The sequence below is a fragment of the Prionailurus viverrinus genome, unplaced genomic scaffold (assembly GCF_022837055.1).
Source record: "Prionailurus viverrinus isolate Anna unplaced genomic scaffold, UM_Priviv_1.0 scaffold_73, whole genome shotgun sequence".
NCBI classification, from domain to species: Eukaryota; Metazoa; Chordata; class Mammalia; order Carnivora; family Felidae; genus Prionailurus; species Prionailurus viverrinus.
The window spans coordinates 43,658-104,605 of record NW_025927635.1 but is presented as its reverse complement, the minus strand read 5'-3'; the positions used below and the strand labels follow the sequence as shown (position 1 = coordinate 104,605).

General features: G+C 43.9%; 1 protein-coding gene and 2 long non-coding RNA genes across 4 annotated transcripts in view; 2 read left to right on the top strand and 1 right to left on the bottom strand.

The window, feature by feature from the left end:
* Positions 1 to 1,180: 1,180 nt before the first annotated feature.
* LOC125159868 (uncharacterized) lies at positions 1,181 to 19,705 on the top strand. Of its 2 annotated transcripts, XR_007149951.1 has the most exons (4): positions 1,181 to 1,472; positions 6,882 to 6,918; positions 18,818 to 18,947; positions 19,257 to 19,705. It is a non-coding gene; the product is annotated as an uncharacterized LOC125159868 (long non-coding RNA). The 2 variants fall into 2 exon arrangements; XR_007149952.1 differs by lacking the exons at positions 1,181 to 1,472; positions 6,882 to 6,918 and adding an exon at positions 11,409 to 11,458.
* A 3,336-nt stretch (positions 19,706 to 23,041) lies between these two features.
* Positions 23,042 to 37,662, top strand: LOC125159867 (uncharacterized). Its single transcript, XR_007149950.1, has 8 exons — positions 23,042 to 23,130; positions 23,435 to 23,528; positions 27,969 to 29,437; positions 32,668 to 32,796; positions 33,392 to 33,607; positions 35,842 to 35,918; positions 37,401 to 37,536; positions 37,626 to 37,662. It is a non-coding gene; the product is annotated as an uncharacterized LOC125159867 (long non-coding RNA).
* Positions 37,663 to 44,386: 6,724 nt separating this feature from the next.
* LOC125159871 (uncharacterized) overlaps positions 44,387 to 60,948 on the bottom strand; it is a 21,748-nt gene continuing 5,186 nt past the window's right edge. The window contains exons 8-19 of the mRNA XM_047848529.1: positions 59,117 to 59,141; positions 58,427 to 58,488; positions 57,937 to 57,961; positions 57,274 to 57,335; positions 55,611 to 55,635; positions 54,898 to 54,959; positions 54,411 to 54,435; positions 53,760 to 53,821; positions 53,270 to 53,300; positions 50,129 to 50,200; positions 44,896 to 45,018; positions 44,387 to 44,508 (exon numbers count right to left, since the gene is read on the bottom strand). Coding sequence (XP_047704485.1) covers positions 50,154 to 50,200; positions 53,270 to 53,300; positions 53,760 to 53,821; positions 54,411 to 54,435; positions 54,898 to 54,959; positions 55,611 to 55,635; positions 57,274 to 57,335; positions 57,937 to 57,961; positions 58,427 to 58,488; positions 59,117 to 59,141 — 426 coding nt within the window. The 3' untranslated portion in view covers positions 44,387 to 44,508; positions 44,896 to 45,018; positions 50,129 to 50,153. The remainder of the gene's footprint in view (positions 44,509 to 44,895; positions 45,019 to 50,128; positions 50,201 to 53,269; positions 53,301 to 53,759; positions 53,822 to 54,410; positions 54,436 to 54,897; positions 54,960 to 55,610; positions 55,636 to 57,273; positions 57,336 to 57,936; positions 57,962 to 58,426; positions 58,489 to 59,116; positions 59,142 to 60,948) is intronic.

Sequence of the window (60,948 nt, the reverse complement as noted above, 5' to 3'; positions counted from 1 at the left end):
TTATTTTAGAGACAGACAAAGCACAAGCGGAGTCGGGGCACAGACAGAGGGAGACAGAATGGGAAACAGGTTCCAGGCTCTCAGCAGTCAGCACAGAGCCCGACGCGGGGCTCGAACCCGCGAACCGTGAGATCATGACCTGAGCCGAAGTCGGACACTCAACCGACTGAGCCACCCAGGCGCCTCTATTACATCCATTTAAAGACGGGAACCATGGGGCTTGGAGCGTGTCAGTAACAGGCTCCACCGCCTCAGGCCACTTCCCTGCAGCCCGGCCAGGAGCTGCTCTGGGCCTGAACGCTGCATTTCCGCCCTGCCCAAAGGAGGGGGAGTGGGCGCTGGGCCGCCGGGCGTGGGAGGCGGGGCTTCCCGCGGAGGCGGGGCTGCTGGTGGTAGGGGCCCAGAGCGTGCGACGCCCCGAGGACCTTCCCACCAGGGGCCAGGCTGCGCGGCGGGCGGCGGCGGCTCCTCACCGGAAGCGCGGCGGCCGCGGGGGCGGCTCCTCACCGGAAGCGGGCCGCGGCGGCTGCGGCGGCTCCTCACCGGAAGCGCGGCGGCGGCGGTGGCTCCTCACCGGATGTGCGGCGGCGGCTCCTCACCGGAAGCGCGGCGGCTCCTCACCGGAAGCGCGGCGGCGGCGGCGGCGGCGCCTCACCGGAAGCGCGGCGGCGGCGGCGGCTCCTCACCGGAAGCGCGGCGTCTGCGGCGCCGGGTCGTCACCGGAAGCGGGGCCGCGGCGGCTCCTCACCAGATGTGCGGCGGCGGCGGCTCCTCACCGGAAGCGCGGCGACGGCGGCGGCGGCTCCTCATCGGAAGCGCGGCGGCGGCGGCGGCGGCAGCGGCGGCGGCTCCTCACCGGAAGCGCGGCGGCGGCGGCGGCTCCTCACCGGAAGCGCGGCGTCTGCGGCGCCCGGTCGTCACCGGAAGCGGGGCCGCGGCGGCTCCTCACCAGATGTGCGGCGGCGGCGGCTCCTCACCGGAAGCGCGGCGGCGGCGGCGGCGGCGGGTCCTCATCGGAAGCGTGGCGGCGGCGGCGGCTCACCGGAAGCGCGGCGGCGGCGGCGGCGGCGCCTCACCGGAAGCGCGGCGGCGGCGCCTCACCGGAAGCGCGGCGGTGGCGGCGGCGGCGGCGCCTCACCGGAGGCGCGGCGGCGGCGGCGGCGGCGCCCCACCGGAGGCGCGGCGCGGGCGGAGGCGCGGCGCGGCCTGACGTAACCGGGCGCTCGGCCCCGCCGAACGCGGCTGACGCTGCGCGGCCAGAGAGCAGGCCCCGCCGCCGCCTGGGCTTGGAACGCAGCGCGCGCGGCCATGGCCTCCGGCGCCGCAGCTAAGCGGGCGCAGGGCGAGCGGGCGGCGGGACGGCAGCCCCGGCCCCGGCCCCGTCCCCAGCGCGGGGCTGACCGTGTGCCCCCTCGTCTCGTCCCACAGAGGCGGACCCTCGACAGAGGCTGCTGCGCACCGTCAAGAAGGAGGTGGGTGCCGCAGGCGGGGGCGGGGGCTCGGGGCGCGATCCTGGGGGAGGGGGCTTCCAAAGATGGATCCAAAGATCGAGCAGACAGCGTTGGGATCATTAAGGTGCTCATAACAGAAGAGAGCTGTCCCTGCGGTTTTTGAAACAGAAAAGTTTCTGTGGTTTGTAAGAAGAATTTTCAAAGGAGTTTAATTTATTCATGTCCATTTGTTCACTTCACAAGTAACTCTTCAGTGCCTGTTAGCTACTAAGTGTTATCCTGTTGTTGTAGAATACAAACGTTCCAAAACCAGGCTCTGCACCCCAGGAGTTTGTTTTCAGCACTGTCCTTTGTGTTATTTACTCTATTTAGTGCTTACTAGGTGCCAGAGTCTCGTAGAGCTTGTAGTGATCATTGTTATTTTGTATTGGCATTTGTTCCAGGTACCGTAAGTTCCCGTGAGGAATCCGAGTTTTCAAGGACTGGGTAGAATCGACGGTAAGCGTGCAGAGTGAGTCGTTCAGTTTGCCAGGTAGAGAGGCAGAAGGGCCGACATTTGTGTGTTTGACAGTGTTTGCAAACTGTCACGATTACGTGCTTGGCGGGGTACACAGCAGTGCAGAGGCGAAGGTGTGCGAGTGACCTTAGCGGGATTTATGAGCAGCTGGGTTTTGCTGGTAGAAAACGTGTGCTAGGACAATGGTTGGGAATGGGGTGAATACCTAGGTAAGACAAGCTTATGGAAGTTTCTTAGTGCTGTAGGAAGGAGTAGATCTTCCCCGATAGGCCTCGGGCAATTTCTTCGGTAGAATGCTTTTAGCGGCAAATAATGGGTGACGTCTAACAGTGACTAAAACAGCAGGAACCAGAAATGTTTTGATGGTTCAGTGATGTCATCAGGATGCCAGTCGTCTCTTGTTCAGGTTTGGAGCTGGTGGTATTTTTCTTTCTCCTTTCCGGGGTGGCTAATTAGCCACGGCTCCAGGTGTCACATTCTCGCACGGCAACTTCCAGTGGGTGGGAAGGACTGCTTTCCTTTGGGTGTTTCTTTTCACTAGGAAGAGGCTTGCAGCAGACTTCCTCTAACATCTTAAAGACTAGGTTAGGTCACACACTCATTCGCAACGGGTCCCTGGTAAATCAGGTTCTGTGATTGGCTTAGAATAATCCTTTCTCTTTTTGAAGCCGGGGTGAGGCCACCTTCTCTGTGTATGGAGACAATAAATATCCAAATAAAGTTGTGATTCTCTAGCAAGAATGAAGACTGTGCAATGGCTCTTAGGGAGGGAGCCAGCAGTATTTGATGCAGGGATTTTGGAGGATTTGAGGCAGAAGACTAATAAGATTAGATTTGAGTTAGGACACTCCGGTTGATGCATAAAATACAGATCACCAAGCCTTTTTCCTAAAGAGCCAGTGAATGTTTTAGGTGATGTGGTCTCTGAGCTCTGCCCTTATAGTGTGAAAGCAGCCATAGCAGTATGCAAGTGAAGACATGGGACTATGCCCCAAGAACACTGCTTACAGAACCAGATGGCAGGTAGGATTTGGCCTGTGGCCGTAGTTTGCTGAAGCCTCATATGGAGGATAGGTTATAGGAAACCACATAAAGAGACTGGGAGGCAAAGGAAGCTCCTGTTTCCTTAGCCTAGTATTAGGCCATTATGAAACTTTCAGCTGTGTAGATTGAAAACGTCAGGGGGTTCAAATTATTCCATTAATTTTTCTTTCTGGGCCTTGTGTCTTTCTCATTTGTTTTGGTTAACTTTGTTTTAATCACTTAAGAAATAAGAATAATATTTGGTGCCTTTTTTTTTTCCCTGCGAAAATCATCAGTTAAGAACTCATGTTTGACTAGGGCGCTGGCAAGGGAAAGATAAAGCAGAGACCGAAACAGTATAGTTAATACGAATTTGTGATTCCTGACTCTAAAAAGTTAGAGGGTGAGAGAGAACTCTCAGAAGATTCCGAGGTTTCCAGGTTGTGTGCAGGCATTTCAATTGGACGTGAAGAATGAGTAGGACTTTATCAGATGAACAGAGGAGAGCAGCAGGAATGAGGACACAGTAATTATGACTTTTGATTATCTTGGCAATAACTGCCTTTAATAGGTGAACTATTTTTTAATTTTTTAAGAAATGAAGGAAAGGAAACAAACAAACAAAAAACTATAATCAGTAGTATGTTTTTATACTGGGTCTGATAGTTCTGTTTTTTCTAGAACAATCCCTGTTACTTCTCTTGATTCCTATCTGCCAGAAAAAATGAACTAAGTCCTAGTGTGTGGGAGAAAGTTAACTGATTTTTCATATTTGAGAGGAACTTGTATATGGTAGAACATAGTGGCAACCACCAGGATTCTCTTTTTTTTTTTTTTCTGAGTAAAATAGGATTGTTGCTTGTTGCACGCTTTCTGACATCAAGATTTCATCTATTCCTTTTAAACCATTCTTCAAATGGATATATAGGAATGTAGGACTTTTCAATGCAAATACCAAGAAAAAGAGTTTCCAGGAAAGGTATTCTGTGACATAACCTTCTGACTGTAACCACGTGTAAGACATCAACCCAAATAATAGAAATTTCGTATAACTCAGTTGTGTTGGAGGCACCCTAACGACACCCAGATTTGATTATTGACTAGAAGAGCTCACAGACTTCGGCATATAGTTGTAGTCATGCCTGTGATTTGGTATGGGGACAGGCTAGAAAGGCCAATCTGCACCGAGCAATATCGTGCATGGGGTGAAGTCCAGAGGAGACCAAGCGCAGGCTTCCAGGAATCCTTTCTGTATGGAGTTAGTAGGATGTGCTAAATTCCTCCAGCATGAAATTAGGACAGCACAAGTGAAATGTTGTGGGCCAGTACGAGGCTTATGGATACTCAGTGCCCGAGGTTTCATCAAATGCTAATCACATAGCCATCTTCTCCTTAGCATGTCCCCAAATTCCAGGTGTCCAGAAGGAAATCAAGTGTGCGGCCTGAAGCACATTGATTGTACCAGCACTTAGGCAGAGTGAGCGACTCTTAACCAGCTAGGGAATGGTGGGAACCCTCCTGAAATCCAAGATCCCAGGGAACCACCAAGGGCCAGTCATTCAAGCAGGATGTTCTGAGGGTAGCCCTCTTTGGCCCGCTGGATGAAACCTGTTCTGCATAGGAATTATAGCCCTGACTTAATTTTTGGTGCTGTCTTAAGAGTTTATTGCACTAGCAAGTAATATGATGGTTACCATGGTACTGGTTTCAGTTTCATCATCCATATGAAGTAGGTATTTGCACAAAAATTACTAGGGCAATATTAGGTCATTATAATCTTTTTTTATGTGGCTAAGCTTTCATTATGACTCTTACATATGGTAAATGTAATGATTTTCGACTTAAAATTAGAATAAAATCTCTTAATTGTATGGAAAACCCAGGTTTGATTCATAGTGCTGAATCCCTGTTTAAATTTTTTTTTCAACGTTTTTTTTATTTATTTTTGGGACAGAGAGAGACAGAGCATGAACGGGGGAGGGGCAGAGAGAGAGGGAGACACAGAATCGGAAACAGGCTCCAGGCTCCGAGCCATCAGCCCAGAGCCTGACGCGGGGCTCGAACTCACGGACCACGAGATCGTGACCTGGCTGAAGTCAGATGCTTAACCGTCTGCGCCACCCAGGCGCCCCTGAATCCCTGTTTATACTTACAAGATATTTGATCATATTCACCAAGTGTTTTCTTGCCTAAGTATACAAATAACTTTTGTATTTTTGTATTTTGCTGTATGTATTTTCATATACTTCCATATAGGAGACAGTCCCCCTATTGTGTTACTTTGATCTCTGTCTTAATTTTCAAGGTGACTGTATCATGCGTTAATATATGCTAAGAGTAGCTTCAGTGGATACCATGTGTTGTTGTTGGTGTTGTTTTATGCATTTAAGAAGCCTTATTTTTACAGAAGTTTTAAGTTCACAGCAAAATATAATCGAAAGTACAGAGTCTCCATATACCATACCCCTGTACACACCTAGCCTCCCCTGTTGTCAACATGTTGCACGACAGTGGTCCATTTTTAGTAGTATATTTGTTTCAGTTCCTTGGTTTAGTTTTGAGCAAGAGAGCATGCATGTGTGTGAGCAGCAAAGGGGCAGGGGAGAGGGGGGAAAGAATCCTGTGCTGTCAGGACAGAGCCTGATGTAGGACTTGATCCCATGAACTGTGAGATCATGACATGAGCTCAGATCCAGACTTGGATGCTGAACCAACTGAGCCACCCAGGCACCCTGAGAGCAGTGGTGCATTTTGTATGGACACTAACTCTTCATTTTGAGGCCCAGTCTCTAATTTGCATTAGTGTTCATCCTTGGTGTTCTAGATTCTATGAGTTTTCACAAATGTGTAATGATGTGAATCCACCTTTGTGGTATCGTGTGAAAGAGTTTCACTGCCTTAAAAGTCCTCTGTGCTGTACCCCTTTATCCCTTCATTCACCCCAACCCTTACCTCCATAGCCGTGCTCTTTCCAGAGTGTCATATAGTTAGAATCATACGGTGGATATCTTTGAATGTTTAGAAAGTTAAAATTCCCTGGTAATTGAAGGTCGGCATTCAAGACATTCTTTGCCCTTTGTTTTGTTTTGTTGCTCTTCAGTAGAGGATCTGATGACCTATGCCTTCCATGAAAAAAAGCATGATTTCTCTAGCTGTGTGTCACCTAATGGGGAGGGTTGAGAAAAATGACATCATGAACCACTACATAGCACTCACATTGGGATCATCCTCCTCTGTGATGTGCGGTGGGTGTAGACAGACTCTCTAGCAATGGAAGAAGACAGTCCCAAGAGGTTAGAGCTTTATCAAAGCGGAATGCCAAATCCTTCTTACTTACCTTGCCATTGGAAATAAGGTCAGGGAGAGTGTGTTTGCTATGGTGTGGCCATGCTGCAAAGGACAATAGCTATAGAGCACACTTTGTGAGGCAGTGTTTCATCCTAAAAGTGAACAGTCTCTACTGAAGGCTGGGGCAGTTCTGCCGTGTTAGAGCAAAATAAAGATACTGTCTTTTAACTCCTCTAGTAGTGGAAGTCCAGAAAAATCATGCTAGTTTCAGTTTGACATTGTCAGCTTACGACCATCATTCTCCTAACGATACCATTTTTCTCCAGTGTCATAGAGTCAGTCAGTGATGGTCATTGGAAACATCGGTTCACCTGTAGGTGTCAAATTCTGATAAAACCTATTCTTGCTTTTGGTCAATAAGGAGGAGAAAGTAAGATTTCTTAGTGCTTGAACCCTACCAATCGTATAATTACCATTCAGTGTAGTGCGGTTTCCAGGTGTGGTCCCAAAGGCATACTTTTTAACAAATCATAAGCCGTACACTTGTAATTTCCTCTATTTTTCGATTGTTGATTTAACATGTATTTTGCTTTCTTCTCTAGGAGGAGATAAGAATGCTGAGGAAGACTCTATAACCAGGTAGGATTTTTATGGATTTGTAAAAATCACATTTGTTGGGGTACCTGGGGGGCTCAGTCGGTTAAGGGTGTGACTCTTGATTTCCACTCAGGTTTGTGAGTTCAAGCCCCACGTCGGGTTTTGCGCTGACAGGCTCCATGGGATCTCTTCCCCTCTTTCTGTGTGCACTCACTCTCAAAGTATAAAGGAATGAAATGAAATGAAATGAAATGGAAATTGAAAGGAAAGGAAAGGAAAGGAAATGAATGAAGTGAAAATTATGTGTTTCCTAAGGGAACGCAGAGAACAAAAGCAGTTGTTGTGTGTTCTACCCTGGACTAGACACTATGTCTTATGGGTAACGTCTGTTCAGTTATATAGTCACTGCATAGCTTTGCAAAGTAGCTGTGTTATTGTAGCCTACCTTTTATTTCTTTGGCAAATGTGGTTCAGGGAGGTGGATTACTCGCCCCATGATTGCATAGTTAATGAGTAGCCGAGGGCTTTGCCCATCAGCCCGTGAAGCTTCCACATCCATTCTCTGGTTCCTCAGCAGCTCTGAGATGAAGATAGAGATCCTAGTGCAGATCAACTCAGAATGTCAAAGGTAATGATGTCAGAACTCTAATTGAGGGTTTTCTTAAGAATCCAGGTTAGTCCAAGCATTTGCCCTTATATATCTGACCACTAGTGCTGACAAAAGTCATTAGTGCAGTGGTAACTAGTCCCTTGCTTTTACCATCAGAGATTTAAGGGTGGATGTCAACTATGGCCATGGTGTCACAGTTTTTACATAATAAGCAAGATCTTGTCAGGCAGCACCTTAGATGTGGTGATATCTCCTCTTTTGAGCCAAATGATTTTTCTGTAAGGGAAGGATATCTAGTTGTAGACCATGTTACATTAATTAAATTCAGCCTCTCTTTCGAGGATTTTGCTCTATGATTCTCTGTTGCCTAAGTTCCCAGTCTGGTTTCCCTTTGGGCTAGTACCCTTGACTAGTTCTAGGAAGCTTTCTCTTTGTTTGGAGTTGTGTTTCCCCATGACTTTTCTGTACTGTGTTTTTGCCTTTTAACTTTCTTCTCTGGTTTTCTTGGTATTTTTTTTCCATTAATTTTTCCACTTCTGCCAGCGAAGTACTCTCCATTTTTCCAGAGGCCAAATCAAAAGCACTTAGAATCTCATGATTTAGGGAACCTCAGAGATTAATTCATCAAAATACCCTCTGGTACTTCAACCTCTGTTTAACCTCCTTGCCCAATGGTTGTTTCCATGGAGAACTTGAAACTCAAAAGAGATTGAAGTGACCTATTTGGATATGATAAGTGACAGAAATGAGATTTCAATTCGGGTTCTTTTCTTGGTTTCTTTCTTTCCTTTACTTGTTTCTTTTTTGTCTTCATCTTGCAGGCAAGTGTTTTAATAATAGAAAGCGGGAGAGTGTATCTTATGAATACAATGAAGGAGAGTAAGAATCGAATTAGCAGAGGAGAGCAGGTTTCAAGAAGAACAACACTGAGTTGGATAGGAATAAGAGTTCAAGAAGAGACGTCAGAATATGGGGGTTTATGCCAAGTAAGATAAAGGCGAATGACAGGAATGAAGGACCCAGGATTAGGGGAGTTGTTTAGAAAGGCATTTCTGGGTCTGTTTCTGCTTTTTCTCTGTTTGCTCATTTGTTCCCTTTTTTAGATTCTACATAGAAGTGAAATCATATAGGATTTGTCTTTCTCTGACTTAATTTCACTTAGCCTCATACCATCTAGGTATATCCATGTTGTTGCAGACGGCAAGATCTCATTCCGTTTTATAGCTGTGTAATATTCCAGTGTGTGTGTGTGTGTGTGTGTGTGTGGGTGGGTGTGTGGGTGTGTGTATACATGGTCTGTTCATCTGTTGATGGACAATTGGGTTGCTTCCATATCTTGTCTATTGTAAATAATGCTATAATAAAGATAGGGGTGCATATATCTTTTCAAATTAGTATTCCATTTCCCTTGGGTAACGAAATACCCAGTAGTGGAATTACTGGATCCTATGGTATTTGTATTTTTAATTTGTTGAGGCCCCTCCATACTGGCTTTCACTGTGGCGATACCAATTTACATCCCGACCAGTGCGCAAGGGTTGTTTTTTCTCCACACCCTGAGCATCCCTTGTTGTTTCCTGTGTGTTGAAATTGTGCCATTCTGACAGATGTGAGGTGAGAAGTCATTGTGGTAACGTTTGTAGATTTAATTTTCAACCATTTCAGAGAATTCCCTGCTTGTCACCCTTGGTTATGGAAACTCAGACTGGGTCTTTCCTGGAGAATTCACAGGTTAGGAGAGGTGGAGGCAAAACAGCGAACGGAAAGCTTTTTTAAAACGGGGTCCAAATTTTGTAAGACCTGTACTCTTGAAACCGTAAAACACTGATGAAAGAAATTGAAGGTGACGGAAAGAGAAAGACATCCGATGCTCATAGATGGGAAGAATACTTATTTTGAAAGTGCCTACACTACCCAAAGCAATCTACAGATGTAATGCAATCCCTGTCAACGTACCAACAGCATTTGTCACAGAGCTAGACAAACAATCCTAAACGTTGTATAGAACCACAAAAGACCTTGAATGGCCAAAGCAATATTGCAAAAGAGGAAACCTGGAGGTATCGCAATCTCAGATTTCAATTTTATCCCAAAGCTGTAGTAATCCAAACAGTATGGTGGGTACTGGCGTAAAAAGTAGCCACATAGCTCAATGGACTAGAACCGAAAACCCAGAACTAAATCCACCACTGTATGGTCAGTTCATCTTCCACAAACAGGAAAGACTATGCAGTGGGGAAAAGGCCGTCTCTTCCCCAAATGGTGTTGGGAAGAGTGGACAAGCCACATGCAAAGAATGAACCTGGAGCAATTTCTTTACCATACACACAAATGAAATGTATTAAAGACCTAAGTGTGAGACTTGAAACCATAAAAAAAAAAATCCTTGAAGAGAGCACATGCCGTCATTTCTCTGACTGTGGCTGTAGCAACATTTTACTAGTTCTGTCTCCTGAGCCAAGGGAAACAAAGCAAGAACAAACTATGGGGACTACATCAAGCTACAAAGCTTTTGCACCGTGAAGGAAACCGTCAAAACTAAAAGGCAACCTCTGGGATGGGAGAACATATTTGCAAATGTTTTGCAAATCCAGTAAAGGGTTAGTATCCACAATGTATAAAAAATTGATACAAGTCAACACCCCCCTCCAAAAAACCCCAGTTTCAAAATGAGCAGAAGACATGCCCAGACATTTTTCCAAAGACACCATACAGATGGTCAACAGACACATGTAAAGATGCTCCCCAAAACTACAACGAGATGCCACGTCACACCTATCAGAATGGCTAAACTCCAGGACACAAGAAGCAAGTGTCTGCGAGGATGTGGAGACAAGGGAACCCTCTTGCACTGTTGGTGGAAATGCAAGTGGGTGAAGCCCCTGTGGAAAATAGTATGGAGGTTCCTCAAAAACTTAAAAACAGAACTCTCCTATGATCCAGTAATTGCACTACTGGATACTACCCAAGAGAATACAAAAACACGAATTCCATGGGACACACGCACCCCTGTGTTTATTGCAGCATTATTTCCAGTAGCCATCTCAAGCGTCCTTTGACAAATGAGTGAACGAGGAAGAAGTCTTATATGTATGTGTGTGTGGAATATGTATATCCATACACACACACACACACACACACACTGGAATATTACTCAACCATAAAACAATGAACTCTTGCCATTTGCAATCACCTGGATGGAGCCTGAGAGTAGTATGTTAAGCAAAGTCAGGGAAAGACAAACACCATATGATTTTACTCGTGTAGCACTTAGGAAACAACGGATGAGCAAAGGGAGAGAAAAAAGGGGGGACAAAGCAAGAAACAGGCTCTTAACTGCCGAGAACAGATGGTTCCCAGAGAGGAGGTGTGTGGTGGGCGGCGTGAAGGAGGTGATGGGGATGATGGAGTGAGTGCCCTTGTCATGATGAGCACGGGGTGAGTATGGAGTTGATGAATCACTGTATTGTACAACTTAAACTAATATAACACTGGATTTTAAAAAAAATTTTTTTTCAACGTTTTTTATTTATTTTTGGGACAGAGAGAGACAGAGCATGAACGGGGGAGGGGCAGAGAGAGAGGGAGACACAGAATCGGAAACAGGCTCCAGGCTCCGAGCCATCAGCCCAGAGCCTGATGCGGGGCTAGAACTCACGGACCGCGAGATCGTGACCTGGCTGAAGTCGGACGCTTAACCGACTGCGCCACCCAGGCGCCCCTACTGGATGTTAATATTACTGGAATTAAAATAAAACTTAGTGGAAAAAACAGAGGCCAACTTTTAATTATAATAAGAAACTTCGTTGAATAAACAGATAGCTGACCTTTCACTTAATTTTTGAAATTTTGTTTTTAAAAAAGTGAACATGTTTTTGTAGTATATTTTTGCTCTAAAGTCTTTCTGACAAACCTGGTCCTAGAGATTCATGGCCTACATCAGCTAGCCAAGACGTAGATTTCGGTACCAAGGTAAAGTACCCTCCTGTGAAACTCACTTTCCTGCTCTGAATTTAGTTTTCTCCCTTATTTACTCTGAAAATTTAAGAGTAGCCTGTGCATCATCATTTTATGTGTGTAATGGAAATTTAGCAAGAACAAACCCCTTGACAGATACATGACACGTTGAATTTTTTGTTTTGTATTGTTTTGTTTTGTTTTACTTTGGTAAATCCTAGGGGTGGGGGCTGAGAAAAGAGTGGGCTGGAAAATATATAATGACCGTCGAATTATATTGGGAAAAGCTTTCCCATAATGGAGGAAATATGACATTTGGTTAAGGATAAGGATGCTTACTGTGATACTAACATGACTGATAATACTGAAGCCTAATGAAATCTTATTGGATCCAATTATCTATTGTATGTTGCCCCCGCCCCAGGCAATTTTTATTTTGAGAGCGAGATACAGGATTTTCCTTTGTCTCTATCCTTTGTTCTATATTTAGACTAAAATAATATAGAAAATGTAGAAACTTAGATGTTTACATTATTTCTCAACATTTACCTTACAAAGGTGTTTCCCTGTATTTTTGAAATAACTCCATGAAGAGTAAGTTAAAATTGTGCATCTCCCTGAAGAATACGTATTTTGCTGAGAAGAGTAGCCCTTTGAGCAGAGGCTCTTCTTAGCCAAGTTGTCAAGTTTCTAATTTCAGAAATCTTTCATATTCTAGCTTTTAAAAATATCTCCTCCTAGTCCTTGTGTCTGACTCTAAAATTTAAAGTTTCAGACATCTGATAGTTATTTAAATATTCCTTTCAAAGACCCTAAATCATTATAAGCTACTGGAGGTTAGGAAACATACTTGTTTGACTCCTGGAGCTCCTAGAATGAAGTCTTGCTTGGAAGAAGCAATGTCATAGGTTTTGAATGTGAAAAAATGAGTAGGGAAATGGAATTCCGTAGAATGGAATTTGAAAAGTAATGAAATACGCATGATGTATCACAATTAGATATGTGAATTTAAAAAGTCAGGCTTCAGTTTATATTCCGTTTAGTGTTTAATACGTATAAACGCAAAGGAATTCTATTGAGAAAATCAGGAGTTACATACGAAAGAAGGTTACCATATATTTTTAGTCTCCTCCCATTGTGAGCTTAGAATTGCAGAGAAAAAGTCCTCAGCCTTTGTTTTTTCAACCCCATCTGTGTCCCGTCACATACATCCTTTGAAGGTTCACATTTCTTTCTAGAATTCTCATTCCCAGTTCTTTCTCCATAGTGAAAGTTGATGTGTTAGAAACCTTTCTTTTTCTGTTTTTTCGTTGGTCCAGTAAGAATTTATAGCTTTTAGGAAGCGATAGATGCCAGTAATCGAACAATTTATTTTATAGTGAAAAAACTTAAATATTACAGTATTTATAACCAGATAACTGTAGAGTGCTAAAAGTCAGTATTATTAGGGATACACTGTGAATCAAAGCCTCTGTTTTACGTATACGTTATATATATATATACTATATATGCATACACTATATATTTTTATACTATATATATACTATATATATGTACTATATATATATACTATATATATACACTATATACATATAGTGTATATATATATGCCATAAATATGCACTATATATATACTATATTTATATACACTATATATATACAGTATATATATTCACTATATATACACTATATATGTATACTATATATATATACTCTATAGATATATATAACATATATATGTGTGTATATATATATATATATATATATATATATATACTACTGTTCACAGTATATTCCCAATTCTACTTATGTACCTGTTGAAAAATATATGTTGTTTCCACTTACCTTATTTTGCTCACATTTCTCCTTTTCTTCCTTGTCTTAAGCTCATGCTTGATTGATTGGTCGTGTCTTATATTGTTTCCTTTTTTCCTCTTCTCCCCCCATAGTTTTTAATGTAATTTTTATGTTTTAAAAGTTTATTTATATTGGAGAGAGAGAGAGAGAGACAGACAGAGTGCAAGTGGGGTAGGGGTAGAGGCAGAGGGAGACACAGAATCCAAAGCAGGCTCCAGGCTCCGAGCTGTCAACACAGAGCTCAATGAAGGTCTCAAACCCACAAACCGGGAGATCATGACTCATGAGCTGAAATTGGAGGCTGAACTGACTGAGCCACCAACGTGTCCCCCCCCCCACCATGCTCTTTTTTAATGATTTACCCCTACCCTAATTTGTCTTTGCAGAAAACATTTCTTTAGTGTCTGTTCTTTTAGTACATCACTTTCTGTCAACTCCATTGTCAACATATTGGTTATGGAATTCTACTGTCTGTGTGGTTTACATCCATGACTCATTGCCCCACAAGGTTTATTATTCTTTTCTTCTCTTTCTTGGAAGGAGGTGAGCTAAATGTTTTTGTAATGTTTGTATTCCTCTTGGAAAGGGAGGGAGAGAGAGAAAGAATGACCAAGTGCTTGTTGTTGTGATCTGAAAATAGGCAAGGTATGATCTCAGTCGTTTTATATTTGTGGAGGGCTGTTTTGTGACCCAGGATGTCATTTATATTGGAGAATGTTCAATGTGGACTTGAGAAGAATGTGCATTCTACTGCTGTTGGACGAAGAGATCTCAATATATCGGTGTTGATATCCATGTATGTAAATGTATATATTAAGGCCAATATATATGTATGTATATCTGAATACATCTGGTCCAATGACACATAGGATCTGTGTTTTCTTACTGATTTTCTGCCTTGACGATCCGCCTATTGCCCCGAGTGGAGTCTTAAAGTCGTCTACAATCATGGTATTTGTATGTATACATTTATTCATGTTTGTGATTCATCGATCCATACATGTGGGCCTTTCACTTTGGGGACATAAACATTTATAATTGTTAGCTCCTCTTGATGGATAGACCCCTTAATTACGATATAATGTCCTTCTGAATCTGTTACTACAGTGTTTGGTTTAAAATCTAGTCTTTCTGGTGGAAGTGTGGTGACTCCAGCTTTCTTTTGACTTCTAGTAGCATGATAGGTGGTTCCCCATAGCTTCACTTTGACTCTGGAGGTGTCCTGGGGGCTAAAATCAGTGTCTTGTTGACAGCATATAGATGGATCTTGTTCTTTGGTTTTGTTTTGTGTTTTATCCATTCGGATTCCCTGTGTCTTTTGATTGGGGCATTGAGTCTATTCACACTCAGAGTGATTAGTTAAAGATATGGATTTAGTGTCATTGTGTTATCTGAAGGTTTCATGCTTTTGGTGAGGCCTCTGGTCCTTTGTAGTCTCTGCTGCTTTCCACTCACAGAGTCACCCCTTAGGGTCTCCTGCAGGGCTGATTTAGTGTTCATGAACTCCATTAGGTTGTGTTTGTCTTGGAAAGCCTTTCTGTCATTTTCTATTCTAAATGACAGCCTTGCTGGGGAAAGGATTCTTTGCTGCATATGTTCCCATTTATCACATTGACTGTTTCCTACCCCTCCCTTCTGCCCTGCCAAGTTTCATTGGACAGGTCTCCTGCTACCCTTATGTGTCTTCCCTTGCAGATTAAGCCCCGTTTGTCCCTAGCTGCTTTCAGAATTCTCTCTTGATCTTTGTATTTTTCCAGTTTCGCTTTGAACATGTTGTGGTGTTGACCTGGTTTTGTTGATTTGGAAGGGAATTCTCTGTGCTGCCAGGACTTGGATGCCTGTTTCCTCCCCCAGATGAGGGAAGCTCTCAGCTATAAGTTGTTCAAATAAACCTTCTGCCCCTTTCTCTCACTCTTCTTCTTCTGGGACTCCTATGATGTGGCTATTATTTCGTCTTACTGAATCAATTAGATCTCTGGTACCTGCCTCGTGGTCTAGTCATTTCGTTTCTTTCCTTTCTCTGCTTCATCTTTGTCCATATCTTCTGTTTCACCGATTCTGTCTGCTTCTTTACCCATCCTTGCTGTCACTGCATCTAGTTTATGTTGTATCTCCTTTACAACATTTCGTTTTCAGCATTCAACGTGACGATTCCAAAAACTTGATCAGATATATTGTTTCTGTCTCTTTTGAGCACTTCTCTGGCTGTCCTTTCGTCCTGGAATTGTTTTTGAGGAGAATTCTTCCGTTTTGTCGTTTTGGCTAGTTTCCTGTCCTTTATGTGTTGTAATAGCTTGTTCTGTGTCCCACACCTGTGAGTACTACTGTATTAAAAAGGGATCACACACTGTCCAGAGCCTGGCAGTCGAACGAGTGTTTTTGGGGTGTGTTGTGTGCACTCTTTTGGTGCATCTTTGCTTGCTTCTCACACTATTTGGAGTGGTAGTTTGGGCCTTCCACCCGGTGTGCTTTGATTTGTTTGTTGATGCAATCTTGGGAAAAAGGAGAAGAGGGTGGTGAAGAATCCTTAGCCCAAACAAAGAGAGAAGTGACAGGAGTGGAAAAAAAGACCAGGCAGTGACTCAAAGGAGCTCTAGGGCTTAATGTAGAAAGAGAGGGAGGAAAATGCAGGAGATCTGGAAAAGTATAGAGAAAATGCCCGATCAAACAAACAAGGAACCAGAACAGAGGAACAAAGAATCTCTCTCTCTCTCACACACACACACACACACACACACACACACAAATATACATGTATATATGTGTATATATGTGTATATATGTGTATATATGTGTATATATATATTTATTTACATATGTATATGTGTATATATATATATATTTATATATATACATACTTCCTCTTCTCCCTGATTCCAGAGGGAGAAGAGGAAAGAGGAGGGTAGAAAGAGAAAAAAGGGAAAAGACAAGAAAGGGAAAGAAAAGATGGGCGCCTGAGTGGCTCAGTTGGTGAAGCGTCTGACTCTTGAATTTGGGTCAGGTCATGTTCTCGCTGTTGGTGGGTTCGATACCCCCACCAGGCTCTGCAGTGAGAGGATGGAACCTCCTCGGATTCTCTCTCTCTCCCTCTCTCTGCCTGTCTTCTGCTTGATCACTCACTCTCTCTCTCTCCAAATAAAGAAATAAATGTTAAAAAAGAAAAGGAAAGACAAAAGAATAATAACTCAAATGAAAACAAACAAACTAAGATAGAAAACCGGAGGAGAGTTGTCTATTGGTGCCTGGGACTGGTGGCTGTGCTGGTCTAGACGACGGGCTGTCTGGTCCCATCAGTGTCAGTCTCACTCCCATAGAGAAGCAGTTACCAGGCACAGAGAGGCAGGGTTTGGTGTAATAGGCTGCCTCCACGGAGGCTCACTGTCCGTTCCCTGAAGCCCCACGATGTAGGTCATGGGGAGAGAAATGGCGACCTCCCAATCTCTCCTGCCCACACGAGGTGTCTCAAAACTCACTGTTTAGGCCATCCTCACAGAATAGCCTGGGGGGCCGGCTTGCCCTGCTGCACAGTCTCCTGTGCTCCCTGAGCACTGAGCTGGGATTCAAAACCTTGTAGGATCCCGCTTTGCTCGGACCTGGTAGTGGAGTTGCACCACTGTGCGCAGTGGACAGAGGGCCTCTGGCTCGTGCCTGGCTCGTCTTTTTCCCTTGGGCAGGGCAATACCTCCTCTTTCCACCATACTCAAGGTGTTCTCTCCCAGTGTAGCCCTGAGATTGCTACCAAGCCTAAGGGCGGCTCCCTCCCCACCAGGCATGGGAGGTGGCAGCTCTGGTCTAGAGAAAGTCTGGAAACCTTGAACATTCTGTTTTTTGGCTTCTAAGGCTGTTTTGCAAAGTAGAAACTGGCTCTCTGGACCTCTCCTTGGTCGGTGGTCCGGACAGGTTTTCTCTTATCCAAATACACTTCCCACAGCCTCTCTCTCTTCCTTTCATTTCTCCACCAAAGGGCTTCCCCCACTCTATGCCTGTGCTGCCCATTTTATTTCTTCCAATTCACATACACACACTTCTGTCCCGCCAAGCTGTCTGTTTGCACAGGTGGAGATTTTTCTGTCCTTCTGCAGCCTGTGTTTCTGGCATTCCAAGTGTTGTGACCTCAATACTGCTGTGTTTGAGGGACAAGGGAAATTCTGATCCCCCTCCTCTGCCATCTGAACTCCTCCCGCCTCCCTTTACTTTCCTTTTCACAACTTCAGAGTTCTGTGTAGGTTTGCATTATTATATCAGTTCAATATGTTTTATAGATATTTATGATGGGCTTTTTTCTTACTTGAACTGTATTGATCTGAATTTTCTTTTTGTTTTTTTTAAGTTTATTCATTTATTAATTGGAGAGAGAGACAGAGAGAGCACAAGTGGGGAGGGGCAGAGAGACAGAGGGAGAGAGAGAAGATCCCAAGCAGACCCTGCACTGTCAGCGCAGAACCAGATGGGGGGCTTGAACCCATGAACTGTGAGATCATGCCCGGAGCCAAAATCAAGAGTCAGGTGCTAACTGACTGAGGCATCCAGGCGGCCCTAACATTTTCTTCCTACGTCCACGGGGTACTTTAAATTTAATATGCCCTAGTTTAAAGACATTGTTTCTGACGCTTTCCCTTTCCTCTTTCCCGACTCTTTGTAATCTGCTCTGTCATTTGTGTTCCCTAGTCTAATAAATAGCATTCCCGAAACAGGAAAAGTCCTGGACTCCGAACTTCCCTGAAATGACCGCATGCTGTCACTCACCACATTCGATAGTTTGTACCTGCTTCCCATTTTTCATATGTTATTCCTGTAATTCACTCTCTCACCTATAATTTTGCAGTACTCTTCTGGTTTTGCTGTCTTTACGTTCATCCTACATTGCCTACATTGTCCTACATCCTACATTGCCAGAGTGACCTTTCTAAAATATACTTGTGACGATGTCACTCCTCTGCTTATTCAATGGATCCCCATTACCTGAAGGAGAAAATTCTTGTTCTAGCATAACACTGCTCTTTTTGTTTTTTTTTTTTTTTGTGTTTCGTCCTGATGTTCCGGTAATATCTCTCTGTCTATCCCATTCCCAATAACTGTTCCAGGTTTGCCATATTGCATAGGTGTTGTCACTTACTATGTTATTTCATACTTGATCCTTTTGCTCATTCTAGAATGCCCTTCACACCCTCCCCGTGCACTTTGTCTTTTAAGATACAGCCCTATCTTCCCAGCGTTTGCTGAGCTTCCCAAATGTAAGTGTTTCCTCCTTTGTGCGTTCACTGTATGTTATTCACTTCCCTTGTAGAACTAGAGGATGGTATTTTTCTGTCCTTACCTGTTTTCATGCATCTCTACCGCTACTAGCATATAGAACAGGTCTGTCTTTTATTTCTCTTTCCAGCTCCTCCCCGGATCGTGGCTGTGACTTGACAGATACAGTATGTGCTTGTCTTTCCGAGTGGGTGAGTGCATGACCAAATGAATTAATGTGATGTTTTTCTGAAGTTGGGTTTTTGTTTTGTGCTGTTTTTCTAGGAAGGAACAGCAAAGTCAGCAATGGAAGCAAAGGAAGATGGTGTTGGTATTATTGAAAATGTGCCACCAGAGCAAACAGTTAATGACAGTGTGACTTCTGCTGGTGGAGTGCATAAAAATTGCAGAAGTGGTAAGCTAGTGAATCTCTGTGAGTTGTTTTCCTATGATTCAATACTAGTATGAGAAAAATCTAAAAGTATGTAGATCCAAATATATTATCCTTTTTTCGTGAAGATATTTTTCTGTTGCTATCTTTCTTTCTGAGTATCCCAAGTACGACCCCCTTTTACTTCCGGAAAATCTCGAACCCCCTGAACATCTTTTCTGCTATTGCTTTTATTTTATTGAAATATTCATGAATGGAGATAGACTTGTGTATGTGTTTAAAGTTCATAGTAACACATGTTTTCATTAATTTATCTGTGACCGTATTCTCTAGATATGATGTCAGCATTAGAATTAGGAGAAGAGGAAGATGTAGAATCACCTTCTCTTCCTGAGGTACTGTCTTCTTCTTATTTTTAAGTATAAGCATGGAGTGATGTTAAAACGTCCAAGAGATGCTTTGACTTCACTCTCTCATCTCTGCATTTGCCCACAGAAACAACTTCCTTCTATGTTTTCCTATATGTGATAAAATAATTATGTGTTAATTATGAGCACACAGCATAGTAGAGTTCTGCTAATTTGCAGACGTAATGAAAGTTGTGTAGTATTAGTGCAGAAAACGAAGGCTTGGAGGGAATGAGTTTGGGTTTTGAAGTTAAGGTATCTGAAACACTAAAGAATTACTCTAGGTCAACGTATGGCCAAGTGTATGATCCTGTGGTGTATACGGGATCATGTGTCAGACTCCTCCTGACATCCAGAAAGAGTTTGGATTATGGTGTTTACAATTTGAACCTTCCAAAGATATGGCCTGGGACTTGATAATAATATGTTTGGATTGTCAAGTAGATCTACAAGGAGCATTGGGATTATGATGAGCACAGTTTGGTTTAGTGGTGCTTCAATAAGTAAAACCCATTTTGGATAATTAAAATAACTTCGCAGTCCTACTTGTGGTAATGTAAGTAAAGTAATGATGACCTATTCTAAGGTGACAACTAGGGAAGGAGGTGAAAAGGTTCTGATCTCTTAGGCTCAGGCAGCTGCTGCATAATGCTACAAGCACTGTACTTGAAATCAAAAGACATGCTAGCATCTTGGTTCCGTCACTTCCTAGCTGTGGCATCTTGGAAAAACTTGCTTGAATGTCAATGACCTCGTTCCTAAAAATGGCACTAATAGCCACCTCTTGGTTATGTGGAATGAACAAATGTGGCAACGTTTTGTAAACTGTAAAGCGTGCTATAGAAATAGAAGACAAAATGATCGCAGTGGCTTTTAGTGACTTACTATATATTGAGGATACTTTGTTTGGTGAATGTTTGTTTATTGTTGAGAGCGGGGTGGGGGGACAGAAGATCCGAAGCAGGCTCTGCACTGAGAGCAAGGAGCCCAATGCAGGACTCGAACTCATGAAATTGAGAACATGACCTGAGCCAAAGTTGGGCGCCTAGTCGACTAAGTCACCCAGGCCCCCCAAGAAAATACTTGTTTGAAATGTGAAGATGTCTGAAGGCCAATAAAATGGCCATAGTGTCCAGAAAAGAATGGGAAAGTAGGAACGGGGTTTTGATTTTCTAATTTGGCTCTATGTTAAGTTCCAGTAATCTCTTGGTGGAGACATCATACAGGTATGCAGTTGACCCTTGAACCAGGTGGGTTTGTACCGTGGGAGTCCACTTACACACAGATATTTTTCAATAAATAGAGTACTCTCCTGTAAACGTATTTTCTGTTCCTTATGATTTTATTTTTCTTCTTTTTTTTTTAATTATTTATTTTGAGAGAGAGAGTGGACAGAGCATGTTAGTAGGGGAAGCGGGGGCAGAGAGAGAATCTTCATCAGGCTCCACACTGCCAGTGCTGAACCTATCATGGGGCTTGAACGCAAGAAGTATAGATCATGATCTGAGCCAAAGTCAAGAGCCTGACCTTTAACCGACAGTGCCACCCAGCACCCCTTCCTTCCGATTTTCTTAGTAACCTTTTCTTTAGTTTATAGTGTAAGAAGACAGTATGTTAGATATATATCATATATATGTATATATATATTTTATACATATACACGTATATATGTGTATATATATATATACATATATATAACAGAGGAAACATGCATTAATCGATTGTTTATATTGTTGGTAAGGTCAGCATTCCATTATCCTAACCCTGAACTTCCATGCTCAGTTTATAGAGTTAATGGCCAAATGAGGCCGAAAAGGTAGTTTAGATCCAGAGAGCACGTACAAGGGCTTCTGCTTTAATGTTCTGGTTTTTAACATATATATATACACTTTTTGATTTTTATGTGTAATTGCTTTTAAAGTAGGAAATTTAGTAGGAGTTTTTTTTTTGGGGGGATTTTTTTTTTGAGGATTCAAAAGATACTTGTGGATTTTCAAGTGCATGGCCATCAGAGCCCGTAACCCTTGCTCAAGCAGCCTAACATAAACAGTATGGACATGAAATGATTGAGGAACTTTATTTTATCAAGACTCTATTATTTCCATGTCAGTGGCTTTCCCTTGCCTCCGATGGTCATGTAAAGGATCTACTACTGAATCAAGGAGGGGCTATTTCTACTGTAGTCTGTGAACATTGTTCACTGAGTGGTATAGAGTGGAAGTCAGTTAAAAGGATTATAAGTGGAAAAAAGTACTGTTGGTTAGTGGCATTGGCAAAGTTGTTTGAAGTACTGAGGAGAGATTCTGGGCCTCAAGCTCCCCATTTGCTGCCACTTGTGGTAGAATAAAGAATAACTTCAGTATAATTTGTATGGGGACCACTTGTATTGGCATGCCACCTGCCTGAAGTATCACATTGTATTGGAACGCAAAATATAGCAACAGTAATCAATGCAGACATTTAGAGCTGACTATGTGCCACGTACCCTTCTAAGTTGTTCATGTGTTTTTTCCTATTGTAATCTTCCCAACATCCCAGTGAAGTAGATACTATTAGTATTTATTTTGAGATCACTTTTTTAAGGTTATTTGTTTTCAGAGGTACAGAGAGAGAGAGAGAGAAAGAGGTTATGGGGAAGGGCAAGTAGGGAGAGAGAGAAAGACGGGGGTGGGGGAGAGAGAGAGAGAGAGAGAGAGAGAGAGAGAATGAATCCCAAACAGGCTCCTCGCTGTCCACACAGAGCTCATTGTGGGGCTCAATCACATGACCCTGAAATCATGTCCTGAGCCGAAAGCAAGAGCCAGACACTGAGCCACCCAGGTGCCCCAGTAAGTGATGTTATTACCTTCATTTTACAGATGCAGAGACTGACACACGGAAGTTTTCGGTAGTGTACTCAAGGTTGTACAGCTCATAACCAGCAGAATTGGGAATTCAGACCCAGGCATTCTGGCTCCTACTAGGATACTGCTTCTCAGTCTGTTCCATGAAATATCTTGTTGTCACTGAAAACAGCATGTTCAGTTTTATCATCACGAGAATAACAATGTCATTCACCTATGTGAAAATTTAAAATCATAGTTGATGCGGTGCTTGTAATGTGAAAACCGAAATGTTTACCATAAGGCAATTTCCTAGATTTCCTCCATTTGACCAGTAGATACATTTGTACGGTTATCTGATCATATATAATTTAAAATCATTAAAAACGTTATGTTTTTGTAGTACAGTAAGGTTGGTAAACTATTCTGTAAGAGTATTGAAACATTTCATCTTTGTTGGCCATAGCCTCTGTTGTAGCAGCTCAACTCTGCTGTTATGACCTCAAAGTAGCCATCATCAGCATGTAGGGGAGAGTGTGACTGGGTCCAATAAGATTTTAGTTACAGGGGCACTTGGGCGGCTTAGTTGGTTGAGCGTCCTGTCTCTTAATTTCCACTCAGGTCATGAGACCGAGCCCCACATCAGGCTTCACCCTGAGCTTGGAGCCTGCTTACGATTTTCTCTGTCTCTCCCTCTGCCTCTCTTCCCCATTTGTGCATGTTCTCTCTCTCTCTCTCTCTCTCTCTCTCTCTCACTCTCACTCTCACTCTCACTCTCACTCTCTCAAGTCAAAAAAGAAAATAATTTAGTTACAGAAATAGGTGATGGTGTTCTATTAGATTGTCAGTAGTTAAAATTATTTTTTTTCTTTATTTTAGTTGCAAGAATCACAGGATCGACATGCAGAGGCCATAAGACATGCTGAGGAGATGAAAGATCATATGCAAAAGTAGAATTCTACCCTCAGAGAAAATAGCGTGAGTATTTATAGAGCAGATAAGCAGTGTAGTATGAGAAATGTATTAGTTATGCCAGTATATCATTGTTAAGTGGATACAAATTCCAGCTTTGAGCTAGTTTGAAATGCAGAATCGTGGCATCTTATCTCTCAATTTTGTACCTTATCCACAAAACACAAAGAGGAAAATGGCACAATTGCCAAATCTTCCTCTTGATAAAATTTTAAGAATTTATGTAATAATACCCTCATTTGTTCAGAAATTATATGGTATTTTTTTAAATTTATGTGTGACAATAAGTATCTTAAGATCTGCATTTTAGGCTAAAAGTTCAACATGCCAGATGGGAAGAAACCATTAAACAGCAAGTGGCCCAAATTCAAGATCTTCAGAGCAACTTGTTAAGGATAAGTTTGGTAAGTGGGTCTCTTAATGTCTGTCCTACTGAAAAGGAATCCTTATTTCACTAGTAGTAGTACATGAGAATGTTTTGGCTCATATGGAAAATCTCACTGATCTAAAGGTTAGGTTGAGGGGCGCCTGGGTGGCGCAGTCGGTTAAGCGTCCGACTTCAGCCAAGTCACGATCTCGCGGTCCGTGAGTTCGAGCCCCGCGTCAGGCTCTGGGCTGATGGCTCACAGCCTGGAGCCTGTTTCTGATTCTGTGTCTCCCTCTCTCTGCCCCTCCCCCGTTCATGCTCTGTCTCTCTCTGTCCCAAAAATAAATAAACGTTGAAAAAAAAATTAAAAAAAATAAAAATAAAAATGAAGATTAGGTTGATATTGTTCCTACTTGCTACTAGTGATGTAATTCTTCTATAGAGATGACGCTGGGACGCCTGGGTGGCGCAGTCGGTTAAGCGTCCGACTTCAGCCAGGTCACGATCTCGCGGTCTGGGAATTCGAGCCCCACGTCAGGCTCTGGGCTGATGGCTCAGAGCCTGGAGCCTGTTTCCGATTCTGTGTCTCCCTCTCTCTCTGCCCCTCCCCCGTTCATGCTCTGTCTCTCTCTGTCCCAAAAATAAATAAACGTTGAGAAAAAAATTAAAAAAAAAAAAAGAGATGAAGTTGATTGCATTCATAAAGGAATGATGTTTGTAGTGAGATTTTCATAAAACCATTGTGAGAGTCTAAGTAAAGCAACATTTTATATATACCACAGTGAGCGTTTGGTTTAGTCCACCTTTTGGCTATTGTTAATAATGCTGCTGTGAACATTGGCATACAGATGTGTGAGTCCCTGCTAATATTTTTCAGGGTGTTTCAAACTTGTGCAAACTTTGAGTGATCATTTGATCTTGAATTCTGACTTTCTTTTGTAATCTCATCCCTTTAGTGACAGTTTCGAACGGGTTATTTTAATGATGATTTGTTGTAGTTTGTAATTAGAAGTTTGCAATTTATTGTCTTTATCAAGAATGACTAGCAGGTCGTTATGCAAACGTCCTTCAAAGGAATGGAGTTTTCCCTTTGTTGGATTTGTAAAGGAAAAGAAATGCCAGTAAAATAGTAGAAATGTCTGCTCTGTCAGGGCCTTATCTAGTAACATAGTGCTCCTACCTTTGCAAGTTCAGGAACTCATTTTCTTTTTCCACTCACTTGAGTTAATCAGCCTTCCAGAGGTTTCACAATTCAATCTCAGAAAAGACTAATGTGCCGTTCAAGATTCTAATTTATTGATATGCAGTGAAACCCCAACTGTTTTCCAAGCAGAACGGTTAATGTCATCGCACTCTCAGCCTCCTTTGTAGGATTTACATTGTAAATCCTAAGTGGGTGCAATGAGGTAGATACACTGACCAACTCGTTTCTGTCCGTCACACAAGCTATATAATAATATACATGCAAGTTTCATTAGACAGCTATACCCGTCAGGGGAACTAGAACATCCTGTTGACTGGTCCTTTTTGTGGCTGAAGAGACACTGAAAATTATTTTCTTTTCTAGACCTCTTATAAATGAATCACATTGTATTAGGGTACTTTCACGCAAGTAACATGACACTCTGTTGATCAGTCTTCTGTGAATGAGAGTGCTAGGCGTTGTCCTGCTACTGTGTCCTAAAGAAATCTTTAAGGTCTCAAAGACTAAAATTTGTAAGAATATCTGAAACTGATGAAGCTTATTAAAGAATAAGGAGGGATTTTCTGTAGATCCCTATAGAAAGGAATTAGGGTTATGGCACGAAATTAGCTGCCACTTTAAGGTGTTCCCTGTGAATCAAAAACTTAAGATAGCTTCCAGCCAACTCAGTCCATAGCTCTGACTTCTCTAGAAGGTCCTTATCTCCTGAATCCCCAAACCAGAGGCTACCTGGGTGAAGATATTTGATGCACACAGTTTTGAGGTGAAGAATCTGGATTGGGAAGAAGAGGTAGCTCTAGCCAACTTAACCTTCCTAACAATATAGCCAAGTATGCGTCTGAAAGGAACTTCAGAAGACTTCCATAAGTTGAGATCTCTATGGACTAAGAAATTACTCAAAAGGAAACAAGGCAAACCAGTGATCACCCAGCCCTTGTGATAAGTATTGTGTTATAAATGAAAAGCGAGACAAAGTATGCTGGTCAGCATCCTAAGGGTAAGGGTGCCTCCTAAGACTCAATAAGAAAAACACACTCAAAGTAACACCGAAAAGAGCCCCAATAAAATGTACATGATTAGCTGTCTACAGAGGTAATCCATGTCAAGTAATGATTTTTGAGTGTGTGGTTGAGGATGTTGTCTATGAACACCTAGACGATAGAGCAAAAAGTCCACATGGCCTAGGTAAAGGGGTCAGAGCCGGAAATGTGAATTGGAGAATCTGGTTTTGAAGCCTTAAGAGCAATTCAAAAGACAGATAGCAAGGGGCAAGAACTCAATGCCAGGGGTTGCCGTCCTTTAGAAATAAGGTGGGGTTCGAAGAGCAGAGGGAGGGTATGGGCATTGTTACCCGCTGCTGCTAAGAAGTGAAGCAGGATAAAGACTTTAAAAAGTTAAAACAAAAAAAAGGTCCTTGATGACCCTCAAAATTTCTTAGTGGAATGATGGGAATGAAAGTTAGATTTTAGTGTAAAAGAAGGAAATAAGTGAAGAAAAGTTGAATCTGTGGATGAGACGATACATTAAAGAATGTTCGAGTCCACTGCAAGGGGAGAAGCAGGGTGATAGATGGACAAGGCTTCAAAACTTAAGCAAATGGTTAGTAGAAAAGGAGAAATTGCAGTCTTTCTTCCTTATGCAGCCAGAACTGGGATTTACACATTTATAGCATTTTACCAACTGCCAAGCTCTGGGGACAGCTCTTCTGATAGGCTTTTACCACAAAGCCTTAATCTCTTCATCAGAGTACCTGCTAAAGCAGTCTAACGTAAACAGTATGGATATGAAATGATTGAGGAACTTTAGTTTCGCAAGACTCGATTATTTCCATGTCAGTGGCTTTCCCTTGCCTCTGATGGTCATGTAAAGCATCTATTACTCAATCTAGGAGGTGCTATTTGTACTGTAGTCTGTGAGTATTGTCCACTGAGTAGTATAGAGAGGGAGTTAGTTAAAAGTAGTATAAGCGGGGAAAAAAAAGTACTGTTTGCTAGGGGCGCCTGGGTGGCTTGGTCGGTTAAGCGTCCGACTTCGGCTCAGGTCATGATCTCACCGTCCATGAGTTCGAGCCCCGCGTCGGGCTCTGTGCTGACCGCTCGGAGCCTGCAGCCTGTTTCAGATTCTGTGTCTCCCTCTCTCTTTGCCCCTCCACTGTTCATGCTCTGTCTCTCTCTGTCTCAAAAATAAATAAACGTTAAAAAAAAAAAGTACTGTTTGCTAGTGGCATTGGCAAAAGTTGTGTGAAGTACTGAGGAGAGATTCTGGGCCTCATGCTCCCCGTTTGCTGCCACTTGGCGGTGGTATGAAGAATAACTTCAGTATAATTTGTATAGGGGACCACTTGTATTGGCATGCCACCTGCCTAAACTATCACATTGTATTGGAACGCCAAATACAGCAACAGTAATCAGGCTAAATGCATACACTTAGAGCTGACTATGTGCCACGTACCCTTCTAAGTTGTTCATGTATTATTTCCTAATTTTATGTTCCCAATATCCCAGTGCGGTAGATACTATTATTATTTATTTTGAGATCACTTTTATAAGGTTATTTGTTTTCAGAGAGAGAGCGAGAGAGAGGGAAATTGTGGGGAAGGGCAGGTAGGGAGAGAGAGAAAGAGGGTAGAGACAGAGTGGGAGGGAGGGAGGGAGGGAGGGTGGGAGGGAGGGGAGAGAGAGAGAGAGAGAGAGAGAAAGAAAGAGAGAATGAGAATCCCAAGCAGGCTCCTCGCTGTCCACACAGAGCTCGCTGTGGGGCTCAGTCACGTGACCCTGAGATCACGTCCTGAGCCAAAGTCAAAAGCCAGACACTGAAGCGACTGAGCCACCCAGGTGCCCCAGTAGGTGCTATTATTACCTTCATTTTACAGATGCAGAGACTGAGACACGGAAGTTTTAGGTAGTGTGCTCAAGGTTATACAGCTCATAATGAGCAGAAGTGGGAATTCACACCCAGGCATTCTGGCTCCTACCTAGGTTACTGCTTCTCAAACTGTTCCATGAAATATCTTGTTGTCACTGAAAACAGCATGTTCAGTTTTATAATCACGAGAATAACAGTGTCATTCACATGTGTGTATATGTAAAATCATAGTTGATGTGGTGCTTGGAATATGAAAATAGAAATGTTTACCCTAAGGGAATTTCCTATATTTCCTCCATTTGACAAGTAAATACATTTGTATGTTTATCAGATCATATATCATATAAAAACATTAAAATTTGGTATTCCAGAGTTTTCTCCTCCTCTTCTCCCTACACCCTCTCTCAGGCTACCTTCATCAGAGAAACCAGAATCTGAAAGCAGAACACTCAATTGACATGGCCCCCACCAGAGGGCACCTGAGCCAGTTTCCAGGGTGCTCTCTATACAGCAATTGGATACCCCTAAACATCTTCCTTGGAATCACTTATGAGCACAAGGATTTTCCAGGAAAACCTTAGTGAAGACTCTGCGACTCGGAAGAACTAAATCGATGTCTAAATTCAATCCAACCTCAGGTCACCAGGCAATAGTGTTTAGTATATTCTGGAACTTAATGCACTGACTCGAAAACTCATTTGAAGGAACAGCCAGGGATTTTCAAGTGCTTAGCCAATTTAGGCTTTTCTAGTGCTCAGAATACTTTCAAGATCAAGGAACAAGACATCGTGTTACTGGTACACCAGACAAAGCAGAACTGAGTTTGCAGTTAGAGCCAAAGGAACACACAGGTTTCTGCAGAATTACGATGGGACTTCAAAGCAGGGGCAAGGTTAGGATTATTTTAGAAATGGTGTCAGATAACTCTCTGAGTTAAAATGAGTGTCCATTGGAAACTAATGCAATGCTGTTACGCTACCTGGAATGAAACTAAAAAAGTTAAACAATGAAATGGGTATCCAGTGTGTGCATCAAGGATTTAAATGCAAGACAATGCAATTACAAAATTAAAGAATTAGTGAATTAAAAAAAACAGTGTTAAGTGGCAAAGTCAAAGAGTGACAGAAACTCGGAAGCAATGGACAAAAAGAGCCTGATTCAACAACAACAACAATTTTTTTTTAATTACACCAATGCTTAAAAGCTTACAAATCACTGCAAACCCACTTGTAGGGATCTAGGCCAAGGAGAGGATGATGAAGGAGCCTAGATTTGGATCCAAGGATAGTCACGGTGGTTACAATGTAGTTTTATTGGGAGCCGTGGGGAACTGGTTAAAATATTAAGTGGTAAGGGCCAAAGTTTCTGGAGCTCCATGTGCACTTCGTTGGGTGAAGTCACTGGCAGGTTAATCGGGGGATGGTTGGTGGGGGGAGGTTGGGCGGGGCAGGAGAGCAGGCAGAACCACCCACGCCCATCCCCCTGAGACTCAGAGCACCTTTGAAAGCGCCAGGTGCACTACTAGGTAGGCCTCATGTGGGCCTGGATGGAGGCGGTGCCTGAAGGGGCTGGGCCAGCAGGGTTGAACTAGAAATGAGGGTGGGGGCTGGTCGGGGCCAGCCTTGCTGACTGTGGGAGCGTCCCGCGAGGAGGCCAGGCTAGTCCTACTGCCCCTCGGTGACGGCGGTGAGGTACAGGTACAGGGCCAGTCCCGGGAAAGGCTGGCCCTTTCAGAGAGGAGCTTTGCCCCTCTGACCCCGCGGACGTCAGTGCTCAGGCGCTGCGGGGCTGGAAGAGGAACCCTAGGCTACAGGGCATGAAAGAAGGCAACTAAAACCCCACAGATCAGACTAATGCTTCAGGAGGCAGGAACGAAGGTGAGTTGTGTCAGCGGAGTCGGGTGGGTGACCCGTTCGGGTGGCGGTAGCCCTGGGTGTATGTGCCTGTGGGTGTGGGGTGTGTGTGTGTGTGTGTGTGTGTGTGTGCGCGTGCGTGCTCGCAGGCGCACCATGGGGATAGGCGGTAGGTGTGAACTCCATGCACACCGGACTCCTACAAGCAAGCAGGGTAACCCACAGTGACCTGTGACTTGGTGTGGGGGGAAAGAATCCTAGTCAATAATTTTCTGCACATCTCCAAGAATGTCTTACCAGGTTCCCTGTTACCACAGGATCCTCCTCTGACAACTTGGCAGTTAGCGGTGTTTGGGGCGTGATTGGAAAACACGTGTAGTTAGCAACCTGAAGCCTTCTTCAAAGTCCTGGTTTGTAAGAGGTGACCAGACAACTACCTAGAGAAGTCGAACATAACTGTGCCCCCTTCCAGGGTCTGTCCCCTTCTGGGCAGCAATGTCAGGTCGGGCCAGGACCCGAGCCCGAGGCCGCGGGCAAGGTCGGGCGCCCTCTCCACGCGCCCCGCTGCAGGGAGCCGCCGCACCTCCCCCGCCTGGAGCCTCCACAGCCTGTTCAGTCTCCTTGGTGCAAAAGATGCTTTATCTTCTTCTCCTACTACTTCCTTCTCATGCGTTTTCTCATCTGCGAATAGACTTCCCTTCCACCCGAGTGGATGGAAAGGTTTCTAAAGAGCTTGGCCGTAGCCAATGACCCCTCTTGGAAAGTGACTTCAAAACAGGCAGCTAACACCCCACAGACATCTCTGAGCTCCTGATTCTCCCTCCCAGACTTGTCGTTTGAAGAAGCTCCATTCTTCCATGTGCTCAGGCGAAAGTCTTTGCATCCGCCCTAGATTCCTGTCGCGAGCCCAAACTTTTCCTGCACACCAGCATCCAGGAAACACTGTCGTCTCCCAATTTTCCAAAAGGTATCTGGCATCTGACAATGTGTCACCACCTCTGTTCCTACCCTCTGGCCCAAGCCACCAGCATCCCTTGCTGCACCTGGCAAGTGGTCTCCAAACTAGTCTTGCTTCCACCCTGGGTTTCCTTCTGCCTGTTTCCCAGCACACAGAACCATATAAATCGGTCCATGCAGTTCCTCTGCCCGACATCCTGTAAAGGTTCCCATTTTCCCAGTCAGAGGCGCATTCTTTGAGATGGCTTCCCTCCTGGGGTGCACCGGTGGCTCATTCCATTAAGCCCTGACTTCAGCTCAAGTCACGATCTCACGGTTTGTAGGTTTGAGCCCCAAGTGTGACGGTGCAGAGCCCGCTTTGGATCCTCTGTCTTTCTCTCTCTCTCTCTCTCTCTCTCTCTCCCCCTCTCCCTCCCCCTCTCCCTCTCCCTCCCCCTCTCCCTCTCCCCCTCCCCTGCTTGTTCTCTCTCCCTCCCTCCCTCTCTCTCTCTCTCTCAGAAATAAACATTGAAAAAAATGGCCTCTCTCCCACTACCTTTCTGACCTAAGCTTCTCTACCTCGTGCTCACCTTGCAGCAGTCACATCGGCCACCTTGTTCTTTCTTGCACGTTTCTACATTAGAAGATTTGCTCTTTCCTCTACCTGTGGCTCGTATAACCTTGTAACTCAGTCTCCTCTTTCCGGTCTTTGATTCAGCGGCAACTTCTCCCTGAGGGTCTGCTTTGTCCCCCATGAATTCAACAAGCCCCCTCACATCCCACCTTCTGGTAATACCCAGTTTTCTGTACTTTGCTTGGTTCTACATTCATATGTCTGTTTGCCATTTACATGTCTCTTTGGAGAGATGCCGATTCAGGTCCTTTCCCCATTAACAAAAAATGGGTTATTAGGTTTTTTGGCTATTGAGTAACAGGAGTTCCTTATATTTTTTTAATTAACCCCTTATACATGGTTTGCAAATACTTTCTCCCATTCCGTAAGTTGCCTTTCATTCTGTTGATTGATTCATTTGCTGTGCAGAAAGTTTTTAGGTTGAATTCCCACTTGTCTATTTTGCTCCTGTTTCCTCTGCTTTTGGTATCCTCTGTTGTAGATACTTTTATAATAAACTGAGACAAAATCCAGACCCCTAAGACGACATGATAAACATGAATATACAATATTAAGAAACCTATTTTTACATCTCAGGGGTTTTTAATATTTTATGTAAGTACACCGTATGTAGCAAGTACTAGTGAATGATGCTTGGTGTTTTCTTTCACTGAAGTTTGAATATGATAAATTTGATTGCTGGGTGTGTCAGGAATTAGTTGAGAGTTTGATAAAAATCATTTAAAAACTTATGTGTAAAATGAAATGATTTTCTATTATGGAAATTCAGACTGTGTTTGTTTAAGAGCATCATAAGCTAGGGATAATAGCTTCCAGAAGTAACATTTTGAAGAAAACCAGTTCGTGCAACCCAAGGCATGGACTGTATTACCCATTTACGGAGGTTTCTTTCATAATCTGTGAAAGGTTGCCTTGCACTGTGCTCAAATAGTCACCTTGTAAAATAGTTCAATTAGATGAATATTACAGTGTGATAAAAATAACATGAGAGCCTTTCCCAGTTGCTGTTAAAAAAAATCGATCAGTTGTTTTAAAAAAAAAATCATGAAACTGGCTTTTGATAATTTTTTTTTCAGTTTGTTGATGTAGAGAGACCGAGAGAGCAAGAGCAGGGGAGGGGCAGAGAGAGAATCCCAAGCAGACTCCATGCTGTCAGCACAGAGCTCTGATGCAGGGCTCGAATTCAGGAACTGTGAAATAATGATCTGAGCTGCAACCAAGAGTCCTCAGCTTCATCCACTGAGGCCACTCAAACACCTCTCATGCATTTTTTTTTGAAAGGACTGTTTATTTAGTCAGCATTTTCTGATGCCCACTAGAGGGCACTCTGGTACCAGGTGATTAGCCTATAAAGAAAGTAGAGAAAGGACAAAGTTTCTGATTAGAAGAAGCTTGCCCTCTGAACAAATACCGGATGAAAGGAGGCAAACACCATAGCAGCAATGAATGTGGTGCTCGGGTAGCCGCTGACACGGAATGGGGTCTTGTTGAGAAAGGCTTCTGGGTAACATTCACCTTCTCTGGTGTTCCATTACCGAACTACTGTTGTTTGGATCCTTTGACAACCCTCTTTTCTACCTCCAACCACCTCAACTTAAGTTGTACTTAACATTGTCCTTTGTTTACGTTTCCATTTGTTTTTTATCCTATAAAATTCATGGTTTTTGCATTTGTTTCTGTGCAGAGGAACTTCAGCGGGGGGCTGGATTGCAGGCACTGTCGCTGAAGGGGAAAAGGGTTCTTGGAGCCATTTTTCAAGACCAGGTGGTGAATACCCGACAGTACTTGGAACATGTGAAAGACTCCACAACAGGTGTGGTGGCCTTTAACAACCTAGCGTTAGGGAATTGTTCGTGTTGATCTTGTTCTGAGGTTCCTTTGTGTTTGAGAATCTTAGAGCTTCACCCCATCACTGTGAGTAGAGGTACCTTCCCACCCTCTCATGTTGTAATAACCTCCACCTTTGCAGAAATAGAGACCTATTTTAGGGACCTGGATGTACTTGCCAGTTTTCTTTTCCTTTTATAGCAACTAAAATCAAATGACCCAGTTCTTTGGTTGTGCTGAGCCTTTTTTTTTTTTTTTGAATGCTAAACACTATTACAAACAGTGGCTCCCCACTCACCCTCCCCTTTTGGAAGCTTTGTGTTACAAGAGGTTTTCTTTTGATCTCTTGTTGCTGTTAATTTAATATTTTAATCTCCTGTTTTAACTCTAAATGTATGTTTGTGTGAGGATTCCTCTAAAAGGCCGGTACATAGTCTGGGCATCAGGTGTGTATAAGTGTACGTTACTTGTTCATGTCTTGGTTTGACCTACCTTAAGCTCTCAAGATTGTGGTGTCTCCATTGTTTTGGGAGCGATTGGTCAACTTGTTTCATTATTGACATGTGCCTCGGTTTTTGCAGGAATGCAAGGTAGAGTGGTGAAGCTATTCACCAACCATTTCCGAGTGACCTCTCGCCCTCAACTCCTCACGTATAAGTACAACATTGATTACATGCCAGAGGTTGAAGATGGAAAAGTTCGTACAGATTTGCTCTGCCAGCATAAACATGTAATTGGAGAGTGTCCCACATTAGATGGGAACTCTTTATTACTGCCTCATAAACTACAAAAGCAGGGTAAGTAATGTGATTGGACATTTTCTTTAAGTTTATTGACTTATTTTGAGAGAGAGAAAGCACATGTAGGGGAGGAGCAGAGAGCAAGGGCGAGAGAATCCCAAGCAGGCTCTGCACTGATTGTGCAGGGCCACAGGGCTTGAACCCACAAACCACAAGATCATGACCTGTGCTGAAGTCAAGAGTTGGGCACTTAACCAACTGAGCCATGCAGGCACTCCTGTTAGTGGACATTTTCTTGACCTTTGTTCTTTCTTTCTCTCACATTCTCCCTGTATTATAGCAAATATACCTTTTTCATACAATGGTTCATGGACACCTCTCGATCTCTTGCCCATAGGATTTGTAACAAAACCCACATGCCGTGTTTGGCTATCACTGATGTTCCCTCATGCCTCATTTTTGTGGTTAAAATGAATTTAAGAACAAAATATATATTTTTTACCTTTCCAATGGCAAATAGGGCTCAAATGCTAACGAAGTATTGAAAAAGTTTTTATTTCTTGTTCCAAATCTTCACACACACACACACGCATACACACACAGAACTGGAAGGACTTAATATTCCATTTCTTTTCCTTAATTTAATATTTTTGAGAGTGAGCAATTGGGGGAGGGGCAGAGAGAAAGAATCTTAAGCAGGTTTGACACAGCACAGAGCCTGAAGTGGGGCTCAAACCCCTGAACCGTGAGATCATAACCTGAGCTGAAATCAAGAGTCAGAGGCTTAACTGACTGAGCCACCCAGCCGACCCTCTTCAATAAACTTTAAAAACTATTTTTTTAAACGTTTATTTTTGAGAGAGAGAGAGAGAGAGAGAGAGAGAGAGAGAGAGGGAGGCAGAGTGTGAGCAGGGGAGGGGCAGAGAGAGAGGGAGACACAGAATCTGAAGCTGGCGCCAGGCTCTGAGCTGTCAGCACAAAGCCCGATATAGGGCTAGAGCCCATAAAATGTGAGATCATGATCGGAGCTGAAGTCAGACATTTCACCGACTGAGCCACCCAGACACCCCATTTCAATAAACTCCTGTATTTAGTTAGCAAGTGCATAATTTACAGGAGCTTAAGTTAAAAAAAAATCATTGTAAATATTCAACTCGGACCCTCATTTGGGTCTCCTAAATCGTATATTCTACCTGCCTGTGTCTCTGGGGGTTAAGATTGCTCCTGCCAGACACCCAAGTGACCTGTTGATTTGTGGTCCAGTAATGAGCGTCCTCTCCTTGGAAGGAGCACTAGACCTTTTTGTTGTTTCTTTACCTCAGAAAACAGAACTGGTCAGCCGGTGGGGCAACAAGATTGTGAAGGTCATCACTGAATTCTTCAGTGACTCAAACCCACCTCACTGGACTGCTTACGTTATTACAACACTCTCTCTAGCAAGTGTGTTTGTGAGATTTCATTTGCTTGAGATTTGGTTGTATGTTAGTGTGTCAGTGGCACTGTACATAGCTGTTTGGTCCTAGAATTTGTGTTCTCGAGGTCTCCTCATGTTCTGGGAGGGCAAGCGATCTTTGAGATGCATCGGCACTTGAACCTCACCTAGATGTGCTTGAGTTCTGTGGCTTATTGTTGACATTGTTCTTCCTGCCTACCCCCACATCCCATGCCTGCTCCCTGTCGAGGGAGGGGCAGATGTCAACTGTGCACAGCGATGCCTCTTTCTCCTGGAGTAAATGTGCATTTGTTTTCTTTTCTTAATGTTGTTTTTATTTTTGTAAGAGAGAGAGAAAGAGCACAAGCAGGGGAGGGGCAGAGACAGGGAGACACAAAATCTGAAGCAGGATCCAGGCTCCGAGCTGTCAGCACAGAGCCCAGTGCGGGGCTTGAGCCCTCAGTGCAAGATCATGCCCTGAGCCAAAGTCTGGCACAGGCACCCCTACATTTGTTTGGTGGTCTACACTTACGGTGATGCACAAATAGTGAAAACGAAAATTAGAGGCACGTAGTCTGCAAAAGAGGTTTCAGTTCATTTCTGGGGATGAAGGACCTTCTGATGACCTTCCCATGACCCTTTGTTGTAGATTATGTAAAGGAGGGAAAAATGGAGGTTCAAGGGGCCTTAATATCTACCTTACAATGTCATTTCCTTGTTGTATCAGGCACTTCCTGTTAATCGTTTGTAAAACAAAGTCACTGATCGATTTCTTTGCCCCAGTGTATCTCCGTGTTTGTTAGTAAATCTTAATAATATTCACTGCGGTTGGCACGAAATCCATTCTTCCAATTTCTAGAATTTTGAAGATGATGGATTTGAAGCAAGTTGGTCGCAACTATTACAACGAGAATGAGGCCACGGAGTTCCTCAATCGTAAGTACACAGTGGAAAGCCTCACATTCTACAGACCTGACCATAGAAGCATTTGAGAAAGTGACTCTCATTTGAAGCAGTAGGATTTATAAGTGATGGTCTTTTCAGTGGTACCCACTGGCCATGAACGATTCAGTTAGAATTTCATGTAAATTTGAAACGAAGTGAAAAGATTCACTCTTACAGTCCTAGAATGATAAGCATAAACCTTGAGGTATTCGGTAGTTATATAAACCTCATAAGAAGTCTAAATCTTCTCAAATTTGGATAATAAATTTTTCTTACTTTCAATCATAGTAATTATAGCTACATGTATGTATGTATGTATGTATGTATATATATTGTGTATATGTTTATACTTTATACACCTATATCCTATATATTCTCACATACATACATACATACGCATGTGTGTGGCTATAGGTGTGTGAGCCTGTGGGTGGTAACAATATGGTTTAACAAAGAGAGTGTAAGAGTTATAACTAGCCCATCAGGTAAATCTCTATTGGAAAGGTCCTTCAAAAGATCAGTTCTTACTAGAAATAAGAAATTGAAACTGCTTGACTCCTAAGCACCAATTTTAGACCCCAAGTTCCAACCCTGGGACGCTTGCTTCCTTGTTCAGAGCTTGGACTTTGACCCTTACATCTAATGTCTTCTGTTTGCAGGCTGGTAATCTGGCCTGGATATAGTGCTTCTATTCTTGAGTATGAAACCAGCATTACCCTCTGTGCTGATGTGAACCACAAACTGCTCCGAATGCAAACTGCTTGATCTAATAATGCATGTTGATAACAAATCCCAAAGGAAAGATGCTATGGAAATTTTAAAGAATTAGTTGGATCAATTGTTTTTACATCTGTGTTCATTAACTTTTTTAATGTTTATTATTTTTTTGAGAGAAGCAGAGAGAGTGTGGGGGAGGGGCAGAGAGAGAGACAGAGACAGAGACAGAGAGGGAGACACAGAATCTGAAGCAGGCTCCAGGCTCTGCACTGTCAGCACAGAGTCTGATGTGGGGCTCGAACCCACGAACCATGAGATCATGACCTGAGCTGAAGTCGGACACTTGACCAACTGCGCCACACAGGTGTCCTGTGAGTCTGCTTTTTACAAACCTATCCAATCTCTTTGAGAACCTTTTCCCCCCATAAGAGATGGTCCTACAGTTTTCGAATCAATAAACATAAAGGTCAGAGGCAGAAATAGCATGGGAATGGTGAGAATCCATCCACGCTTTCCTCATCTGGCTCTACAGCATGAGAGAGATAAGATTCAGTTGTAGATTTTGCTGCTCTTGTGATTCCTGATGTTGATCCATTCACCTGCTCTGAACCCGCTCTCACATGTAACAGAATATGCTCCTTCCAAATTTCATTTCTCTTCCTTTGTTTCTAACTATTTTTAAAAATCAGGGCTTAATTATCATCCATTCGCAAATGTCCACTTGACGGAAGTGTTTTACTTTTAATCTTCTTCTAGACCAGACATTTTAAGCTGAAGAGCGTGGATGTAAAGCTGCTTGGCCAGCATCATCTTAGGAGTCCTCGACTTTATTCTTGCTTCCCAATTTCAAAATTTACGACAAAGCTCTCGGAATCAGGACAGTGGGATACTGGTATGACGATAGACCTAAAAATCAATGGAATAGAATTGGGAATTCTGGAGTTAACCCTCACATTTATAGTCCATTGATTTTTTTTTCAGCAAGAGTTTCAAGACTGCTTTCTTGGGGAAGGAATACTCGTTTCCTCAAATATTGCTGGGACCACTGGATATCCACCTGGCCATTCCTCACAGAAGATACAAAATTAACTCCAATTTATCCCCCAAATTAACTAAAAATAGACCTAAAGGTAAGCGTTAAAACTCTATAAAATTCCTAGAAGGAAATCTAGGAGTAAATTTTCTTGACTTTGGCTTAGAGAAAACCTTATAAAATAAAATGCCAACAGAGAAGGGATGACAGAAGGAAAACATAAATTGGACTTCACCAAATTGAAAACTTTCTTTCTTTGAAGTAAAAAAAAAAGGGGGGGGGGCGCCTGGGTGGCTCAGTCGGTTAAGCGTCCGACTCAACTCAGGTCACGATGTCGCAGTCCGCGTCGGGCTCTGGGCTGATGGCTAGGAGCCTGGAGCCTGCTTCAGATTCTGTGTCTTCCTCTCTCTCTGCCCCTCCCCTGTTCATGCTCTGTCTCTCTCTGTCTCAACAATAAATAAACGTTACAAAAAATTTAAAGTTAAGAAAAAGAAAGAACAAAAAAAAGGAACAGAATGAGAGAACGTTTGAAATCACATATCTCCGGAACAACTTGCTTCTCCATATGTAAGAAATGTTTACAAGTCAATAATGAAAAGAGAACCTAACTTTCACTTATTTCTTTAACCCAACTTTCAAAAAATGGGCAAAGGATCTGAATAGACAGGCTTCCAAAGAAAATATACAAATGGCCAATAATCACATGAAAAGATACTCAATATTATTGGCCATCAGGGAAATGCAAAGTCAAACCACAGTGAAATACCCCTTCATAGTATGATGGCTAAATTTGAAAAGGCAGAGATTAAGTGTTAGCAAGGATGTGAAAAAGTTGGAACCACCCGTCAAATACTGCTGGTAGAAGTAAAAATGGTGTGGTCTCTTTGGAAAACAGGATGGCCCTTCTCAATATGCTAAATATAGTGTCACCATATGAGTCAGCAATTTATTCCTAGTTTTATACCCAAGAGAAATGAACACCAATGCCTACCAGAATTGATACATGAATGTCCATGATCTCATTTTTCGTAATAGCTCAAAGGTGTTAACAACTCAAATGTTCATCAGCTGACAAAGGGAAATAAAAATGTATATGCATAAAATAGTGTGTCATTTGGCAACAAAAAGGAATGAAATACCAATCATGCTACAGCATAGATAAACCTTGAAAAGTAGTACACGAAGTGGAAGAAGGCTTTCAGGAAAGGTCACATACTGTATCATTCAATTCATGTGAAATAGGGTGGGTAGGCAAATGTATAGGATTTACAACTCTGTGAATATATTGAAACCATTGGATTGTAGCCTTACATAGGTGAATTATATGTCATATGAATTTACTAAAGTGGATATATCCTGAAATTTCTTGTAGGATTTAAAGCTTCTCACTTCTTACATGATCCCATGCCATAAATATGTTGGGAATAATACTAGGTGTTGTGACCATTCCACAGGTATAACAATAGAACCTATCGAGTGGATACTATTAATTGGGAGGAGACTCCCAGAAGTACGTTTAAGAAATCAGGTGGTGAGGAAATCACCTTTGTAGACTACCAGAAGGAGGTAGGAAATCTCCTGTCTTTCAATGTATTTAAATCTCATTTTGTTCTTATTATGTAGTCAAATATACGTCTCATAAAAATACATGTGCAATATAGAGTCCTGTATGTTAGATTCTAATAATATAACGTCATCTATTAACCTATAACATATATATAATCTATTATAAAATTTCTCCGTAGTGGTAGTGTAACTTGACAGATCTATTATCCATGCATTCGAGTGCCTCATATATAGGGTAATGTCACATGATTAGAATGGCTCCAATATGGCCTCTCCCGTGGGCCTAAGAGGAGGCTATGGTAGTTTGAAACATGTTGATGGAACATTGGGTAGAAAATATGGCAAGACTTCATATGTGAACACTTTCCTTATATAGAAGTTTGAGCCCTATAGAATTTGGTTTGAAAAGAAGAAACAAATGACTAATTACCACCTGGAACCATGCCAGCTGTGTGTGGAATCGCAGAACTCATGGATTCCTCAATCTCTGTTCAGAAAAACCTAAGTAAACTTAGCTTGGTGCACAAAGATACGCTAGTTGACGAGATTAGTTTTCTAGCTTTGGCAGATGAGAGAAAGGAATTACAGATATCTGTAGCAAATGGAAAGAACTTATAAATATTTTTTTAAAAAACAGCTTGTATTTTTATACTGGAATCCAAACCATGGCTACTTGGAACCACTAAGGCTACACAGCCTTCTGGCATCCCTTCAAGGGGATGGTGCTATTACATTATCCTCACTTGTGCTTCATACTTAGTTCTTGTTCATTCAGTCCAAAAAAGCACTTAATGAGTGCCCATTACACATCTTGGGTATACATTGGTAAGACTACTGAGTTGTCTGTTCTTAAGGAACTTGCATCCTTACAGCAGGAAGAGATACGGCAGACAAGACTGTTCTAAGGGTTATGAGGGATATATCCAGATAATGAACACTGAGAGGTATTATGGACGGTGTCTGGTGGTTCAGGGTAGGTGGTCATGGAAAGCTCTGAGAAGCTGGTATGTGAAGGTCTGAAAGGAGCAAGCTGTGTGCAAATGAGGGAGAAGAGAAAAGACCCCACTTTCCAGATGGGCGAGATGTATCCAGATCCCAAACAAGGCTAGATTATTCTGTGAAGAAGTGCACATGGTTGCGGGGAGGACATCCTTGGGTTGTAGGGTATGAAATCAGAGGATGAAGTGGGGGCCACGTTGTATAAAGTTCTGTCCACTGAGACAAATGAGATATTGTCAGATGTTATACAGATGGATGAAGTGATACGTTTTATTTTACAGATATGTGTCTAATTACAAGGAACGGGCTGTATGTGGGTAAAAAGGGAGGCAGAGACATCAGTGAGGAGGTGGCTAAGTCACTTTAGGTCAATGATAATGGTGACCAGGATTAGGGTGGGAGAGGTAGGAAGTGAGTGGATGCCCAGAGTTATTTACTACAATGGGGGAGTCGGTGTGAGAAGATTAGGGACTTTGGGGTTGACTTAGGCTCTGATGGAGGTGGTAGATGGAGATACCAGGCTGATATTTGCTTGTTCATTCTCCAAATTGACCTCAAATGTCCTTGACTGAGAAGAACCGTGCTGGGTATCCAGAGTACATCCGCCCCACCCCCACACCAACCTGCAACCTCAGGCCTCTGTGGGGTCCCCCTGTTCTGTTGTGCTCTTGCATTTCATAGCGTCTATCCCAATTCGGAATTCTGTATTTGAGTGGTTATTTTATGAATCTCTCCCCTCTCTGTAGACAGAGTTCTACCAGGGCATGACAATGTTGGTTTTGCTCCTTGTAAATACCTCTTCTGTCTGATACCATGACTAGCACATAGAAGTTCAAATATATATAGGTTGTAGTAAATTCACACATGCTGGCATCACAGAGCAGTGGGTTTGGGGATAATTAGACGATTTATCACATGAAGACAAACTACCTTCTTGGCACGAGTTGATAGGCAGGAGCCTTGGATGTAAAAGAAACCTAAGACTGTGGTTTCAGCAGGTTTAATTGAGGAAAAAAAACAGATGGGCTGAAATATTTGAAACGATTTGGGTCGTCTTGGGATGCCCTGGTGGGAACTCAGTCTAATGACAGATGGCAATTTAGTTGCCCTGTTGTCATGATCTCTAGAAAAATCCTGGAATCGATCGATGAGCCCTTAGAAGGAAAGTACCATCCTGGCCTTTAAAAAAGATTTCATAATGCTGCAAAGAAGGACCACAGAACTCCTGTTTAGATGCAGAAGTTGATGTTGGTGGAGGAGATCCTTCTAGGATGTTGCATGGCAGCTATGGGAAATAAGAAGCGTGTTTCCCAAAGTTTTTGACAGGAAGAATAGCTCGTCCAAAGGTTTTGATAGATGAGGCCCTAAAAGGATGCCATGATTCTACACACATGTAGACACCTGCACAAGCTTGGGCCTGAAGACTCTAGAACCAGGAAAATGGGGGTGAATCCCAGCTGTCTTTCAAATAAGTAAAGACTACTCTATGTGTGAAAAAAACCCCACGTATAGTCTGCAATGAGATCATACGAATTAAAACTAATAGTTCAGCTTAAGAGAAAAAGAGCCATGAACACTGGATGTGAAGTTTTGTCGCGGGTAGGAACTCCTTTGAAGTTCTCGGGATGTTTAGCAGGCAAATAATACCAGAATTCATGTGGCTAAATTCCTACTGATGAGGACCTTGCTGATCGGCATGGAAGGATCTATGAAGAACCATTGCTGTGTGTTGGAGAGTAAAGGCAGTTTGTGGCACGGAAATTGCAGCCCAGGAGTAGGAAGTCTTGGCAAATATCTCTTCCTCCTGGAAGCAGGGACTGAGAGTTTAGGAGAAATGATGCGGGAGGCATGTTGGGAATAGATGTGGAATTGCAACTCTAAAAAGTTGACTGGGTTTGTTGCCCACCCCTTCGTCTGGGAATCCTCTTGAAAGTTCTCAAGTATGTTTGAGGAATCTTTAAGACAGTGCTGTAGTGAGAAATACAGATCCTAAGAGTCTGTCATACGTTTACTTATAGGTAGTGAAAGGATCGTACAATGACCCCCAATATAATGTCTGTGAGAATCCCGCTCTCCTTGGCTACGTGTGTTGACCAAAAAAAAGAGGCCATCTGTGGGACGTCTATCTAAGAGAATATTAAGAGTATCTTTAATGCGTTCTTAAACTTGAGGAAACCGTATCACCAGCACATCCCCAGGCCTCTGTTGGTGACCCCAAAATGCACTTCTGTACATATTTATGTGACTTTGCTGAGGCTTCACTGATAGTACATCAGTGTTCTTTCTTGTTTCTGTTGAGCAGCAACAGGGTCTAGTGGTCACTGACCTAACTCAGCCACTTTTGGTCAGCAAAGGCAAATGGAAAAAGAGCCAACAGGACACGCCCCATGAGCCTATAATGCTGGTTCCTGAGCTATGCTACCTGACAGGTACTACAGATTTATGCAGTCTTCAGAGAAGTCCACCCCTTGTGAGCCCCAGGTGTTAGGATGTAGAAGTACCGGCTTTTCATAATACTCCATATGGCCCAGAGCTGCCTTCTCTCTGCTGGTTCTTCCTCTTGCAGGTGCAGTGGTCAAGGCTTCTCTCGTTTACACGAGAGAGTTTACACTATTCTTGCTTCTTTAGCTATATCTTTTCTAAACTTTTTTTTTGTAAAGGTCTAACAGATGAAATGCATAAAGACTACAGAGTGAAGAGAGACATGGCTATGCATACAAGGTTGGATCCAGAAAAAAAGGCAGCATGAGTTACGAAGATTCATGACTATTGTACAAAAGTAAGTGTTATTTTTCTGTGTGTGTGTGTGTGTGTGTGTGTGTGTGTCCTGAAGCGGAGACTGCGTAGAACCCCTGGCATCTCAGATGCTCCAACTAAAATGTGACAGTTGGGACGAAAACGATATCTTGGAGGAAACAACTCTGTTTTTTTCTGTCAGTGCAAAGTTAGGGGAAGTCTGGAGGGGGAGAATGATAGAGAAAGATCCTAAGACCCTAGGCAAATGTCAGAGCGAAGACATCATGATTTCAGGGTACCATGTCAGCACAGAGGACGATAGAAGACATCGTTAGATTAGAGGAGAATTTTATTTTATTTTATTTTATTATTATTTTTTTAAATTTTGTTTTCAACGTTTTTTATTTATTTTTGGGACAGAGAGAGACAGAGCATGAACGGGGGAGGGGCAGAGAGAGAGGGAGACACAGAATCAGAAACAGGCTCCAGGCTCCGAGCCATCAGCCCAGAGCCCGACGTGGGGCTCGAACTCCCGGACCGCGAGATCGTGACCTGGCTGAAGTCGGACGCTTAACCGGCTGCGCCACCCAGGCGCCCCTAGAGGAGAATTTTATAAGTGGATCATTGCCTCTGCTTATTTCATTTGGATTGATTTGTGGAAATTTTAACTTTCAGAAATAAGAGTGCACAAAAGGAACTCCCAACTTTGGGATTTGAAATTTGACCCCAACTTCGTGTCCTTCTCAGGAAGAATTATGAAAGAAGTAAGAATTCTTCAAAGAAGCAGAGCGGTAAGACCATTTCAAAGTGGCCATGTTTCTTTATCTCTCTTTTTCTCAGCTTCTTCTTTTTCCATAATTTTATCTTCTAATTCACCTATTCTCTCCTCTGCCTCTTCAGTCCGAGCTGTAGTCACCTCCATTTTATTTTGCAGCTCACTTATAGCATTTTTTAGCTCCTCCTGACTGTTTCTTAGTCCCTTGATCTCTGTAGTAATAGATTCTCTGCTGGCCTCTATACTTTTGTCAAGCCCAGCAATTAATTTTATGGCTATTATTTTGCATTCATTTTCTGCTCTATTGCTTACATCGTGTTTGATCAGTTCGTAAGCTGTCGCTACTTCCTGGAGTTTCTTTTGAGGAGAATTCCTCCGTTTCGTCATTTTGGATAGTCCCTGGAGTGGCGCGGAACTGCAGGGCTCTTCCTCTGTGCTGTCTGGAGTAACTTGAGTTGGTGGGCGGGGCCGCAGTCAGACCTGATGTCTGCCCCCAGCCCACCGCTGAGGCCACAGTCAGACTGGCCTGTACCTTATCTCCCCCTCTCCCAGGAGCAGGACTCACTGTGGAGTGGTGTGGCCTCTGTCTGGGCTACTTGCACACTGCCAGGCTTGTGGTGCTGCTTCGATGGGATCTGGCGTATTAGCCGGGGTGGGTCTGCAAGGTGCACAGGGGCGGGAGGTGCAGGCTCAGCTCGCTTTGCCTTCGGTGGTCCGCTTTGGAGGGGCCTAGTGGCAACGGGAGGGAGGCAGACCTGTCGGAGGGATGGATCCGCATAAGCACAGCATTGGGTGTTTGCGGGTGCAAGCAAGTTCCGTGACGGGAACTGGCTCCCTTTGGGATTTTGGCTGGGGGGTGGGCGAGGGAGATGGCGCTTCGGGCGCCTTTGTTCCCCGCCAAGCTGAGCTCTGTTGTCCGGGGCTCAACAACTCTCCCTCCCGCTCTCCGAGCATAGCAATTGACTTATAACATTCCAGATGTTAAGTCCCACTGGCTGTCAGAACACACTCCATCCGGCCCCTCCGCTTTTGCAAGCCAGACTCAGGGGCTCCTCCTTGCCGGGTGTGCTGGCTGCCCCTCCACCGCTCTGGCTCCCTCCCGCCAATACGTGTAGCGCGCACCGCCTCTCCACCCTTCCTACCCTCTTCCGTGGGCCTCTCGTCTATGCTTGGCTCCGGAGAGTCTGTTCTGCTAGGCTTCTGGTGGTTATTGGGGTAAATTAGGCAGATGTGGGTGGAATCTAAGCGATCAGCAACCAATCCTTCTGAAATACAAGCAATTATCAGGGAATACTATGAAAAATTATAGGCCAACAAACGGGACAACCCGGAAGAAATGGACAAATTCCTCAGCACCCACACACTTCCAAAACTCAAACAGGAAGAAATAGAAAACTTGAACAGACCCATAACCAGCGAAGAAATTGGATCAGTTATCAAAAATCTCCCAACAAATAAGAGTCCAGGACCAGATGGCTTCCCTTGGGGAATTCTATCAGCCATTTAAAGCAGAGATAATATCTATCCTTCTCAAGCTGTCCCAAAATATAGAAAGGGGAAGGAAAGCTTCCAGACTCATTCTATGAAGCCAGCATCACTTTGATTCCCAAACCAGACAGAGACGCAGCAAACAAAGAGAACTACAGGCCAATATCCCTGATGCATATGGATGCAAGAATTCTCAACAGGATACTAGCAAATCGAATTCAACAGCGTACAAAAAGAATTATTCACCATGATCAAGTGGGATTCGTTCCTGGGCTGCAGGGCTGGTTCAACATTTGCAAATGAATCAATGGGATACATCACATTAATAAAAGAAAAGATACGAACCATATGGTCCTGTCAATCGACGCAGAAAAAGCATTTGACAAGACCAGCATGCTTTCTTAATAAAGAAAAACCTTGAGAAAGTTGGGACAGAAGGAACATACTTAAACATCCTAAAAGCTATTTATGAAAAGCTGACAGCTAATATCATCCTCGATGGGGAAAAACTGAGAGCTTTCCCCCTGAGATCGGGAACACCACAGGGATGTCCACTCTCACCACTGTCGTTTAACATAGTGTTGGAAGTGCTAGCATCAGCAATCAGACAACAAAAGGAAATCAATGGCATCCAAATTGGCAAAGATGAAGTCAAGCTTTCACTTTTTGCAGATGACATGATATTCTACATGGAAAACCCAACAGACTCCACCAAAAGCCTGCTAGAACTGACACATGAATTCAGCCAAGTCGCAGGATAGAAAATTAATGTACAGAAATCAGTTGCATTGTTATACACTAATAATGAAGCAACAGAAAGACAAATAAAGTGACTGATTTCTTTCACAATGGCACCAAGAATCATAAAATTCCTAGGAATTAACCTAACCAAAGATGTCAAAGATCTGTATGCTGAAAACTATAGAATGCTTATGAAGGAAATTGAAGACGATACAAAGAAATGGAAAAACATTCCATGCTGATGGATTGGAAGAATAAAGTTGTTAAAATGTCAATACTACCCAAAGCAATCTACATATTCAAAGCAATTCCAATCAAAATTGCACCAGCATTCTTCTCCAAGCTAGAACAAGCAATCCTAAAATTTGTATGGAACCACAAAAGACCCCGAATAGCCAAAGTAATATTGAAGAAGAACACCGAAGCGGGAGGCATCACAATCCCAGACTTTAGCCTCTACTACAAAACTGTAATCATCAAGACAGTATGGTATTGGCACGAAAACAGACACATAGACCGATGGAATAGGATAGAGACTCCAGAATTGGACCCACAAATGTATGGCCAACTCATCTTTGACAAAGCAGGAAAGAATATCCAATGGAAAAAAGACAGTCTCTTTAACAAATGGTGCTGGGAGAACTGGACAGCGACATGCAGAAGAATGAAACTAGAGAACTGTCTTACACCATTCACAAAAATAAACTCAGAATGGATAAAGGACCTGAATGTGAGACAGGAAACCGTCAACACCCTAGAGGAGTAAGCAGGAAAAAACCGCTCTGAAGTCAGCTGCAGCAATTTCTTCCTTGACACATCTCCAAAGGCAAGGGAATTAAAAGCACAAATGAACTATTGGGGCCTCATCAAGATGAAAAGCTTCTACACTGCAAAGGAAACAGTCAACAAAACTAAAAGGCAACCGATGGAATAGGAAAAGATATTTGCAAATGACATATCAGACAAAGGGCTAGTTTCCAAAATCCATACAGAACTCCCCAAACTCCACACCCAACAAACACATTCTCCAGCGAAGAAGTGGGCAGAAGACGTGAATAGACACTTTTCCAAAGAAGACATCCAGATGGCCAACAGGCACATGAAAAGATACTCAATGCCACCACTCCTCATCAGGGAAATACAAATCAAAACCACACTGAGATACCACCTCACGACAGTCAGAGTGGCTAAAGTGAACACATCCAGAGACCTCTATAGAATGCTGGACAGGATGCGGGGAAATGGGAATCCTCTTGCACTGTTGGTGGGAATGCACACTGGTGCAGCCACTCTGGAAAACAGTGTGGAGGTTCCTCAAAAACGTAAAGATAGATCTACCCTATGACCCAGGAAGAACACTGCTAGGAATTACCCAAGGGATACAGGAGTGCTGATGCATAGGGGCACTTGTACCCCGATGTTTCTAGCAGCACTTTCAACAATAGCCAAATTATGGAAAGAGCCTAAATGTCCATCAACTGGTGAATGGATAAAGAAACTGTGGTTTATATACACAGTGGAATACTACTTGGCAATGAGAAAGAATGAAATATGACCTTTTGTAGCAACGTGGATGGAACTGGAGAGTGTTACGCTAAGTGAAATAAGTTATCCAGAGAAAGACAGATACCATATGTTTTACTCTTATGTGGATCCTGAGAAACTTAACAGAAGACTATGGGGGAGGGGAAGGAAAAAAAAGTTAGAGAGGGAGGGAGTCAAACCATAAGAGACCCTTTAAAACTGAGGATAAACTGAGAGTTGATGGAGGGTGGGAGGGAGGGGAAAGTGGGTGATGGGCTTTGAGGAGGGCACCTTTCGGGATGAGCACTGGGTGTTGTATGGAAACCAATTTGACAATGAATTTCATCTTTAAAAAAGAAAAGACTCCACCAAACAACTGCTAGAACCGTTACATGAATTCAGCAAAGTCACAGGATATGAAACCAATGTACAGAAATCAATTGCATTCTATACACCAATAATGAAGCAGAAGGAAGAGAAATTAAGGAATCTGTCCCATTAACAATTGCATCCCAAACCATAAGATACATAGGAAGAAATGTATCCAAGGAGGTAAAAGATCTGTACGCTAAAAAGTATTGAGAGCTGATGAAGAAATTGAAGAAGACACAAAGAATTGGAATGGCATTCCACGCTCATGGATTGGAAGAAAAAATACTGTTCAAACGTTGATACTCCCCAAAGCAATCTACAGCCTCAATGCAGTCCCTATCAAGTAACATTAGCATTCTCCACAGAGCTAGAACAAACAATTCTAAAATATGTATGGAACCAGAGAAGACCCCGAATAGTTCAAGTGATGTTGAAAAAGAAAACCAAACATGGAAGCATCACAATTCCAGACCTCAAGCTATGTTACAATGCTATAATCACTAAGAGAGTATGGTACTGGCACGAACACAGAGACATACATGAATGGAACAGAATAGAGAACCCAGAAATGGACTCACAAGTGTATAGCCAAGTCATCTTTGACAAAAGAGGAAAGAATATCCAATGGAAAAAGACAGTCTCTTCAGCAAATGGTATTGGGAAAACAGGATAGTGACATGCAGAAGAATGCAATGGGACCGCTTACCTACTATACACAAAAATGAACTCAAAATGGATGAAAGAGCTACATGTGAGACAGAAAACCATCACAATCCTAGAGGAGAAAACAGGCAACAACCTCTTGACCTCAGCCACAGCAACATCTTGATAGACATGTTTCAGGAGAGAAAGGAAACAAAAGCCAACAACAAAAACAAAACAAACAAACAAAAACAAAACTGTTGGGACCTCATCAAGATGAAAAAAAGCTTCTGCACGGCAACGGAAACAACCAACAAAACTGGTGGAATCAGAGAAGGTATTTGCAAAGGACATATCAGATTAAAGGGTTAGTTTCCAACATCTGTAAAGAACTAGCAGACTCAACACCCAAAAAACAAGGAATTCAGGGAAGAAATGGTCAAAAGACATGAACAGACGTTTCTCCCAAGAAGACAACCAGATGGCTAACAGACACATGAAAAGAGGCTCAACAGCAGTCATCATCAGGGCAATACAAATCAAAAGCAGAATGAGATACCACCTCACACCGTCAGCATGGCTCAAATTAACAACGCAGGTAACAATAGATGTTGGCGAGGATGCGGAGAAGGGGGAACACTTTTGCCTGTTGGTGGGAATGCAAACTAGTGCAGCCACTCCGGAAAATAGTATGGAGGTCTGCAAAAAAATTACAAAGAGAGCTACCCTACGTCCTAGCAATTGCATGATTAGATATTTATCCAAAGGATACGGGAGTGCTGACTCAAAGGGGCACATGCACCCCAGTGTTTATAATGGCACTGTCAATAATAGCCAAATTATGGAAGGAGCCAAGGTGTCCAGTGACTGATGAATGGATAAGGAATATATAGATATATATATATCTGTCTATATATAGATACCTATTTTTATATCTATATCTATATCTATCTATCTATCTATCTATCTATCTCTCTGCATAGAATAGAATATTATTCCATGATCCAAAAGAATGAAATCTTGCCTTTTGCAACAACGTGGATGCAACTAGAATGTGTTATGGTAAGCAAATTAAGTCAGTCAGAGAAAGACAAATATCATATGATTTCACTCATGTGTGGAATCTAACAAAACAGATGAACATAGGAGAATGGAAGGAAAAATAAGGTAAAAACAGAGATGAAGACAGTCCATAAGTGACTGATTAACTCTTCACACACTGAGGGTTGTTAGAAGGGTGTTGGGTAGAGGGATGTACTAAATAGGTGATGAGCATTAGGGAGGGCACTTGGTGCGGATGACCACTGGGTGTTCTATGGAAGTGATAAGTCACTAAATTCTATTACTGAAACCATTATTACACTATATGTTAACCAACTTGGTTTAAAAAAAAAACTTTAAAAAGATGGTTACAGACAGAGTACATTCAAAGCCCAGAGGGAGAACACATCTATTCTATTAAAAGACGCTACTATTATATTAAAAGAACAAAACAAGGCTTCGCACATCCTTGCTTTGTCTTTCTGATTTCATACCTCCCATTCTAAGTCTACAAAGCAGCAGGTATAAGCCAGCTGTTCCCAGAAACCCTCTCCCATTGATTCCTACCTGAGTGCAGTTCCCTATCTGACGACTATTCATCATCGGTTCCAGAGTCAGACAGGCTCTCCAACACCCAATCTTTAGAGACACAAGCATGAGCAAGCAGGTTATTAGAGACAGGGGCTCCACCATTCCTGCAACTCCCTGTGAGGCCATGCTGGCTCAGCCGGCATCACTTGCCCTTCCTCTGGGTCCTCAGACCTTCCCTGGGCTTGGCAAAGGCAGAGCCCTTCCACAAGGCATTGACCACAGTTGCAAACCTTCAAGCAAGAGAAAGGATCCCCCTTCATCTGGTACTTCCCCAGCTGCAGTGGATCACGATAGCTCTCACCCTCGCAAGAAGGTGCCACCTGCGCAACCTGACATTCCAACTGTTACAGACAGACATAGGGTTTGGCGGGTTCCACGAGCAGACCCTGTGCCCGGCTCAGAGCAGCTGCCCAGAAGAACCCTCTGTGAGGGTGGAAATGTTCTGCGTTGTAAACATGCGTCTCCCGGGCACCAGAAACGTGGCTAGGGCGGCTAATGGCTATGTGGCAAGTGGCTGCTGCCCTGGATAGCACAGCTTTAGGATGTACACATGAGGAAGACGTGACCTCCCAGTCCTGGAGGTTTCTGCAGAGGAGCTTGCTGGCCTGAGCTGACCATTCCTTGGTAGGTTCTCCCTGGGCTCATGCGTATGTGGCAGCCACTGCGTGAGGCCCTGGGGACACTTAGAATGGAAGGTCAACACCCAGGTCTTAGGGGAATCCCAGCAGGGGCACATTATAAACAGAGTGAAGAGCATGACACCCCCACACTCATGCTGGGTGTAATCAGAGCGGCGGGGCAGAGGGGGAGTACCTCACTGTCTTCAGGAGCCCACCCTTCTCATTCTGATCTGGACCAGTGCCTGGGCAGACAGCTAGCATAGTGTGGGGCCCAACAGGCCTGGGTGAGCTGAGGAGGGACCTTTCTGCCCCTAAACTAGTTCCCAGCCCAAGGCTGTGAACAGCAGGCGCTTATTGGGGCCAAACATGGGCTGCCTAGGGCTGAGCCCCTGGGGGACGAGCAATGACAGAGAGGCTGTCGGTGCCCTTGCAGTGACCATCCAGAGCTATGGCTCCTGTGCCTGTGAGTGGAAGGAAGGTCAGAGACAGTATTTGGACCTGTCAGTTCCCATACCTTTCAGACAAACTCTCACACCGATGTCCTCGGGCCAGGAAAGAGCACAGCAAGGACCACCTCCACTCTGGGATCAGCCCCCACCACTTTGCTGAGCTCCCTGTGCACTGGAGCCTGTGCCCCTCTCACCTCCTCTGCAACTAGAATGTTCTACAGCTGCCCTGGTCACATGGGATGAGATCCCTTTTGTATGAATGTGTTTCCAGCCAGACAACCCTTGGCCAATAGTGTGTAGACAAGGACTGGCTGTCAGGTGATGGCCAGAAGCAGGTGAAAAGTGAAAACTGGTCCCTCCTGGCCAGGTGGATCAGGCCTGGAAACGTACTTGTGTCTGGCCTGACCCTGGTTCCATCCCTGCTGGCGTGTCCCAGGTGGGAGAACAGGAGACCTGACTCCATTGTCTGCTCCTCCCCAGTGTCCACCAATGAAAGTGTCTGGTAGGTGGAGAAGAGGCTGGCACAGGAAGGACGCCCCTCTCCCCAGGCTTTTAGGAAGATGTCCATACGGTACCCTCACCCGGCATGCCGGCTCATCCTGCCTCATCCCACCCAGAAGGAGCCCAAATGTCATCCTCGGTGAGGACAAGGCTGGGCCCAGGTGCTGATGCTACACTGATTCAAATAATCCTGCCACCGTGGTGTCCCCTCCCACCCTCACATAGCCTGGATGTCCTTCGTGTCTTCCCTCTGCAACCCCTCAATATTTCCCGCTTAACATCTAGTCCACGACCCTGGACCGTGCTCTCACCCTTTCAGGCTGAAGTATTTGAAGGAGCAAGGATCCTTAGAGCCTGGCTGCTGGTTTCATTCCTGCATTTGACCACACACAGCAGGCATTATCTTCCACACCCCTGGGACACTAAGAGCTTGAGAGAAAGGATTTCTAGAAGCTGGAGGATCCTCTTCTCAGATGCCCTCCAGAACTGGGTGTGGCATATGCCTGCACCAGGGGCCACCTGCCCCAGCCGTCCAGCTAAGAGGGGGAGGATTCCTTCTCAGGCTCCTTGAATCTCCTTTTTAGAAAGGATAGGAGGGGCAGGAAGGCAGTAACCCTGGGGCAGTTATCCCTTTACTGCTGAAGTATGATGGAGCACGGACTCTGTGATCACTCTAGTCTCAGCACTGGCGGGTGCCCCACACAAGGAGGATCAGGAGCAAGGACTGAAATTATTACTGATGACAACCTCAGCCTAGAAATTCAGGGTCTGCCTCAGAAAGTAGAGGCGTGAGAGAAAGTGCTAGGAATTGGGGGTTAAAGGGCCTCGTCTCCCCGTCCAGCCCCCATCCCCACAGCCCGTGCCAACCCCTCCATAATTCATCACTTCCATAAGCTTCCTTTCCTCAGAGTCCAATTAGATACCATTAGGGCTCCTTCTCCTTAATCAGGATCGATCCAAGTGCCCTGAAGGCAATGAAACAGCCTCCTCAGAGTTGAGGTCTACCTTGAACTGAAGTCTTGATTCACAGAATCCTATGGATTCTGAAAACATATTTCCCGTTCAGAATCCTGTGAATGTTTTCCTGGCTATTAATAGGACTTTTTTCAGCCTAAACAAGCTATATTTGGTGTATAATATACTAACTATATTTAAATTGTCCGTATTTATATCCTTTGACATACAGACACACATCATGAAGCTCGGTGATGGGATTTTTCTTATGAATGGCAAAGTTCACACCAGCAACTGTGCTCTTTAGGGACATGTTAATCTAGAGGAACATAAACTTCTCACACAGAGACCACATACAAGCACATACATGCTCACTTCACACACTTGTCAGTTCACAAAGAGACTCACCCAGTCTCCACGCACAGAAACTCACTACCTGAATGCCACACGAGTGCCTGTAAACACATGAACATGGTTTACCCTTCGACAAATCGCTTTGTGACTACGTCTGTGATCCTCCTTTCAATGGAAACCCAAAATCAGAAGCACTCCCCTGACTAAAGACAGCAAATGATTGATTCCTGAATACCTACCATTCTCCATGGTTCCAGAGACCCCAGGAAACTATAGAAAAGAAAACAGCACAAGGGTAAGAAGGTGAGGCACACTGATTGCACCACTCTTTAGATATTGGTGATATTAGGATCCAATAGGGAACACAGTGGTTGAGTCAAAGGCCACAAAAGCAAACGAATAGGATGCCTGTCAGAAGTTATATATTCTGGGGGATGTGTCTCTCAAGTTCACTTAGTATAGAGACTCTAAAATTCTTCACCCAAGCAGGGAAAATTGCTTCTGATAAAATTAATCCTAACACACTATTTATCACCAGGTTTGGCACTGCCACTGGTAAATGTCCCCCTCACCAATAACAGTTGGCAAGAGACAAGCACTCACCACTCTCCCCGCCAAGGAAAGTAACAATATCATCTACCATGTATAATGTCAAATTTACAACAGAAGTTGATTGGAAAGACACTAAGAAAGTAATTGTGTTCCTCAAGGGAAGACAGGCCAGCTCACCTCACCAACAGCCTGGTGCGTCCTTACAGGAAAAGCCCACATCTTTTCCTCCACAGGGACACCTAGAAGGACACAGTACACACATCAGGACATTGTTAGTACTGCTCAAGAAAGCTCAGGGACTTATCCTTGATAGGAACATGGGCAGAGCATACGGCGGATTTCCTTACCTGCATGGACAGAAGGTTACTGCTGAGCCACACTCAGCAATAATCATTGAAATGTGCAGTAGGAGGGGTTTTTTCAGAATGTAGACATTGGTTATTGTGCAGTGTCAGTGGCACATATCTCCTGGGGCAAGACACATCTCTCGCTGTCTCTCCTCCCTCTGTGTCTCTCTCTCTGTCTCTCTAATGAATGTGTGTGTCTCATTCTCTTAGTATGTTTCCCTGTCTCCTTCCCTGTCTCTCAGTTTCTGTCTGACTCAGCAATACACACACACACACAGTGAATACATTGTCTTTGTCACACTGTATACATGGACACAGGTTTTCCCCTGGGCAATCTGTCTTTTCCCCACACCCTCAAGCCTCTGTCCTACAGGGAACCTGGAGTCAGGGTAGCTCTCCAGACTGATGCCAGCAGGAATATCCCAACTTCCTGACCACATAGATTATTTCATCAGCAGGGGACTGATTCCAAAGTACATACCATATTCTGTTTGTCCCGCGGCAACCTGAATGTAGAGAAAAGAAACACCATCAGGGTCAGACCATGATGAACATGCATTGCACTGGTCTTTGGTTCTCCTCTGGACTTTAGGAAACCAGATGCACACAGTGCTTGAGTCAAAGGTCCCCAAAAACAAATGAATAGGATGCCTATCTGAAGTTGTTTTTCCTGGGGATGTGTCTCTGAAGACCATTCAGGGTGCCAACTACAAACTCCTCACCCAAGCAGGAAAAATTGATGCTCAGGAAAGATCCTATGACACTGTTTCTTAGCAGGATTGGCATTGCCACTGGTTAATGTCCTCTGGATCAAGTTACAGTTGGCAAGAGACAACCACTTACCAATCTCCCTACCACGGAATTGAATGCAATCATGTAAAATGTACATAGTCCTATGGCACCGAATATGACTGGAGATACACTAAGTAATCAACTTGTCTTCCATAGGCAAAGACAGGCAAGTTCACCTCAGCAACACCTTGGTGTCTCCTGACAGGAACAGCCCACATAGTTTCCTCCTTAGGGACACCTAGAAGCATACAGAATATATGTCAGTACGCTGTCGGTAATGCTCAAGAATACAACAGGGAGTGATCCTTGGTAAGAAAATGCACCACAGCCTATGGAGGCTTTGGTTGCCTGCATGGACTGAATGTTACTGCTGAGCCACACTCAGCAATAATCCGTATAGTGTGCAGTATGAGGAGTTTTGTTGAGAAACTAGACATTGAGCATTGTGCAGGGTCAGTGACACATATCCCCTGGGGATACACCCCCCCCCAATCTCTCTCTGTCTCTCTCTCTCTGTCTCTCTCTCTGTCTCCCCCCTCTCTCTCTCCCTCTCACTCTCTCCTCTCTCTCTGTCTCATGAAAGCATGTGTCTCTTTCTCTTTATGTGTTTCCCTGTCTCTTTCTCTGTCTTTCAGTTTCTGTCACCCTCAGACCCCCACGCACACACACAGAAACACAACACATAGTGAATACATTGTCTTCCTCACACTGCAAACATGGATATAGGTTGTCCCCTGGGAAATCTATCTTTTCTCCACACCCTCACGCCTCTGTCCTACAGGGAACCTAGAGTCAGGGTAGCTCTCCAGACTGATGCCAGCAGGAATATCCCAACTTCCTGACCACATAGATCATTTCATCAGCAGGGGACTGCTTCCAAAATACATACCATATTTTGTTGCTCCCGCGGCCACCTGATTGTAGAGAAAAGAAACACCATCAGGGTCAGATCATGATGAACTCTCATTGCACTGGGCTTTCACTCTCCTATGGACTTTAGGAACCAGATGGCACACAGTGCTTGAGTCAGAGGTCCCCAGTAGCAAATGAATAGCATGCCCGTCAGAAGTTGTTGTTTCCTGGGGATGTGTCTCTGAAGATCACTGAGGATGCTGACTAAAAAATTCCTCACCCAAGCAGGAAAAATTGCTGCTGACGAAAAAGATCCTTTGACACTGTTTATGACCAGGTTTAGCACTGCCAGTGGTGAATGTCCCCCTGCCAAGGTTACACTTGGCAAGAGGCACCCATACTCCACACTCCACACCCCGGAAAGTAACAATATCATCTAAAAAGTACATTGTCCGATTTACAACAGACGTTGATTGGAAAGACACTAAGAAGTGACTTGTGTTCCTCAGGGAAAGACAGGCAAGCTCACCTCAGCAACATCCTGCTGCCTCCTGACAGGAACGACCCACATCTTTTCCTCCTCAGGGACACCTAGAAGGACACAGAACACACGTCAGTACATTGTTGGTGCTGCTCAAGAAAACTCAGGGACTGTTCCGTGATATGAACATGGGCCAGAGCGTATGGAGGCTTTTGTTACCTGCATGGACTGAAGGTTGCTGCTGAGCCACGCTCAGCAGTATTCCTTGAAGTGTGCAGTTTGAGGAGTTGTTTGAGAATGTAGACATTGATTATTGTGCAGTGTCAGTGGCACATATCTCCTAGGGAAGGGCACACCTCTCGCTGTCTCTCCTCTCTCTCTGTGTCTCTCTCCATCTCTCTAATGAATGTGTGTGTCTCTTTCTCTTGGTGTGTTTCCCTGTCTCCTTCCCTGTCCCTGAGTTTCTGTCTGACTCAAACATACATGCACTCACACACACACACACACACACACACACACACACACAGTGAATACATTGTCTTCCTCACACTGTAAACATGGACGCAGGTTTTCCCCTGGGCAATCTGTCTTTTCCCCACACCCTCAAGCCTCTGTCCTACAGGGAACCTGGAGTCAGGGTAGCTCCCCAGACTGATGCCAGCAGGAATGCCCCATCTTCCTGACCACCTAGATTATTTCATCAGCAGGGGACTGATTCCAAAGTACATACCATATCCTGTTTGTCCCGCGGCAACCTGCATGTAGAGAAAAGAAACACCATCAGGGTCAGACCATGATGAACACGCATTGCACTGGTCTTTGGTTCTCCTCTGGAATTTAGGAAACCAGATGCACACAGTGCTTGAGTCAAAGGTCCCCAAAAACAAATGAATAGGATGCCTGTCTGAAGTTGTTTTTTCCTGGGGATGTGTCTCTGAAGACCATTTAGGGTGCCGACTACAAACTTCCTCACCCAAGCAGGAAAAATTGATGCTCAGGAAAGATCCTATGACACTGTTTCTTAGCAGGATTGGCATTGCCAGTGGTTAATGTCCTCTGGATCAAGTTACAGTTGGCAAGGGACAACCACTCACCAATCTGTCTACCACGGAATTGAATGCTATCATGTAAAATGTACATAGTCCTATGGCACTGAATATGACTGGAGGTACACTAAGTAATCAACGTGTCTTCCATAGGCAAAGACAGGCAAGTTCACCTCAGCAACACCTTGGTGTCTCCTGACAGGAACGGCCCACACATTTTCCTCCTTACAAGCACCTAGAGGCATAAAGAATACATGTCAGTACGTTGTCTGTAATGCTCAAGAATACCGCAGGGAGTGATCCTTGATAAGAAAATGCACCACAGCATATGGAGGCTTTGGTGCCTGCATGGACTGAATGTCACTGCTGACCACACTCAGCTGTATTTCTTGAAGTGTGCACTATGAGGAGCTTTTGGAGAAAGTCGACATTGGCCATTGTGCAGTGTCAGTGGCGCAGATCACCTGGGGAAACTCACATCTCTCTCTCTGTCTCTCTCTCACTTTTTTCAATATGTCTATCTCTTTCTGTATGTGCCTCTGTGTCTCTGTCTGTGAGGCTCTCAAGTAAACACGCACACGCACACACACACACACACGTACACACTCACAGTTGCACTGCATACAGACACATACAGAACAACACCAAGACTCATGCACACAGCATCACTCTGCAATCAAGGAATACATCACACCCCCCCACACACACACTTGGCCTAAGACGTCCCAGGTCTCTGGAATCAGGGTGGCTCTCCAGATTGAACACAATAAGTATGTCCCACCTACATCAACATCTAAATGTTTTCCTCAGCAAGAAACTGTTTCCAGAATACGTACCTTCTTCTCGAGCTCCTATGGCCACCTGAATGTTTGGAAAGAAAACACCATCAGGGTGAGATCACGATATACAGTATTTGCACCACTCTTGAGTTCTCTTCGTGACTTTAGGATACAAGATGGGACACAGTGGTTGAGTCAAAGGCCACACAAGCAAATGAATAAGATGCCTGTATGATGTTGTTTTCCCTGGGGATGTGTCTAAAGAACACTTAAGATGCAGAGTGCAAAATTCTTCCCCCAAGGAGGGAATATTGCTGCGAACAAAAAAGATCCTTTGACACTGTCTCTTACCATGCTTGGCACTGCCAGTGGTCAGTGTCCCCCTGGCCAAGGTTACAGTTGGCAAGAGGCAAGCACTCCCCACTCTCCCCACCAGGGAAAGTAACAATATCATCTAAAATGTACACCATCATATTTAGAACAGAAGTTGATTGGAAAGACACTAAGAAAGCACTTGTATGCCTCAGGGAACGACAGGCAAGCTCACCTCTGCAACAGTCTTTTGCCTCCTTACTGTAACGGACTGCAGCTTTTTCTCCACAGTGACTCCTAAAAGGACACAGAAAACAGGTCAGTACATTGTTGGTGCTGCTCAAGAATAACTCAGGGACTGTTCTGTGAAATGAATATGGGCCAGGCCATACAGAGGTTTTGGTAACCTGCATGGACTGCATGTGACTGCTGAGCCTCACTCAGCAATAATCTTTGAAGTCTGCAGTAGGAGGAGTTTGCTGAGACACTAAACATCAGACATTGTGCAGTGTCAGTGGCACATATCTCCCGGGGAAACACGCATTCTCTCTCTCTCTCTCTTATCTCTCTCTCTCTCTCTCTCTCTCTCTCTCTCTCTCTCTCTCTATCTCTCTCTCGTGTGTCTCATTCTCTTTGTAAGTTTCTCTGTCCCTCAGGTTCTGCCTCTCTCAAACACACTTGTGCGTACACACACACACACACACACACACACACCCCACACACTGATTATATTGTCTTCCTCACACTCTAAAAATGGACATAGGTTTCCCCTGGGAAATCTGTCATTTCTCCACACCCTCAAGCCTCTGTCCTACCAGAACCCTGGCTTCAGGGTAGCTCTCCAGACTGATGCCATCAGGAATGCCCCAGCTTCCTGAACATATAGATTCTTTCATCAGCAGGAGACAGATTCCAAAATACATACCATATTCCATTGCTCTCTTGATGACCTGAATGTAGAGAAAGGAAACAACACCAGGGTGAGATCATGATATAAACTCATAGCACTGCACATTGGTTCTCCCCTTGATTTTAGGAAACCAAATAGCACACAGTGCTTGAGTCAAAGGTCCCCAAATCAAATGAATAGTATGCCTGTAAAAAGTTTTTTTTTCCCCTGGGATGTATGTGCCAAGACCACTTAGGATGGCGACTCTAAAATTCTTCACCCAAGCTGGAAAAGTTGCTGCTGCCAAAAAAGATCCTAGGACACTGTTTGTTACCAGGTTTGCCACTGCCAGTGGTCAATGTCCCCCTGACCAAGGTTTCAGTTGGCAAGAGGCAACCACTCACCACTGTCCCCATCAGGGAAAGTAACAGTATCCTCAAAAATGTAGACTGTCATATGTACAACAGAAGTTGATTGGAAAGCCTCTAAGACAGCACTTGTGTTCCTCAGGGAAAGACAGGCAAGCTCACCTCAGCCACAGCCTGCTGCCTCCTTTCAGGAAGGGGCCGCCGCTCTTCCTCCTTAGGGACACCTAGAAGGACACAGAATACACGTCAGTACCTTGTTGGTCCTCCTCAAGAATAACTCAAGGACTGTTGCTTGATATGAACATGGGCCAGAGCATACGGAGGCTTTGGTTACCTGCATAGACTGAATGTGACTGCTGAGCCACACTCAGCTGTATTCCTTGAAGTGCGCAGTATGAGGAGTCTTTTGAGAATGTAGATACTGGTCATTGTGCAGTGTCAGTGTCACATATTTCCTGGGCAAACCCACATCTCTCTCTCTCTCTCTCTCTCTCTTTTAATGTTACTGTCTCTTTCTGTGTGTGTTTCTGTGTCTCTGTCTCTGAGTCTCTGAAGCAAACACACACACACACACAAACACACAATCACACGACATAGATACACAAACAGAACAACCCCAAGACTCATGCACACAGAATCACTCCGCACTCAAGGAATACATTATCTTTCTCATAGTGTAGAAACATGGACATAGTTTTTCACCTGGGACATTGGTCTTTCCCCCCCATCCTTAGACTAAGTCCTCCCAGGACTCTGGAATCAGGGTAGGTCTCCAGACTGAAGACAACAAGAATGCCCACCTAATCACCATCTAAACATTTTCCTCAGCAAGAAACTGTTTCCAGAATTGGGGCGCCTGGGTGGCGCAGTCGGTTAAGCGTCCGACTTCAGCCAGGTCACGATCTCGCGGTCCGGGAGTTCGAGCCCCGCGTCAGGCTCTGGGATGATGGCTCAGAGCCTGGAGCTCGTTTCCGATTCTGTGTCTCCCTCTCTCTCTGCCCCTCCCCCGTTCATGCTCTGTCTCTCTCTGTCCCAAAAATAAATAAACGTTGAAAAAAAAAAAAGAAAAGAAAGAAACTGTTTCCAGAATACATACCTTTCTCCCGTGCTCCTACGGCCACCTGAATGTTAGGAAGGAAAACACCATCAGGGTGAGATCATGATATACAGTATTTGCACCACTCTTCGGTTCTCTTGGTGACTTTCGGATACAAGATGGGACACAGTGGTTGAGTCAAAGGCCACAAAACCCAATGAATAGGATGCCTGTCAGAAGTTGTTTTTCCCTGGGATGTGTCTCAAGACCGATTAGGATGCCAACTACCAAATTCTTCACCTATGTAGGAAAAATTGCTGCTGACGAAAAATACCCAATAACACTGTTTCTTACCAGGTTTGGCACTGCCAGTGGTAAATATCCCCCTGACCAGGGTTACAGTTTGTAAGAGGCAGCCACTCACCACTCTCCCCACCAGCAAAAGTAACAATATCATCTACCAT